The sequence below is a fragment of the Prunus mume genome, linkage group LG8 (genome assembly GCF_029339155.1).
Source record: "Prunus mume cultivar Tortuosa linkage group LG8, ASM2933915v1, whole genome shotgun sequence".
Taxonomy (NCBI): domain Eukaryota; kingdom Viridiplantae; phylum Streptophyta; class Magnoliopsida; order Rosales; family Rosaceae; genus Prunus; species Prunus mume.
In genome coordinates, this window is record NC_142705.1 from 830,117 (window position 1) to 893,637 (window position 63,521).

Below are 63,521 nucleotides of genomic sequence, written 5' to 3' on the forward strand. Positions count from 1 at the left end.
TGACACCAAAGTTCACTGCAAAGCTTTAATCTACTTCAAGCTTTGTGAGGCTTTTGAGTGGGCAGAATCATGCTTCTTGATCTGAAGAGGCGAAGTGACTATTCTTGATTTACTCATTGTGTTAAGGATTGCACTGTGAAATTTGTTGAGGTTTTCATATTTGGAAAAAACTCAAGCTCTGCCTGTCTTGGCATTTGCTGAACCAAATTTGTAATGAGAGATCTCGTTTTAAATGACATATTTTCTAAGTATGGACTTTGGGGATTCTGATCTAAAGCTGGCTTCTCTTGGAGTTTGAGTGACCTTTTGGTTGATTTCTTATTGTCTGCTTGATTGATGAATTGAGTGTAAGATTTTTTTTTGGTAAGATTTTTTTGTGTCTCTCTGCCCTTTTTACTCCCTCTTATATTTATAAGAAATGCACAGAGGCAGGGTTTCTTTCTTTAAAATAATGGGCGGCAAGTCTTCTCAAATATCTGCAAAGAGGTACAAGAGAAGGAAGGATTCTAATTTATCAGATAGGCTTTTATCAATCAATCTTTGAGATCACTTCCCTGTTTTTAAAAAGAAACCTAATTCCTTTTCCCAATTTAACTGCCCCTTGTGAGATTTCAACCGTGATGGTTAGTTTGATTTCTTCTTTGAACAAATCCGTGCTTTCCCGCTTATCTTCTTTCTGAAAACATAGCCTGCGTATCCCTTGAAAAGATGGTGCCTCTTTGGAGTGGAAATAATATCTTTGAATATATAAGAGGGATTTTGATCTACGGATGGCAGAGTTTCAGAGATATCTCTTCCTAGTTTGGCAGCCACTGCTCTTTTCTTTTTAAATTCCCAATCAAATCTGTGATAGTTGAAATTGTTGACTTTTTCCATTGGTCACGTGGGTTCTTGAAAAATAGGCTTTAATCAAATTTGTGACATTTTAATTTGGTCTGCCCTAGTGATGGGCTCCTCTCTCTTTCAACAAGACTTGGGCCTCTTTTTTTCTTAATTTATGTCGGGCCCTTCTTCCAAACAAAAGGCTGGGTTTTTGAAACCCAAGTTTTCTTGCCACTTTGATCAATCTTGGTTTGGCCCTTTTGGTTTTTCTGGGTTCCTTGATGTTTGGGCTGGGGCTTTTAATGCTTTGGGCTGAATGTGTATTTGTGGCCCAATTTCAAAGAAGTGTTGGTGGCTGCCAAAAACCGAGATGGGCTTTTACTTCCTCATACTGGGTGTGCCAATTTATGCCCAAACAATGCCCCCTAAGCCTGAATCATTTTTTGGAACGGTTTCAAACTTAAATGAATTGGTCATTTAATTGGCGCGTGCTAGTTTCTTCCGTTAACCCACGTCTGCCACGTCTTCCCACCGAGCTAGAGTTCGTGGAAAATCGCTCGCCATTACTAGCTCATTACTAGCTAGTCATTATCAAGACGCTTTGTCTTCCACGCCCTCGCTTCTTCCTTCCCACGTTTTCAAGCTTCCTTAAAAGAAATTCAAAACCAACAGCTTCCAGTTCACTTCGAAACCTAATATTTCAGACCTTGCTCATTTGAGCTTCTCTCCAAAAATTCTACTCTTTCCTTGCTAGAACCTGTCCTTCCTATCAACTCTTTTGTTTCTCAAAAACCTGAGAAATGTCTTCCCCAAAAACTATTGCTCGCTTCCTCTGCCTCCAGTTCCTCCCACCATTACGTTACTGGGACTTGAATTGACAAACATGCGATAGAGGTCAGGAGCAAGCTCCATCCTTTTGCCCAAAAGAATCTAGACGAGAATGTCCTTCATCTATTCGAGAATACCTTGGTACTAGGGCCTCACTGGTTTGGTCCTGTTCCAGCTGGGATGGCAGAACTGATGAAAAAGGATGTTGAGGCTCCTTTGTGTTTTGAGAGTACTTTTGCCCTGGCTTCTCATTCTTGGGTTAGTAAGAATCTGAGCTGGTCTTTCCCATCCAGTGAAGTAAGAAACAGTCCAAAGAAATGGGCAGATCGGATTGACAGCTCCTTCCAAGATATGGAACTCATTGGAAGCGGGCTGGTATCAGGCCCTCCGGAATTCTCGCCAGCAATATCTTTGACTTTCGCGTAGGCCCCATGGCTCCAACTCTACTCGGACATGACTCAGATTTTTGGGTTCAGGCCCCATGGTGATTATCACAAGAGGAAGAACCAACAAAACTAGCAAAGCCATTCACCATCTCTCCAGCCCTAATCGACTGTAAATGCTTCTTCGCCAATTACCGAGAAATTCATCAGAAAGACAAGGCCAAAGACATGCTATTCCTTCTCAGGCTGAACAAGTTCATTCTTCCCAACCGCCTCGCTTCGCTTGAGTACGCATATCCGCGAAGCCCCGCACAACCATACCGATGTTGGACTCGGCCTACAGCTCGCTCATTTATTCAAGAACCTCGCACACCGCCACTGAGAATCCGAACCCGCTCGCTCCTAGTGTATTCTCGTTGATCTAGATCGTTGCAAGTCTACTTCCCGAACTAAGGTTCCTGCGGACATAGCTCGCTCAAGATCAAGTTCGCTCAGCCTTTGATGTCGCAGAGGTGCCCAAGCGCTCCCTTGAAGAGTATCGATGTTCTTCTGCACCTTTGCACTAAAGATCAGCAGCCGGGCTTGGTAATCAAGTACCTATCCTTGGTTCCAACTTGGACACCGCTTGTTCGAGAGAGAGCCTAAGAAGAAGAAGCTGAATTGATTTTAGGAAGAAGTTCCGAGTGTGACCTTGCCAAGAGACTCCGCAGCTTATTATCATCTAGGGGCGTATGTATCATCCCAATTTTGTGCAAGGCAGCTTGCCCACAGCTTATTCCACTCAAATCTTATAGGAGCTGCCATCGAGCTTCTTCCTGGAAAGACTTAGATGATCCGGAGGTACACAAGGATGCCAGTCTTGCGAACAAGATCAACAACAATGCAAATGCCCTCTATCTGTCCCCGGTAGCCCAATTCCTGCAGTTCTAACGATTTTGACGCTCGTGGAAGGCTCGATTTTGAAATCTGCTGCTTCCAAGATCAGACTGGCAAGGTGCTCTTTGATGGTTGGGATGGCAATGCCATTCACACAAGGGAGGAGACTCATAAATTTATGGTGCAGACCATAAAGGACATCAATGCCCAAGTTCTAGAAGGTAGTCTCTCAATTCTACTTGTTCTGCTTATTCTGTTTTTGTAGTGGTGATATCTATCACTTTTTTCTGTCTGCAACAAATGCCTCAATGACACAGAATGTTGGTGGACAATGCTCAGTGGAGAAGTTTTTGGTAAATTTTCTATCCTTCTGCTCTCAAACTTTTCCTGTTGACTTGGCTTTTGACATTGTGATTTTCTGTGTAGTTACTTCTATTATTTCTGCTGGGACTTGGAGTTGCGGAGAAGAAGAAGAAGAAGATCAGCAAAAGAAACTCCGTTAAGGTCACTCCTTCACGGAAGGAAAAGAAAGGAAACTGCTCACCGCGACTTTAGTGAATTTTGACAGCTTTGAGCCTTTCATAGTTCTGCTCGTCCTGTCTGTTCTAGCTTATGTTCTAATGGCCTATTTTCTGTCCATTGCACCGAAGGTCCTTCTCCTCCTCCTACTAAGTCAAAAAGGCTTAGAAAGAATACATGGTGGAATATGTGGCCATAGAAGGAACTACAGAGCTCCCACCACCACTTCGACATGGACGAAAGAACCGAGAGAGGCCTTTGAAGTGAGAGTAAGAGAAAGAGCTGGAAGAAGTAGGAGAGGGGCCTCGGAGAAGGCCAAGATAGTGGATGAAGAGGTGAGTCCTGCTTTCCCTGGGTCAGTTTTTTCTGTTTTTATTCCTTATGTTCGACTTCTATCTATCTATAGGAGGAAATTCTACTGAGGTAATAGCAGAAAGTATTGTGTTGGCTCGAAACACAGGAAGACACAAGGGCGGTGACTAGCTCGAGTTGGCCTGCTTTGAGGATCCAGAGGCGAACACTCTACTGCTGTTCTAGCACTGAGGAGCAGTGTAAGACAGTGCATCGAGAGCCTGTGGACCAAGCTGCAGGTGCTAGAAGTCGGAGTGGAAGTGGTCGATCTGCTCCTTAAGTTATGGAAATTTTTCTTCCACTGCTCACATTTTCTGCAATTCATTTATGTTTTGCTTCTTTAATTGTTGTAGTCCTTCCGTAGAAGTGCCTGCACTGCTGGTGCCCCGTGGTGACCAGCCCCTTGAAGCCCCCAATTGTTGCCGTAAGTGTTCATTATATTTTTCAGCTTTTTCTTCTGTTTCACTGATTCTGACTCATGCTTTCTTCGCAGATGCCTATCCATTCCCTCCCAAGTTTATCTACCACGGCCTCCTTTGTTGATCCAGAACCGCAACGCTTTGAAGCTATAGACCTAGACACCCAGCTGGAAAAATTGAGAAACTCAGGCCCCCTCCGTGCAAGGCAAAATCCAAGGTAGTGGAGGAGGCTATGGAGAGCAAGATCTGTGCATTACTCATCGAGCTAGAGTTGGATGAGGGCGGGAAGCCATTGACCGGTGATGAAAGACTGGACTGCTACACAGCAGAATATGGCCCCAAACCCATACTTGAGATGAGTCTTGGCTGGCAAGAGATGTGCTCAACCTCCATGATCGTTATGAAGATCTCAAGCCCTCCTTCAAGACTTCTGAATTCTACAAGGCTACTCACGAAGCCAACTTTGCTGATTTTGCAAAGCGTATGAACTGGACCGGATGGTGGTAAGATACAAGGAGGCTAAGTCCACTGCAGACAAGCTAGAAAAACAGATTGAGGAGCTGCATAAGCAATTGGCGTGCAGGAGTGCAGCAGGCTCGGGGCTGAGCTCCAAGACCAAAGGCTATTTTCCTTATGCAGAGCATGGTTGCACTTCAAGCCGCTTTGAAAATTGCAGAGGCTTCAATCCACCAGGGGGTGCTACTTCAGAAGGAACTCTCCATCAAGAAAGTGAAGTTGCAAGAAATCCTTAGGAAGTTAGGGTTTTGAATTTTATTATTTATTATCTTTTAGTGTTGGCTTTATGATGAACAATTTTCCATGAGGATGGCTATTTATTTTAAATAAAGTTTGTTTATTTGATGCAATTTTTGGGTTTTTAATTTCTTTTGATGAAGAACAGAAATAACTCTGAACAGAATCAAACGAACAATTGTAGGTGACCACTTAGTTGGAAAAAACTTCTTCAACCATTTGCCATTGATTGGGGCAGCATGAACTTCCCCATCTCAATCCTGCAACCTGTATGCCCCCATTCCAAGGATCTGATTAATTATGAAAGGGCCTTCCCATGTAGGTGACCACTTTCCATAACCAGCCACATGTGTTCCAAGGGCCAGAACTGCTTTCCAGATTATCTCCCCTCTTCAAAACTCTTGTTCTTGACTCTTTTGTTGTAGGCCTTTGATACAACTTGCTTTCCTGCCAGGAGTTTATTGAGGGTGTCAATTCTGCTTGCATCCAATCCTTCCAGTTCTAGCAGCGTGGCTTGAGAGTAGTTTTCTCCAATCAGATCATGTTGATGAGCAATTCTGAGGGACTGAACAGCTATCTCCATAGGCAGAATTGCATCATGGCCATAAGTTAGAGCATAGGGAGTCATGCCCGTTGCTTCTCTCTTTGAAGTCCTATATGCCCACAGAGTTTCTGACAACTTCTCATGCCATTGCTTCGGATTTTTCTCAAGCATTTTTCTGATAATGTTGATGATCACTTTGTTGCTTGATTTTGCTTGCCCATTAGCTTGAGCATAATAAGGAGTGGATTGAAGCAACCTGAACTTGAATGCCTCTACCATGTCCAGCATCTCTCCAGATATGAAAAAGATCCCCTATCAGTTGTGATTGATTCTGGAATGCCAAACCTCTGTATAATCTGCTCTTCTATGAAGGTGATGATCTCTTGAGATGTAGTGGATTTAACAGGCTTGGCTTTCACCCATTTGGTGAAGTAGTCTGTAACAACAATAATAAAACAGTGCTTTGTTGGTGCTAATGGATAGATTCATGGGAACTGAAGGAGCTCACGGATTGGGCCGTGCCTTTGACAAGCCTCACACCCTTTGGAATAGTCAATGCAATCTTTCGTCATGGTTGGCCAGAAGTAGCCATATCTCCTGATTAACCAGCACATCTTTCTTCCTCCTTGGTGAGCTCCACAGATCCTTTCATGAGTCTCTCCCATGACTTTCATGTATTCTCTCCTTCCGAGGCACCTTAATAGTACCTCATCCTTACTTTTTCGGACCAAATCTTCATTCCACATAAGGTAGTTCATAGCCGTGATTCTGACTCTCTTTGTAGAGGGCAGAGTTGGATATTGTAAGTAAGTTATGATAGGATTTCTCCAATCATCTTCAGTGATCATGGCAGCATTGACATCTATCTTCATCCCTCTGGCCAGAACAGATGGTAGACTTTTCTTTCCTACCTTGATGATCCTCTGACACAGTCTTCAGGCATTTGTATGCCTGTTGCTACCTGAGCTAGCTCATTGGCTGCAAAGTTTTCTTCTCTTGGGATATGTTCCTAAGTAGCTTCTCTGAATTCTGTTAGAAGATTCATAGCTGCTACTAAGTAGACAACTAGAGAAGGACTTAGGCACTTGTATTCTCAAGCAATCTGTTTTAGCACAAGCATAGAGTCTCCCAAAATCTTCACAGACTAGATTTCTAGTTCCATCAGCATTTCTAGGCCAATGATTAGAGCCTCATATTCAGCCCTGTTATTGGTGCACTGGAAATTTAACTGGAAAGAGTAATACGATTCCAAGTGGTTCCTCCAAAACAATTCCTGCCCCAGAAGCCATGTCAGTCTTTGATCCATCAAAGTATAGCTTCCAAGGTGTGAGGTGAACTAAATAGATAGGATTGTTCAAGCAGGTATGAGCTCTTGTCAACAGATCTGCATTTGCTATGTCCAAAGAGTCCATGTTTTCAATTTCTTCCCCTGGATGGTTTGCTAGGAAGTCTGCTACAGCTTGTCCCTTGACAACTTTCTGGGGAACATACCTGAAGGCAAATTCTGTCAAGGCGAGTCCATTTTCCAATTTTGCCTCTCAGCATTGGTCTTGTTAGCATGCATTTAATTAGATCTGTCTTGGCAATGATGTAGATAATATATGGCAGCATGTAGTGCCTGAGCTTTACAGACAATGAAGTATAAGGCTAGGCAAAGTCTTTCAATTGCAGAATATTTTCTCTCTACATCAGAGTTCCTTTCGGGATAGTAGACTGCCTGTTCCTTCCTTCCTTGTTATCTTGGACTAAGAGACTCCCAATGGATACTTCCGATGCAGGACACATAGAGCTTGAGTGGTCTGCCTCTTTTTGGTGGGGACAGAACGGTGGATTTGAGAGGTAACTCTTGATTTCCTTAAAAGCTTGTTGGTGCTGTTCTTCCCACTTGAAGTTCTGTTCCTGTTTCAATCTCAACGAAGAGGAGAAAGGCTGGATCTTTCCTGCAGAATTGGATATGAATCTCCTTAGAAAATTAATTTTTCCTAGGAGACTCTGTAGTTCCTTCTTGTTCCGAGGTGGTAGAGCTTCTATGATGGATTTTGCTTTGTTCTTGTCAATCTCTATGCCTCTTTGGTGGACAAAGAACCCTAAGAAATTTCCTGCTTGAACTCCAAAAACACACTTCTTTGGGTTCATTTTTAGTTTATGTTGCCTCATTCTTAGGAATGCCCTTATCAGATTTGATACATGATTTCCCTCCTCTGGGGATTTAATCACCACATCATCTATATATACTTCCAAAGAATGCCCTATCATATCATGGAAAACAGAGTTCATTGCTCTTTGATAAGTGGCTCCTGCATTTCTTAAACCAAAAGGCATTACAGTCTATTCAAAAGCACCTATATGCCCTGGGCACATGAAAGCTATCTTGTGGATGTCTTCTTCTGCCATCATAATCTGATTGTAACCTGCATTGCCATCCATAAAGGATAGCATCTAATTATGAGCAGCTCCATCTACTAGCATGTCTGCCATTGGCATGGGGTATTCATCTTTGGGAGATGCTTCATTCAGATTTTTGTAATCCACACAGATTCTAACTACCCCTGTTTTTCTTTTGAGAACCAGTACAATTTTCGCTAGCCAATCAAAGATAGATAGCTGGTCTGATGAATCCTGCCTTGAGCAACCTTTCTATTTCTTCTTTCACTTTTAGTTCTGTGTCCATAGACATTCTTCTTTTGGCTTGTTTAACTGGAAGGTAGCCATCCTTAATTGGCAACTTGTGTTCCACCAATTCCCTGTCTAATCTTGGCATTTCATGATAATGCCAAGCAAAACAATCTCTGGAACCCTGCAAAAGTGCAATGAGTTCACTCTTAAGTGGTTCTTTCAACAGTGCGCTAATGAAAGTAGGTCTTGGATCCTCTTCTATTCCTAAGTTTATTTCCTGCAAAGGATCTTCCACTTCTGGCAGAGAATCATCCAGGGCTGCTGGTGCAAAATCTAATACTTCCTCCTGCAAACTCTCTTCCTCTTGATCTTCCATGCTTTCATGGGTGAATTCTGCCATATTGATGGCTGGATTCTGTATGAAGAGCTTTCTTTCTTGGGAGTTTCACTAAAACACCCAAAATGGGAGTTGAAATTATAAAAAAACCCAAGCACTATTTAAACATATAAACACACCCAAAACTCATTATTACACACACTCAAAACCCATTTATAAACACACTCAAAAAGTTGACTTTGGGGTTGATTTTGGGTGTGTTTCTATGTTTAAATAGTGCTTGGATTTTTTTATAAATACATGTCTAGGATTGAGTTTATTTATAAATTTGTATTCTTTCTTCCCAATACATCAACAATCTTTTTGCAATAGATTGGATTGTTGTAGCTCGATCATTTTCCTGTTGATGGGGACTAAACATCAGAGTTCTGGAGGTTTAGAACAAAAAGTCTATTCCAGTCCTCTAGGGAACTAGCTAGACCATCTTCAATGAGCCTTTGAGCCATGACACCATGGGGGCAGCCGTTCTGGTTGACTCCAAGGAAAATGAAAGGACCAAGGTCATCATGATAATACCTTGCCTCAAAACATATGGCAGAAGGCAGAAATGGTCATGGATCGACCTCTACTATCTCCATGTAACCTTCTTCATTCCACAAAGCTAACTGCTGATGGAGAGTAGAAGGAACATATAGACTCTGGTGAATCCAGTCCGTACCAAGCAATGCATTATAAGTGGTAGAAGTGGTGTCTACCACAAAGAATGCAATTTTTAGTTTTTTGCTTCCAACTATAACATCCACATCTAAGATCCCGTGAGTTTTGGTGATGCCCCCTGCAAAGTTGGTGATGGTCAAGCGTGTTGGAATCAAATCCTTCTTTGTTTTACCCATTTTGTTCAACATTATGTGAGGCAGAAGATTAATGGCTGCTCCTTCATCTACCATGACTTCGGGAATAGGAACACCCCCAAAATTTGCTGTTATGAACAAGGGTCTGAGGTGATTGGCCATCTCTTTGGTTGGTTTGGAGAAGCAAAGCTGTTCTGTAGCCAGTTTGTTGATGGTTCCTCCTCTCCTGCGATTGCCTGTTTGCTATTTTAGTGACTCCTCTGCTTTTGCCAACCTGCATTCAAAACTCTGCTGGGAGAACACATCTCCCTCCAAAGTGTTTTCTTGTCCTTCTGCTGCTCTGAATTTTTCTGGTAGAATGAACACCATGTTGATGCCCAAATCACCATGCAGCAAGTCTTCCAATTCTGCGCCAAAAGCTTCAGTTTCTGCATCTATTTCTCCATCATACTTCATCTGTTCCTCCCATATTCTTCTGTCCAGTCTCTCTGTTCTCCCGCTTGAGGAGTGCATTTTGGTCATCTGCAGACGGTTCATAATCTAGATATTCCTCTTCATTTTCCACAATCCAGTCTTCTTGTCCTTCTACTGCAATAGCTTCAGATTTTCCTTGTGGTGGTTTAAGTTGATTGTGTGAGGATGAGGTAGGGTGGATAGGAGATCTGCACTGGAGATTGTGTTTTCGTTTTTGTGGTTGTGAGGTTTTGTTTTGTCTGAGAAAGTGCTTCAGATTCTTCCCTTTCTGCGGGGTGGTTTCGGAAATACATGCATCCCTTTTGTTATTGAGGTATGTGCGATCGCTTTGAACCCTTCTTTTTCGAAGTTAGTTAACTCCATAGTTGAGTCGCCACTTTTTCCAGAATACCACACCGCCTTCTATGATAGCCAAAGGTTTCTCATTTAGGGCATGTTGATTGGTATTTCCTTCTTGGCTCGCTCTGTCACCTCCCTTTCGTTACGGCGGGCATAGGATAGTCTTCTGCCCAACTTTATCTTGGGATGAGGTTCCAATCTGTCAAAAACACTCGGAGTGGGCTGGTTCATGTCATCGGGACTACTTCTAGTTGACTTTACACTTGCACTTCTGCAGAGCACTACCCCAAGCGAGATAGTTGCTTTTGGTCTTTCAATAGTTTCCCTTAAGACTATTACGCCTCTGTGGATCTAGCTTTTGTCGTTGGCTGCTTCTCTTTTGTTGGCCAATTTAAGTTGACCATGTTGACTTGTGGTTAGGAAAAGGATTTGTTGTGGTGATGGAGGTTTCTCACGATAGCTTGACCTTCCTGTATTATTCCTTCCCCAGATAACATCTCAAAAACAACACAACTATTGGTAGAATGATTCCAAGAGTTGTGCCACCTGCACATCTTTATGCGCCTTTGGTTCTTACGGCTTGGGTATTCAGGTGTCTCTATTGCTTCTGTAGCAACATTTCATCAAACAAATCATCACCTTGAGTCAGTGTTGGTTTGTTTGGAACAAATCCTCCTGTGAATGGTGGGGGCTTTTGATCCTTTGGTGGCTTTGTAAGGGCCTTGCGGTGATGGGATGTTTTAACTTTGCCATCTCTGCCACTGCAATCTCTCTTTCCTCCAACTCATACACTTCCTCTTCTGATTCTACCTCAACTAGGTGGACTGAAGAAGAAGGGGTCTTGTAGTAGGTACCTTTGGAGGAGTTTCTCCTTTGTTGTTTTTCCTTGGGCAGTTCCTCATATTTGGATGCTTGGTCAATCAGTTCTGCCAAATCTCCAAACAACATCCCGTCAAATCTCTTTCTCGAGAGATTTTAAGGGCAGCCTTCGAGCCATCTAGATGAAGTGTCTTTCTTCCATCGGGATCAAGTAACTTCATTTTGAGCTTTCTAAACACAGTTATGAAATCTTGAGCAGTTCATCTTCACTCTTGAGGGCGGCAAGGTCGATGATGGTGACTTCTAAATCAATCTGTAATAATAGTCATGGAAAACACTTTCCATTTGCTCCCAAGTCCGAATAGAATTGGGTGGCGATTGTACCAGTGAAAGCTTGTCTAGAAAGAGAATTCCTGAAAAGTCTTAACATCAACAGAGGGTTATTCTCAATAGCTATGCATTGGACAGAGAACCTGCTTATGTGCTCAACTGATGAGGCATGGGGGTCCTCTTCGTTGAACAAGGTGAAGTTTGGCACCTTGCAACTTGGAGATAAAGGTATCTGATCAATATAACCTGGATATAGCTTTCTATAGGTGGGCCTTTCTCCTCTCCTGGCTTCAGGTTCCATCATCTCTCCGATCATTGTTTGTAATGCCCCCACATCGTTCAAGGCATTGACAAGATTTCGTCCCAGCCTGCTGGGCATAATCAACCTCGGTTCCGCCCTATATGGCCCGGGCGAGCTTCCTCCTGTGTTCTTCCCGCTCTTCCAGTCCGGATGATTCCTCTAGTTTGCCCTCTGCCTGCTTCTCGCCATTGTTAGAAAAGGTTGTTTCCCCCTCTGCCTCTTCTTCCTCTTGTGGTGGAGGGAATAGATTGGGATCCATCCTTCTCGGGTCCAGTAGGGCAACACTACTTTGTGGTTGGGGCAAAGTGCCAAAGGCTGATCATGTGGGGCCACGGGTTGTGGGAATAGGCCGAGGCTACAGTTGGTTCTACTGACCAATCGTGCAGGGCCTTCTGCGCGGACTAGGGTCTCACGTTCTTGGACGGGAAGGGCTCCTCCCTACGTCCTTTGGATTTCTCCATGCTCTGCAACCCATTATCTGTGTAATGAGAGGATTCTCTTGTATAGCCATGCTAATCCCGTGGGGGGCCATAAGGAGGGTCTAGTTGCCGGACTCTGACAAGATCGGGTTTGGAATTCGCCATGGTAGCCTTACGGTCCTTCCCCGAACCGCTGTTAACCTCGCCATTGCATCATGGCTGTCATATTATTGAGAGTATCCACAGCTCCTTTGTATTGTCATCTCACGCCGAATACTGATTCTGCATTTGATTCATCCTCCGAGCCGGTCCTAGAACGCTCTGCTTCTGATCTTGCCGTGGGCTGATTGTCCGCATCACTTTCTTGACTCGGACCTTCCCGAGAGCTACGGTTTATTTCCATAGCGTGGTGCGGGGTTCAGCTAGAGCTTCAATATTCATAAATCCAGAAGAATTCAGCCGGTATGTATACTTGAGAAGTCCCATCTGGTGCGCAAATTGTTCACCCTGCTTTACGCTTTACTCGAGATGGAAGGGCAAGTTCCTCACTTGAAATCATTGGTGGTCAACAAGTCGCTTTCTTTGGTGTATGAGCATGCCCGCTAGCAATGAAAATTCTAGCAGACTTCTTCTAGAGTAGATACTTGCGCCCCAAGTTACTGATTTCTAAGAACAAACGATTGTGAATTTGAGTGAGGAATATCTCCCAAGTAAGTTCTTTTCATGGCACGCTCGCACACTAAAGAAAGTTGACTTGCTGACCAGTCAATAGTCTTCAAAGCAATGGGGAACTTTACCCTTCCGTCACAGGAGCAAACACAAAACGGGTGAACAGTGGTCTAGTAAAACAATCCCCATGTTGAATTGTTTTTCCCTAATACATAGCTAAGATGTGCGTGTGTTTATTTATATAAAAGGGATTTATCATATCAAATAGGTTTTTTTTTTTTTAAAAAAAAAAAAAATGAAGCACGTGCTAAAAGCTTTTACATGCATGGCTTTCGAGCTTGTTTTTGAAAAGACGGGGTTAGTATGTTTGTTTTACTTATGTTTAAACTTACGTTTTGTCCACTCACATATTTTATGATTTTGCGTCCCCCCAAAGCCATGACTTGAGGAGCTTAACAATCAAGATAAGAAACTCCTTCTCTGCACGACCATTGCCACCATAGGATTTTTATTTTCTTGACTTTTCTATTGTTTTCGACTTGTAAACTAACGAAATTCTTAGTATGCTCTGAATACACCCATGTAGGGTTGGATTTGTGGCCTGAGCCCATTTGTAAACTGTGTGTGCTGGCGCTTGGGTACTTTATCTGCTGCTTTTATTGCAAGTGTAAATTTTGGGAATGTTCATTTTACAAGGGAGACTACTGCCGAAATTTCGGTAGAAGTCTTGACCCTTTTATGTTTCATGTAGCACAAAAAGGGTTTTTTTTTAGTAAATGGGTCTGGCATCCTATGGGTGTCGAAAGGGAAGCAGGATTTGACACGGAGTTCCAATGGAAATTCGGGTTGGGTCCTGTCATTATAAGCATTTTTTCTTTTGAAACAAAAATGTAAATAAAATTTTATAAATCAAACAAAGTCACATTATAAGCAAATATAACACAAAGAAGTACAAAATATAAATAAATATCAAATCAAACACATTGTTCAACTTCAAAAAAATATGTTCGAATGCAGAAAAATTTAAAAAGCTTGCCCTTCGAATCTCATCACATTGATTGATTGGGCATTCACAAATTGGAATGGGTTTCTTAGGATCTCGTTCTAAAGAAGCAATATCAAACTCTTTAGGTTCAACTACTTGAGATCCGAGTTCAAAAAGTTCCTCTAGAATTGAAGTATCAACATTAGATGTAGAAGGTGTCACCTTGTTGTCGTTACCACTTTTTTGGAAGAATGAATAAATAGTTTTTCCTCTCTTTGCTAGTCTATTATCATCATGTGACATGATATCCTAACAAGAAATACTAGACACCAAAAATCATATGTGCTAATTAATAATTCAAGTTGCAAAAATAAAACATATATCAACAATCTCCAACAAATTTCACCCAAACCCTAAATCATAAAAACTTACAACAACAATTAAAATTGGAAATTGAATATATATAAAAAAATAAAAATAAAAATAAAAAAAACTTACCAAGATTGAAGAACCTAGGCTCTCAAGGTTCAATTATGGCATTTTGGGTGGCTAGAAGAAATCTTTTGATGTCTGCTCTCTGTGGGTGTAGCCCAATATTAGTACCATTAGAATAGCTGAAGTTGGTAGAGTCTTAGCTTATTATTTCCTATATGCTTCAGGAGTGGGCTTATTTTAAGTAGAGAACTGAGCTATTATTTACTTTACTAAGATTGGGCTATTATTAGTTTATTATATTTATTTGGTGCAGTGGGCTAATATTTATTAGAGTAGGAATAAACTTATACAATTTAAACCATATTTAATATTTAGAAATCTTCCCATAAGCGGGAGCTCACCCTAGCCTAGGCATAAATCCGCCCTTGGTAATAAGAGCATTTCCACCCATTTGCATGGCAAAGGGTAAGGGCAAGGCAAGGGTTGTTTCCACCCATTGCCATGGCAAAGGGCAAATACTATCCACTTTTAGTTTTTTTTTCTTTTTAACCTAAACAATTAATGTGGAGAAGATTTTTGGATAAGATTTTCGGTTCCCACATGTCAATATTTATTGTAAAATTCGTATATCATAATTCGAATTAATTTTTGGATAAGACTCTCAATTGCCACGTGTCAATATTTATGATAAAATACAAATCTCAAATTTTAGATAAGATTTTAGGATAAGATTCTCGGGTGCCATTTGTCGATATTTATTATAAAATACAAATATCATATTTTAGATAAGATTTTTAGCCTCTAAAATCACGCCACGTGTCATCTCTATCTTCTAAATCTCTCTATAAAACTGGAGGCTCAGCTCATACCTCTCACACCAGATCTTTTCTATCCTTTCATTTCTCAGATTTTAGATTTCATACTAAACTCTCAATGTCAAACATGAGGAGATGCTTGGAAAGCCAAGAGCGAGAAATTAAAGAAAGAAGGCATAGACAAGCTGAAGAAAAAAAGGTGCAGCAAGAAGATGATGAACAAGTTGCCATGGTAGTGGGTATGCTCGATCTATCAAGCCAAGGTGCCGCCGTGGTTCACAAGTCGGCCGTGACCCTAATGTTGATAGACATAGGCATTCTTAGGGTAAGAATCTTTTGGAAGATTACTTTATCCCAAATTTTGTGTACTCTAATGTTGATTTTCGAGGCTGATATAGAATGCAACCCCATTTGTTCAATAAAGTCATGCATGATGTTTGCAATTAAGATGCATACTTTGTTCAGAAGTGTGATGCTGCTGGGGTTTTGAGGCTTCTTTAGAAGCAAAGCTTACCTGTTATAATGAATGTCTTTGGCGTATGGTGCATCTGCTGATTAGGTGGATGAGATTGTTAGGATGGGGAAGTCCACTATGCCAAAGAGCTTGGTCAGATTATGTGACGCAATCGAAACTCTCTACACCAGGGACTACCTCCGCAAACCTACACCTAGGGACTTCCAAAGGCTTTTACAAAAAAACTGAAGCTTGTGGTTTTCCAGTCATGATTGGAAGCATCGACTATATGCACTGGCAATGGAAGAATTGCCCAACTGCCTAACAAAGAGATTATGGAAATAAGAAAGGGCAAAAAAGTATCATCCTCGAAGTCGTTGCTGGATTCGATACATGGGTTTGACATGTCTTCTTCGGAGTTCTCGGTTGTCAAAATGACCTGAATGTGTTTAGTCAATCCCATGTATTCAACGATGTCTTGAGAGGTGAAGGCTCGAATATCATCTATGAAATCAACAATACCGTATACTGGAATGGGTATTATCTAGCAGACGGCATCTACCCGAGGTGGACCACATTTGTCAAATCAATTCCACATCTCCGATCCAAAAAGGAAAAATTATTTTCTGCCTATCAAGACGGTTACAAGAAAGATGTCGAAAGATGTTTTGGTATCCTCTAAGCTCAGTGGGCAATTATTAGGGGTGCTGCGCATATGTTTGATGAGGAGGTGATGAGGAGCATTATGATGACTTGCATCCACAACATGATTGTGGAGGATGAGTATGATTATGTTGCTCCAGACGTGTTCGAACCGGATCCCATGAATACGGCCTTGACAAGAATTTATGAAAGGCCCATAGGCCCAAATGGACAACCACTGGAACATGAACAGTTGGTTAGGGACGGTTGTTTCATGAACCGTATGATTGATCGATATACGGAGATGCAATTGTCTTGTATTCATGAACGATGTCAAGTTGACTTGATAAAGCATTTATGGGCAGTGAGAGGCAATGACGGTGAATGAAGTGAAGTGAAGATGCTTTGTTTTTAATTTTGCTTTGTGTTGATGTTTTATTTTTAATTATGCTTTGGTTGTAGTTTTTTTTAATTATGCTTTGATTGTAGTTTATTTTTAATTATGCTTTGGTTGTGGTTTTTTTTAATCATGTTTTGTTTGATGTATGCAATGTGTTGAATAAAAACGTATTTTATTGAATGATTTCTTTATTCACTCAAAGAAAAGCAATACAACTAATTAAGAAATACTACTAATAAAATAAAAGACAAGAATTACAACTACTTTAACTGAAAATAAGCAATACAATTAAATAAACGGCAAGCAAAAGAAATTAATGGTTTTGATCATTTAAGTAATTGGTATTGCTTGGTCCATCGTCACGGAAAAGCCTTCTTCTCATAACATCCCTTCGTTCTATCTTCCAAAATTGTTTTGTTTCAGGGGACATATGGATTGTATTCATGGCCATGGTTTCCCGATCCTTCTTCTCAATGTCTTGTTTGCGTATATACTTCATTTTTCTTGCATATTCTTCATTCAGTGCCATCTCATTCGCATCTTTTCTCATGTCTAACTCAATTCTCATGGTGCCATTCCTTGCAATTTGCTCCAAAATTTTTGCAGTATCATTGGTGGATGTACTCCCTCTCTTGGCCTTCATCGCCTTTCTCCCAATAGGCCTTGGCTCCTTTTGGATTGGTGAGTCTTGATTCACCGGGGAATCCAAGGCAAATCTGATGTCGTTGAATCATGGAATGACGTCTAGTTCAACACAATGGTTGGACCATGGAAATAATTCTAAATCTCGAACAATTTTTCCCCACCTCCCAACATTGGTCATGGTTGAAAGATTTTTTGCCTTGCCCAATGGCATCGAACCACATTTGTGCTTGCATAATTTGTTTAAAAAAAATATTGAAAATGCAAGAAACATTAAAAAAAAATATTGGAAATGCAAGAAACATTAAAAAAAAAAAATATTAGGATATTAAAATTAATAAAACGGAAATTACAAATAATTTACCTCATTGCCAAGATTTTTCCCGCTTCGATGGTTATCTCTTGCTTTTGCCAACGCATCTCTCCATTTCCCGAACTCTTTATTCAAAATTTTCCACCTATTAGCCAAGGCCATTTCAGTACGAGCCGAACTCGATCTTTCACAAAATTCGGCATGAATTGTTCTCCACATATGAGAAAATTTCATCTCACTGCCCGTGATCGGACAATGACCAACTCGGACCCAACACTCACACAACAGAACATCTTCCATGGTTGTCTATGCCCCTCCGGCGTTAATGGAAGATGCCATAAGATGATGAATAAAAATGAAATTTGAAAGTGAATTAAATATTGTGTAGAAAAATACTAGTATAAGGAGAAGAAAATGTATGAGGATTTGGTGTTGAAAGTGAAGAATATTGGTAGGTATTTATAAAAAAATTGTAATTTTTAAATATTTTTCAAATTTTTAATGCAAAAAAAAAAAAAGTCAGCCATTGGATTGGAGGAGAAAACTGGATTGGATAGCCCAGAGGCTGCCACGTGGCTTCTAGCCGTAGGCGGAAAATAACGGCTAATGCTAGCGCACATAATTAAATTATTTTTTAAAAATTTAAACTCGCGTTGATGTCAGGATATCGTCAAGCAGAGTTCGAGTTTTACAAATATGAAAACCTCAATAAATTTATGGAGAGCCCTGATCAAGCAAAATAGGTATTACAGTGCGTTCTCAAACAAGAATAGTCGAATCCAACCACTACGCCCCTCTCGGACTAAAGAGGTCCCAATTCCGTTCAAAAAGCCTTCCAGGGCTTGAAATAGATTAAAGCTCAGTCATACTCGAACGTTGGTATTGATTTACAACTGAAACTTGAGAGTTGAAGGTGTTGATAGTACAATCCAAAGATGTGCACACACGAATCCAGCCCGATCGAAGCACTTATCCAGGCAGAAATCAAAGTCCGAAGCTCCCTTTTGTATTTTTAGAGTTGGTCTTCCTTCTTGAGCTTTGTAAAAGGCAGTTCCGCCTAAAACAGTTCACTTTCTTATCATTTATTCTAGCTAGAACTACCTGTTTTGTATTGTGAAAAATTATGAAGTCCTCACCAGTCTGAGGCAAGAAAAGAACTTACTTGGAAGATATTTCTCACCCAAATTCACAATTGCTTGTTTAGAAATCAGTAACTTGGGGCACAAGTTATCTGTTTTTAAGAAGTTTGCTAAATTTTCATTATTAGTAGTGGCACGCTCGCTTTACACGAAAGAAAATTAACTTGTTGACAAGTCAATAGTTTTCGAGGCAATAGGGAAATTTACCCTACCATCACAGGAACAAACATAAAACGGGTGAACAGAAAGAGAAATCAAGGTCCAAAGTTGGGCTCATGGCTGGTTTTCTACAAATTATGCAGAAAATATCCGTTATCATTCTTCATCTAATAGTCTCAATCCAAAATCACTTGATAAAATACCTATAATCATTCTTCAACATAATATTATTTTTCACTAAAATATGAAACTCCACCTTTATGTGTTTACGGCAGTGGGTTTATAGAAAGCGGAGGATGGGTTTGGGTTGAGAGGGCTAAAGCTTGTTTCTGAGTGATTTCTAGCGGAGTGTAAGCTTGCCTATGTCTTCCTTGGTCTCCCGGTTCCTGGCTAAAGCCTTTTTTATGGACACAGGAGGAGCAGTCGTTGGTCTAAAGCTTTAAATGGGGACGGTTGAAGGTTGGACCAGTGATTTGAATACGCTGGCTGGAGTAAGACGGCATCACAAGAAGTCTACGTGGTAGTGCTGGAGGATAGGAAATTAGAAGGTGGGTAATAAATGCGGGAGAGGAAGACGCGCTCTCTGCTTACCCGCTCAATAGGCTCAATAGAAATATATTGATACATTTTACGATTTTTTAAGTTCCGCCGTTGTTGACCAAAATATATTCTACATTTTGATAAAAATAAAAAATTTATTTGATAGAGATCTAAGTAGGTTTTCTATTTGTACATCGACTGTGAAAGCATGATTTGTTTTTAGCTTTTTTCTATAGATAATTTAAGCCTCCATTATATTCAAGCTTTATGTCAAGTCACTATATGTTGAGTCACGATATGAATTTTAATTCCACACGCTTTCATATTGAATGATGGCCTCTCAAAAAAAATAATATCGGATAGAAAAAAAATTAGCTTTTCTAAATTTGATCTGCTTGGTGAAAAGAACAAACTTATTAGAAAAACACTTGGGGACAACAAGACTTAACAACTCTACATAGACTAACCTCATTTATTTTCTTTTCCTTTTTCGTCGGATATATATATATATATATATACGTGTGTGTCAAGTCAAAACTCTAAACATTTCCAGATCAATTTTTGCCGCTCTCAGACTCGTCCAATTTCTGTTATTAGTTGATCCCATACCTATAATTTCTGTTATTAATATAAATTGTATCCGCAGAAGTTGGAGTTATGCCCAACCCCGATGTAACTGTGGTTGTGGAGAAGTCGGAAGAGAAAGATGAACGGTTCGGTTTATTTTAACTTTGAAATCAATACATAGTAACTCTTCTTTGATTCTTTCTATCTGATATGGTGAAATTTTACTCATGTTTCTTGTGTATTTTCCAGTGATTCAGATTCAGACTCAGATTCAAAATCATGCTCATATTCAGATACTACAAGTAGTGGAGAATCTTCCGTCGAAGAATGGCAGATATCAAAAGAAAAATGGCCAAATATGAAGGTGAAAATTCTTGAGTGGAAGAAGAAGATGTTTGCAAAGTGGAAGCAGATTTTTGCAACATCATGTGTGTTTGCTGTTGCACTGGATCCTTTGTTCCTCTACATTCCTATCATCAATCAGGACATGAATTGTCTGAGATTGGACCAAAACTTGAAGATAGCAGCTCTTACATTAAGATCTGTGACAGATATCTTTTATATTATGGACATCATTATTGAGGTTTATACATATAAGATCTGTTCAAGTTTAACCATTGAACTTCATCACATCTCCAAATCAGAATTCTTAGGGAACACCTTTTTGCCGACGCTAGCTAAGAAGATTTGGCAGTCATACATCTTAATCGACATTTTAGCTATTCTTCCCCTTCCACAGGTAAGACAAGTCCTTCCTGGAGGTAATAGCTTCCTTATGCCTTTACCAGTGATATTATTCACACCACATTTACTGACTCAGGGAGTCTCTACCATATGTATGTGGGACATACCTGTATTAGAGTCAATAATGTGAAGTATGATATAAAAAGCATCAAATCCTGTTTCAATATTTTCTCTCACCATATATAATATTCAACTTAATTATTGGCATAAAATTGTATTGTGTTCAGGTTTTACTCCTCAATTTCTTTTCAAGAATGGCGGCTTCAAGATCCTCGGAGACAAGCAAGTTTATTATGAACTTTTTTGTTCTGATGCAATATATACCGCGGGTTATTCGCATCTACCTATCGTGTGAGGTACCAAAAATGTCTCCCAAGAGGGAGACTCCAATATGGGTTAAAGGTGTACTTAATTTCTTTATGTACATCCTTGCTAGTCATGTAAGTTTCAATCTTATTATGATTTATTTTAACTCCATGAAGTAAGCGTTAAACAAATTAAGTATTACAAGCAAGTTCGATCAAGTTAACTAAATTATTGATTATTGTTCAGATACTTGGAGCCATATGGTACTTTTTTGCTATTCAACGAATGACAGCCTGTTGGCAATATGCATGTCAAAATGAAAATGGGTGTGACCCTAATACTTTTGGTTGTCATTACCAAACATTCAAAGATGATTTGTGTCCTATAAGTTCACCAAATGCAACGATCTTCGATTTTGGGATATTTCTTAGCATCCTTCAGTCTGGTGTGCCGTCATCAACAAATTTTCTACAAAAGTTCTCGAACTGCTTTTGTTGGGGCCTACGAAATTTGAGGTTTGTACTTTTATCTTACATATCAAATATTACTTACAATATATGAACAAAAACATATTCAAAATTCAGGATGGACGAGGTTTAATATTAAATAGATGAAGAATATTGTATGCCCTTAAAACATTAATCACAGTGCATATGAAAGACATCAGCCACACTATTTTTTAACATAACTTTCTTTGTCAACTAAAAAGGATTAAATGTTAGCCCTTCTAAAGTAGAATAAGTTTCATAATATAGAGAAGTTAAGGATATTTCAGTAATTTAGTGTAACACCCCAGCCCTAATTTTATTGACTATTTAAATTATTTAATTTATTTAATTATGAAATTACAATTTTGCTCTCGGGGGTAGGGGTATTTTTGTCACTTTTTAATTCGGAAGGATTTTGGGGAAATGAATGGTACTATTGTATAGATCATGCCGAGATGAGTCCGTAGACATGTAGTGAGCTCAAATCGAAGTTGTAACGAAGAAATTACGATCAAAAGAAACATAGTGGCAAAACTGTAAATATTTCAAAATGGGTTTATTAAAATCAGATTTCCCCTCATCTCTCTCTCCCCCGTGTGTGCAATAACACCTCGACTATATCGGCGGCGATTTTCTCTTAGATGCTGCTACCTTGGCCACCACTGCGAGGACTGTCCCAAAAGGACCGCTAGCCTCCCTCTACTGTACCCCACCTCATCGTAGTCGGAAAAAGCAAGAAAAATGCCGGTTTCAACCCATAATTTCCGGAGCTCATTCGGACGATTCCGGCTACCAATTCTTCGATCTAGATATGCTTTTTCATCCTCTCAATGTGTTCTAGTTGATGGTTGGGTTACTTATGATCAATTTCTGCATTTTGGTTGTCAATTTATCGCTTGAAATTTGGCCGGCTTTCGGGCTCTCGATTCCGGCCACTTGTTGGGGTTGGTCCAAGAACAAAAGTTGCTCCATTCTTTGTTCTGATCATGTAGGTATAGGTTTTGACCGGCAATTTGGAGATTTTTCAATTGCCAGAATTGCTTTGGATACCCACACACACTTGTGGGCCACTTCGTGGCTAGCCTTTGGGGTCATAAAATGATCCACATGTCGTCCCGAGCACAACGGTATGCTCAATTTTAATTGGTTGTCGTTTGACTGTCGATCAGATATCGCATATTAAGCGTTATCCGGGTTCAATATGTTTTGACCTTTGATTGACTCCAATTTAAAATATGTTGATCTAGGCATCTTTAAGATCGTGTAGGAATTTGCGGATTGTGAATCGGAGACCGGATGCTCCGATTCAATGACTTAAAGTTGCGTTAAACGATAGCCGTCCAATAGTGCGATCGCGATCGATCCAACAGTTCAATTCGAACCAAACTTAAAGGACGGGAATAGTAGACCTTATTGAACCCTGCCGGCCCAGTTGACCAAGTTTCTCAATTGATCATGAGTCTTTCAAGGTTGTTTCACCATTCGAGGAGTACTAGAACGACCTTATTAACGAGTCTTGACTGTTATTTGAGTTATGTTGACTATGTTGGGATTTTGTGAGTGCTTTATAATATCGTATGAAATTCTTGGATTATTAGTTTGATAATTGAAGTTATGGAATGGATGAGTATGAGATACTTGATCGATGGATTATGAAAGCGAGTCTTAGGTCTCGACTATGATTATTAGCAAGTAAATGGATGTTTGTTTTTAAGTGTACTTCGTTCTTCTAATATGGAATTTCTGGTGTAATGAGTTTTGGAGTGAAAATTGATTTAATATGGGTTAATGAGGATATGGGATCTCTAAAGATTATTATTTATCATTAGTTAATATTATTATGATTATTATTAGAGTACATGGATTGGATGATATTGGGTTATTTACGAAAGTCTATTGTTTTAATTATGGAATATAGTATTTTATGGAAGTTAAGTGTAAACAAGTTTTGATTACTATTTGAATTATATTTGGGCCTTTATGGAATATAGGCTTGAGAGTTTATTTTCTATATTAGGAATAAATATTTGGGAAAATTGAATTAAGGAAGGGAATATTATTTTTATAATATATATATATATAAATATGAGGTTATAAAAACAGGCTATCGGTTCAATCTCGGCCTGTATCATGTGACACGAGACTTCCCGTTTATATTTTGTTATTATTAATATTATTATCATCATCATTATTATTATTACTATTATTATTAGTGCCATTAATATTATTTATAAAGGATTATGTGACTTTGTGTAAGATACGGTGTTTTGAATTTTATTATCTTATCTTAAGGGATTTTCAGAGATTGTTTATTCCTAAGTATTTGAGTAGTGTTTTGAATATGAATAAAATCGAAATGGTTTACTGAGGTTTGGTAGTGGGTATTTCGGTTAATGCGGCTTATAATTAATTTGAATATGGATTATATGTGTTGAGGAATTGTTATTCACTTTATGATTAAATAACTGAGCAAGAGATTAATATAAGATGGGGGTACTTTATTGTTTGGTTATGTGAATATGAGATTACACCATGCTAAGTACCCTTCCTTGGTTATGGTACCCACACGTGGCGTTGGATTATCCGGCATATGATAAAGCAGTTTGCATGCATAGAACATGGTTTGGTTGGGCCACATGTGGCGTTGGATTTTTTGGCGTGTGTGCTGATTGGGACACTGGTTACTTTACCACAAGTAGTGTTGGATTTTCCGGTGTGTGGTAAAGGATCCCTACACTTGGGTTACTGTTACTTTACTACGCGTGGCATTGGACTCTCTGGTGTGTAGTAAAGTAACAGAGAGAGAAAAAAGGGATTACTATACTATATCGGGAAAAGATTAATGTTTAGAAAAGATTATGTTTGGTATGATGTGATTTAAATTAAAGGGAAAAGATAATTCTAGAATTAACTTATTAGTATTACTGAAAATGATTGTATGTTCACTGAACCGTGATTTTTTGTAGTAAGAACTATGTGTGTCTTGATCCCTCACAAAGAGGTATGTAGGTAGTCTGGGGTCTTACCTAGGTGCAGCTGCGAACTAAAGTTTATTTCTGAAACTTTAATTTGGTCATTTGGATCTAGTCTTTCTTCTTATGTTTCTGGGGGGTTGGGTTTTGATTTTGTCGGTGGTCCTAAAGCTCGATTGAAACCGAGGCGTGATTGAAATGATTATTCATATTCCCGTTTGACTAAGTGGATGTTGTTGAAAGGTGTTTGTGGTTAAGATAGGTATGATACCTGTCTTGGATTGATGTACGATTTGGGCCCGAGTCTTTAAGCTACTTGCGATTGTGTTTGGATGGTAAACATCACATGGTGAAAATTTGGGAAGTTATTTTATGTTGATTATTGTGGGTATTTGTAAAATTGTTTGGGTCCATTAATTGCATTGTTAATGTATTATTTGACTCAAGAGATTGCTGGTGGTTTTGCTTTGAATTATTTGAAGGATAGAAGCTTATTCTGCAAATTGTGTGTTATTGCATTGTGTGTGCTGGAGTTGATTTCTTAAACTGAGATATTTACAGGTGAAACAAATTTGGTAAATGTTCGTTTTCAAAGGAGACTCGCGAAATTTGGCAGTATAAATCCCTCTTTTCTTTGATTTGGAAAAGAGGATATATTGTTAGTAAGTGTGCCGGCATCACCTTGATGTCAGAAATACCACAGGATTCATCATGAGTTTCGAGGAATTTGAGGCTGGTCTTGTCATTTAGTTGTTGACCTATTTCACTTTAACTTATAGTAAGAGTTTAAATGAAACATATAGAGTAAAAGCATGGGGCAAAATGACAGAATTGAAAAAATAGGGCAAAATGAGACAGAGTAAAATCATAGAGTTTAGAAACACAACATAAAATACAAGGATAAAGTGAGATTTAAATTAAATAAACACGAATGGAAAAACAACAATTAAAATTTCTTGTTTTAAGAGAAAATTGATAATTGTACTCATAAATTAAGCATAAAAATCATAAGCCACAAGGGCTAGTACAAATATCCACAAAATGTTAATACAAAGATAGAAGCATAATAACCACACATGGTTAATCCATATTCATAGAAACACACATGAAATATCAAGCACACAAATTGTATTTCCACTAATAGCCATATAAGGCCAAAGAACTTTCAGCATAACAGCCCCAAGCCTGAAAAAGCCATGCATGAATTGTCGTGCCTAAAACTATACAACTACAACTCTTAAACTCTCACAAGTAGAGACGAGACTACAAACGAACACCCAACTCACAAAGCGTTGACTACAATTCAAGAAACTGTCAACAAACAGCATGTGAGTAAAAGTCACTCATCTACCTCATATATCTCAAAACCACTAGTGCACTGCTATTTCGTCGTCACTGAAGGTTCCAAAAATAACAAAACCACAAGAGCTGTCAACGAAATCACCAATGCAATCAAGCAGAAAATCCAGGGAAAAAACTAGTAAGCAACCTGAAGAAAGAGGGGAGGGACGGGGAGGAGAGTAATAGGAAAGGAGGGCACCACCCCTAAAGGGGGGCCAAGATTGGACCTAGATTCCTGAGGTCATGTCTTTTTTTATTTTATTTTATTTTATTTTATTTTATTTTATTTTAAGAGTTCGTTAGAGTTTATATTAAACTTTATTCTTTTGATGTCCAAAGAAAGATTTCGACCAAAAAAAAAAAAACCCATAGAAAGACTTGAGCAAATTATTTACTTTATTAAGTTATTCTAAACTTTTTTTTTTTCAACTATTCCATATTTATTGCGTATTTTGTTAGATATGCAACTTTAAATTTTTTCAAAAGTGGTTGTCATTTTCTCGGTCTTGTTTATTCTTGTTTCCTTGTCTTTTGTTTTTTTTTCTTTGTTATCTTGTGACCAACTTATATGTGATACGGTCCTAACAAACACGTACCACGACACATTTATTATTGTCACTTGCCACCTAAATGGATTGAGATTTTCTAATCACTGGCTTTTTCTTTTGAATTTATTTCCCGGCATACAGCTTTCGTTTTTTTAAGAACAAAATTACTTATATTGGGGTACCACCGTGACATTATCCCAAGCCAATCACCTATAGCCATGTATTTTAACTCGATATGGCAATGTGTGATAGGTTTGAGATTCCGCCACTGTGACATCCTTGTTGCATGTAAGTTTTTTTTGGTCTTTTAGGACCCTTTACCTCTGTTTTTGCAATTAATTTTCAATACTTTGATCATTGCAATTCTTTTTACTCATTATTGTAAGAGTCTCGCTCATCGTTTATAGTTAACTCTCACGTATTGGACAGCTGTGGGTTAGTTCAGTTTGTCAAGACAGTGTATCTACTCCCTTACATTTTAAGTTCGAATTTCCTTCCCTTAATCTTGAGGACTAATACGTAAATTACATATTCTAAATTAACGGAACTACACGACAAAGAAATCAATATACAGTCCACATACTAAAGTTTACAATAATTAATAAGTCCTAAAAGTTTTAGAAAATTTACAAATTTTAAATCACATTGGATTGTTGTAGGAGTGAATCCAGGTCATGGGCTTCAGTTTGGGCATTTCGAGAATTCGTAATAATGATTTGAACTAGGATGGGCATTCAAACCGGAAAACCGAGCAAAATTGGGCTAAAAAAGCAGTGTTTACAAAAGCTGGAGTTGACAAAAAGGACGATTTCGATTTTAGTTCTTATAGTGAAAAAACTGAACCAGGGCGAACCGGATTGATTGTGTATTTTTTAAGCCTAATGCAAAATTTCTAAGTCCGTAACTAATCTTTCCCCTAGAATGTGAGCTCACACTCCAACCCATAGCCCAACCCTTCCTCCTCCATAGCCAACCAATTGAGACCCATGACCCCCAGCCCTACCCACTCCTGCAGGAAGCCACCTTAGATCCAGGACTCAGTCCTTGCGGCCTCGCGCTCCAATCCCCTCTAGGTTTCTGGCGTCGGCTGGCCACATAGGGGAGGAGGTCTCCTCCTCTCCGTCCCCTCTTATCTCCCATGGACCTCCTCCCCCCTCTCATTCTCCTTCATCTTTTCTTTCTGATTCTCCCCTTCCCCTCTATGGGTGTGGTTTTCATTGTATTTTTATTTTTTGCCTGAGTCCGATTCCTTGGCGAGATGGTGGCTCCTTCCCACCCCTGTGGTGGCTGCTCCAGCTTTATGCTTGGTATTTTGTGGCTATTGTCCCAAATTGTATTTGTGCCCCCTTGTATACTCCAAACTTTCCCCACAATCACATATGTTTCATCCTTTACACCCCTCCTTATTTTGGCCTCCTCCCAATCTAGGATCTGCCCTCTCCCTTGGGCGGTAGCAGCTGCACCTAAACACGATTTATCGTGTGTATATCGGAAGGTGAGTGGAGTCTGTGCTTTGGTGCTTGCACCACCTCCTTCTAGTCCTTTGGTTCCTTTGGTGTTGGTACTTTTGGCCTCGGGTTGGTTTATCCCGGGGTTTTTCTTTGCATGGTTGTTGCTTTCTCTATGGTGCACTTGAAGATTCGGGTTTGCTGGACTGGAGGTGGTGAGTCTTGGGTTTGTTGAGAACACTCAGAAGAAACTATAGCACACAACCTTGAATGAAAAGTTCTTATTCTCATTGATAACAAACTGCAGGCTTATAAAGCCTTTTACAAAGAGATAAAATCAAAATAACAGCCCACGTTTGCAACACCCTAAAACATGGTAACAGACTAATAGGAATTTGTTAACAACACAAACAACTAGTCCCTAAAGGATAGGACTTATTAACAGACTGATTAACTAAAAAATCTGAATAATAAAACTATTAACTCTAACAGTCTTATCATTCCCTCTCTTAAACCGTATGCAGAATGCATTCAGTTTATATTAGGAACTTCACACACGCCCAGCAAACTACGAAGCTTCAAAAACACCTCCAACCCGAGCGTTTGGCCGTCATAATGTCAGCTACCTGGTCTTGAGTATTACAATGACTCAAATCAATCACACCATCTTTTACCAGGTCACGAAGGAAATGAAACACTGATGTCAATGTGCTTGCTTCTGCCGTGAAGAACAGGATTCTTGGAGAGTTTTATAGTTGAACTCTTATCACACAAAATTGTAGTGCATTTCTTCTGTACATAACCAAGCTTCTCTAAAACTCTTCTTAACCAAACACACTGACAAGCGCATGAGCAGCAGCGATGTACTCTGCTTGTGGTGGATAAGCTAACCACAGGCTGTTTTTTGGATGACCATGACACTTGCTCCAGAACTAAACATGAACACACTCCCTGAAGTGCTCTTGCGATCATCTACATCTCCAGCAAAATCACTATCCGAATAGGTTGTGAGTTGCTTACAGTCTCCTTTCTTGTAGAAAATCCCCAGACCAGTCGTTCCCTTCAAATATCTAAGCAATCTTTTCACTGCCAACCGGTGTTGCTCACGTGAGGACACGACATGAACCTGCTGATAAGACTCACACCATACATCAAATCAGGTCCAGTTGCAGTTAAGTACATAAGACTGCCAACCACCTGTTTAAACACACATGCATCAACCTTAGCTCCCTTCTTGTCCTTTGACAATTTGCAACCTGGAACTATGGGGTTCTTCACCAAGTTGCTGTTGTTCATGCCAAATCTTTCTAAAACTTCATAAGCATACTTTCTTTGACTCACATAAATCCCATCAGAATTTTGTAGTACTTCAACCCCCAGAAAATATCTCATCTTTCCCAGGTCAGACATGTCAAATTCTAACATCATCGACTTCTTAAACTCTTCACACATGCTCATGTCATTCCCAGTAAAGATTAAATCATCAACATAAAGACTGACAATTAAGAGCTTACCTCCTTCCTTCGACTTTGTGAATAGCGTGTGTTCACAATAACATTTTTCAAAGCCTTCTTTAACAAAATAGGCCTCAATTTTGCTGTACCAAGCTCGTGGAGCTTGTTTGAGGCCATATAGTGCCTTATTCAGCTTATAAACCATGTGTTCCTCGCCCTTCTTCTCATATCCCTGAGGCTGTTGGACAAACACTTCCTCACTAAGCTCACCATGCAGAAATGCGCTCTTCACATCAAGCTGAAAAATACTCCAACCTTGTTGAGCTGCTAGGTCAATTACCAAACGTATGGTATCTAGTCTTGCAACTGGAGCATAAACTTCTGTGTAATCAATCCCATATTGTTGTGCATATCCCTTTGCCACAAGTCTAGCCTTGCACTTGTCTATCTCACCACTTTCATTAAGTTTTGTTTTAAAAACCCATTTAACTCCAATGGTCTTTACTCCTGCAGGTAGGATAGTCAGATCCCATGTTTTATTACGTTCAATAGCCTCAATCTCTGCATTCATGGCGTCTCTCCATTTCTTGCTCTTCACGGCTTCCTCGAAAGTAATGGGATCAGCTTCTGTGAGAATCATCATGGCACTCACATCTTCTTCTTCTGACAAACCCTTTCTAGTTTCATAATCTTGCATCCAAAATGGAACTCGTCTTGCCCTCCTTTCAACTGGACCCGAGGAATTCCCATCATGTGACTCACTAGAAGGTAAGCTGGTCTGGAAGGTGAGCTGGTGCCACTTGAACCACTTGAACCAACTCCATTTGTGCCATTTGAGCCAGCTTCTTCATTCTCATTAACTTCTGCTCCAAGTTCCCCTTCATTCTCAGCTTCATCATTTTCTTCTTCACTATCACCCCACTCTAACATATCCAAAGCCATTTCTTCCCTGCTCATGTCCCAATTCCAGCCCTTGTTCTCCTCAAAAACAACGTCCCTACTAACAATTATCTTCTTAGAGACCGGATCAAACAACCTATAAGCTTTCGACTCATCGCTAACTCCCAATAAAACACACTGAATGCTTTTGTCATCCAACTTGATTCTTTTCTGGTCTGGTACGTGCACATGAGCCAAGCACCCAAAAACTTTGAAATACTCTACTGTAGGCTTCATACCACTCCATGTTTCCTCTGGGAGTTCTATTTTGCACAGCTAAAGTAGGGCACCTGTTGAGGACATGCACACACCATCTCACAGCTTCTGGCCAGAAAGCCTTTGGAACTCTGCTTCTCGGTGAGCATACAACGCACCAAATTCATCACAAATCCTATTCTTTCTCTCAAAGAACTCCGTTTTCTTTGAGGAGTATAGGCTGTAGTTAATACCTGGTTATACCATTTGCCTTACAAAATTCCCCAAACTCATTTGAGGTGAACTCACCACCTCTATCAGTCGTCAAACATTTAAGGTAGGCACCTGATTCCTTTTCAACACAAGCCTTATAACTTTTAAACATGGTAAAAGCCTCTGATTTTTCATGCAAAAAATAAATCCAAGTTTTACGACTAAAGTCATCGATAAAACTTAAGAAATACCTCTTGTTGTTGTTTGATACAGAGCTTTATAGGGCCACATATATCGGCATGTACCAGCTCCGGCCATGGCGCCCTCCATAGACTTCTTTTCGGAATGGATTCCATGTCTTGCTTTCCAACCAAACACACTGTGCATAACTTTGCAGGAGTTATAAGAGAAGGCAAACCACTAACCATCTGTTTGTATTGAAGAGTTCTCAACCCTTTGAAGCTTAAGTGTCCGAATGCTGCAATGCCATAAATAACTCTCATCTTCTATCACGACAAACAGTGTAGTAGCTTTAGGCATCATCGCTGCGAGCACAACAAACATCCTGTTCGCGCTCATCTCGGACTGAATGATTAGACCCTTACTAGGATGAAACACTTTGCACTCCCCATGTTGAATCAGAATTGCCACACCTTTTTCTTGAAGCTGCCCCATACTTAACAGGTTATTTTTCAACTCAAGAATGTAATGGACCTCAGAAATTACCTGAGTGATTCCATTCACTTGCATTCGAACATTTCCTTTTCCCATAACCGCCATCCTTGAGTTGTTGCCTAGTTTCACAGTTTGCCTGAATTGAACATCCAAATCAGAACCATTCTTTATTCCCACTCATATGATTACTGCATCCTGAATCGAGGAACCAGATCTCTTCTCTCTTAGCATGGTTAAGCTCTACATAGGACATTAATAGCAGCTCTTCTCCTTCATCTAGTTCTGCATAGTTGGCTCCCTTCTCCCAACTGGGACACTCGTACTGAAAGTGTTCTAATTTGTGACACTTAAAGCACTCGATAGTGGCCTTGTTGAACAGTTGTCTGCCACGACCTCTTCCTCTTCCTCTGAACGTCCCTTGACCTCTTCCTCTGCTAGTGTTGTCTTCATGAGTGACCTTGAGAGCCTGCTCCTCCCCTTGATGGCCATTCATTCTTTGTTCATGGACTAGCAGACTGCTCTACAGCTCGTCAATGGTCAGTGTGTTCAAATCATTGGACTCTTCAATGGAGCAAACCACATAATCAAATTTTGACGTCATGGACCTCAAAACTTTCTCATTGATGATGGTTTGGCTTATTGTCTCATCATGAGACTTCATTTTGTTGGCTATAGTGAGAGTACGAGCAAAGAAATTATCAACAGTCTCCCCCTCCTTTATGTGGAGAGTCTCAAAGTCCCTCCGAAAGTGCTTGCAACTGGGCCCTCTTCACCTTGGTAGAGCCTTGGTATTTCTGTTTCATGGAGTCCCAAATACTCTTTGATGTGTCTCTGTCGAGTATAGTCTCCATGATATTCCGATCTATAGCTTGAAAAAGGTAATTCTTTACCTTTAAGTCCTTCAACTTCTGGCCCTCGACCAATTTGCGTTGTGCTTCTGCCTATTCTGTTTCCACCCAGGAGGCAGATTGTGTCACCACGAAATCCCATTCTCTACGAGATCCCAATATTCCTTGGAACGAAGAAAGTTCTCCATCAACATTGCCCAATGATCGTAATGTCCGTCAAATTTGGGAATGGCCGGCTGCACAAAACCACTGCTATTGCTCTCCGCCATTCTGCTTGGCTCCCTTACTCTGAAAGAAAACTGCGGTTTCTTTCCACACACACTCACAATCAGGCCCCCTATGATGGGGCTCTGATACCAATTGTTGAGAACACTCAGAAGAAACTATAGCACACAACCTTGAATGAAAAGTTCTTATTCTCATTGATAACAAACTGCAGGCTTATAAAGCCTTTTACAAAGAGATAAAATCAAAATAACAGCCCACGTTTGCAACACCCTAAAACGTGGTAACAGACTAATAGGAATTTGTTAAAAACACAAACAACTAGTCCCTAAAGGATAGGACTTATTAACAGACTGATTAACTAAAAAATCTGAATAATAAAACTGTTAACTCTAATAGTCTTATCAGGGTTCGCGTCTTCGGGTTGATGAATGATTGTGTTCTGGGCAATTTTTGGTATACTTGTGGGTCTATATGTGCAGCTATGTTGATCTATGTGGAGGTTGACTATCCTCGTATGTGGCCATGGTGGTTCATTATTGGTCCTTGTGGCGGTGGTGGCGGCACTGTGTGCTCGGTTTTTTCTTTTTGTCACTTTTGTATCGGGACACTTTAGTGCCCCTGTTTTTATTTAGTTTTCATTTTCGTTAGGGGTTCTGATCCTTTAGCTAGTTCAGAGCTTGGTTCTAGTGGATTCTCCCCCCTTTGGTATTTGTTTCTCTTGTTGTTCTAGTTGTGTATTTCTTGCCCTTTTGGGTTTATTAATGCACTGATTTCAACAAAAAATAAAATAAAACTAATTTTTCCCCAAGTCTAACTCCAAATCACCTCTCTTTTCTAGTCCCAATCACATCCCTTTACATAAAATTGGGCTATTTGTGAATTTTTAAGCCAAAAAAATAACATTTTAGTGTGGTTTTGTGAGAAAAAGAAATTCAAAATTCAAAACAAAAGATTCTGGTTCAAAATCGAAAAATGAACCGACTTATGAGCAAACTGAACCACATCAGAACAAATAATGTTTTCGTCAAAAACACACCAAACCGAACCGGATGAATAATATCAGTTTCGATTCGATTTGAGTAGAACAGACCTGCCCACCCCTACTTTGAACATAAAAAAGTTTGTTGTATTTTCTTACATTTTCTTTAGTACAAGCGATAGTCTAAGCTAGGGTTTCACACACACACACACACACACACACACACACACAATAACAAGGTGCCATAGGGCTTCAAACCTGAGACCACTAGTTTGCAAATCAAGACATTTTTCCACTGGACTAGACCATGTTGGTGGTATTTTTCACTTAAGCATATTGAATTTGTAACTTTATACTTGCATCTTATATTGCTCCATTTATTTTTGCAGTTCTCTTGGATCTAATCTCCAACCCAGTACTAGGACTTGGGAAAACCTCTTTGTGGTTTTTATTTCTATAACTGGCTTGCTACTATTTATATATCTCATTGGAAATTTGCAGGTTGGTGCCCCATTTAATTATATATATATATATATATATATAAATTTCTTGATGCCATTTTGATCCTGTAGCTTTGGGTTTTTTTTTTCCTTTTCAATTATGTCCATGTGGTTTTAACTTTATTCATAAATTTGTTTTTTTCATACAAAACAATAATTCACTCAAGAAACTACTAAACACACCCAAGTTCCAACCAACATCACTCCCAACATTCTCTCGATGCACCCACATATTTCCAAGGACAGCTTGCCTTCACCATGGATACGGCCAAGGAATATTTACTGTGTATTCTTCTATTCTTTTCTTTTTTTTGCCTTCACCATGGATACAGCCAAGCTTGACAATTGTTTCTTCTTCTTTTTTTTGGGTCAATTTGCTTATGTAATGATTTTTTATTGTCTCATTTAATGGTGTCTATATATATATAATGTATATTTTCGCTGAATTTTTTATTTGAATATGTTTCGTAACTCACAATGATCAATGCATATGATTGATCATTGTATTATACTTTAATTAGAATATAACTCTCACTTGCTTGTTGTGGAATAGACATATTTGTCCTTGGACACTACAAGAATACAGGTGCATAGACACAAGATGAAAATAAAACGGAAAATGGAAGCGAAAGGTCAAGAGCTAGAATTATGGTTGCCTAAAAATGGCATCCCTCGGAGGTCGCAGAAGGATATAAAGTTGCAGATCATGGAAAAGGTAGAACAAGAATTTGAAGAAAACAGGAATGTTGACTTGGATAATTCCCTTCCTACTCTTCCCTTGGATCTTGAAAACCAGATCAAAAGTTGTATGCCGTTGACTAGGTTGAAGAAGGTAAGTTTGTCCAAACCCTTGACTATAGTTGTAGCATGATCATTTATAACAAGAGCACTTCAATTCTTCAAAGCAATTAATTAATCACATTCATTAATCGCAGGTGCGAGTACTTCAAAACATGGATGAACAAGTGTTAAAAGCAATTTGTCAGCATCTCAAGCCCATGAAGTATTCTAAAAACAATCTCATTCTTCGAGAGGGCGAACCCCTTAAAATGATGATCTTCATTGTAGAAGGACATGTAGCCATTGAAAAGAAAGGCGGTTCCATTTCGCTGCAAGGTGCAAGAGAATTATGTGGAGAAAATCTTCTAGCTTGGCCGTTCTCGACCTCTTTTCCTCAGACGTTACCTACAGCAACAGAGTCTGCTAGGGTAATTGGTGATGTTGAAGCACTTATTCTAATGGCCAGTGATATGAAGAGTGTCGTCTTTAAATTCGGAGTGCATTTCATCAAGAAGTATGGAAAACTCAAAGAAAAATTGGTCAATCTTCATCTAGGACCTGTTGATACAACACCAACATTGGTTGAGACAACACCAACATTTGTTGAGGGACCGCCCGCAATCTTTACTGCACGAGAGCTTAAAAAGGCCACGAAAAATTACCATGAAAGTACAAGGGTTGGTGAAGGAGCCTGTGGAATAGTTTACAAAGGGTTACTACCAGATAAAAGAGTTATTGCCATAAAAAAGTCCATGATTATTCATGCACCATCCACGAGCGTTAACTCCGTTAATGAGGCTCTTATTCTTTCTCAGATCAACCACAGAAACATCGTCAAGCTTTTAGGTTGTTGTTTAGAGGCAAAAACGAGTTTAATGGTTTATGAGTTCACGGAAAAAGGGTTTCTCTATCATCAAATTCACAAAAAAGGCATAGGATCCGGACTCTCATTTGAATTAAGAATGAAGATAGCAGCAGAAACTGCCGGAGCATTAGCATACTTGCACGCCATGTCAATCATACACCGAGATTTGAAGACAACAAATATATTATTGGATAAAAGTTACGCAGCAAAAGTTTCAGGCTTCAGAGCTTCAAGATTGGTTCACGAAGATCACGATCAGTTATCAACTTTAGTGCAAGGGACACTCGGATACTTAGATCCTGAATACATTCAATCAGCAACGCTAACAGAAAAGAGCGATGTCTACAGCTTTGGAGTTGTCCTATTGGAGCTTCTAACAAGTCAAAAGGCAGTGTCTTTCGAAAGGTCTGCCGTAGACAGATACCTAGCAAACTTCTTTCTTCGCTCAATGGAACGAGGTCACTTAGTTCAAATTCTTGATGGTGAAATAATCAACGTGGGGAATTTTGAGACAGCAGAAAAAGTAAGCTATCTGGCGAAAAGATGTTTGAAGGTTAGAGGGGAGGAAAGGCCTTGTATGAAAGAAGTAGCCGCCTTGCTCGAGGGGATAATGCGAAGCATGGAAAAGCATCCAGGAGGAAAGGCTAATTTTTCTCCATCTCCCAAAGAAACTGACTGTTCGCTTGGTTCACCTTCAAACGCTTATGTTGTGGATGTTAGAGGTGAAGGTGATGATGCTGGTTCTAGTCGTATTATTATCAGTGCAGAGGATGACAAGAGCATGCAAAATCGAAATGATTGAGCCTTATGATGGTGGACGATAATTGGTCTTTCGCTATTCAAGTTATTTTTATATTACAATTTTTATGATTTTTTATTATCAATAGGAGATAGATTGAAATTAAGATTTCTCTATAATGATAAATTTTGTAAAAGAAGAAAGTTGCAGAACTTGAAAGTATGTATTGTAACAGCTGCAGTGCTGATGCTGAGGTCCATGCATCATGCATGGGTGCCTTGAGAGGTTGTGGAAGATTCATGGGTGTGCTGATCATTATTCCTAGCAGTGCATAAAGAATGGGTGTGCTGGAGGGCATTTGTGATTTGTGATCAAAAGCAAAAAAAAAAAAGAAGAAAGATTTACCTTTTGTTTTATTTTATTTTCATTAAAAAAAATATTGGTTTTTATTTTGATGCTGAACTTTGACGTTTGTACCCAAACTTTTATTTGTGGCAATTTAGTACTTCAATCAAATTTTGTACCCAAACTGTTAAAACTTAAAATATATATAAAACATAGCCTTCCATCGATCTCCACTGAAACCCATTACCATAACATTACACGATCCAAGAAAACCCAACAACAATTCCAAGGAATAAGGAACCACTAAGCAAATCCAAGACAACCTGAAAAAATTATGTTCACCTCATGTCCTTTTTGGGTGATATTGAGGCTGTCATGTCCTTTATAGTTTTATATTTTCCTTTGGGGAGAGCTTATAATTGTTGGGTCTCCTTTATACAATTAATTGACTGCTTTTTCGTACAATTACTTGGGCCTTGCTCTCAAGCGCCATAGGCGTTCTAGGCCAAAAGTCTGGATACCGATCACCTGGGTTACGAATCCTGGTCTCAGATGCTGAGATCCTAAGTGTTGTGAGTCGAATTTTGTGACTAGGTCATCGAATCTGGGCTTGTCAAAGTCCATGTCCATTGTTTGGGTCCCAAAGTACGGGGTTGGTTCCTAATGCTGGCCCTTGAGTCTCTACACTAGTTAGGGCCATGGCGCTGGGTTCCCCAAATTACAACCTTAGCGTCAACTCTTTGGTTTGTGACCATATATAAGGTCAAAGTAGTTGAATTATCCCATATTTTTTTTTTGTAAGGATTAGTTTAGCTACAAAAAAATGCACTTGATAGGATTATGGTGGGATAAATTCTTGTCCAATCGTTGTGCAGATTTGATTACCAAGCATACGATTTGATTAAACTAATATTGATTGAAAATTCTATTCTCTATACTTTATGCTTTTGAGGTCCAATTAGTGAATCCCATTAGTGAATCCCATTAGTGCATCGCCACATTGAATGGCCTATACTCTATACTTTAACTAGAGTCTATAGTAACCTTGAGATCACATGGACTTAGAAAAGTATAAGATACGGTTGATATAATTTTCACTTTCTCATGAACTTTATGCCAATTTTATAACTGTTGATACTTCTCCGAGTGGGAAATTTGCTTCTTTTCTGAGGTGGGAATAAATTACAGTGAACTGAGCATAACATTGCCACTAGCTAAGAGATATGCATTCGAATTTCTCAAGCTTTTTTTGTATAATGATATATCACATGAACCAAATAAATAGTCTTTTGTGGCAGAATATATATATATATATATTTAACAAAACAAATTATGGAAATTAGAAAGAAAAAAAAAAGTTCTCATACAATATTCCCTCCCCCCCCCCCCTCTCTCTTTCTCCTCTCTCTCTCTCTCTCTCTCTCTCACACAATCAATTTGCTTTATGTAGCCTCTATATATATACTTATATACAACGTGTAACTTAAAATCATATCCCACACAATTCATTCACATGCAATTCTCCAAATCCATCAATTAATCTATACAAATACCTCCAATAGCAATTAAACCCATTAAACCCAACCCATGGCTGATCATCCTCTTGTTCTGCAGATACATCCATCACAGCCGCACCTTCAGCGCTCCTCGAGCACGGAGCTGGGTTCAGAACTAGCAAATTCATCATCAACACCGCCACCAGCAAACCCCATGGCAACAAATCTTGAACAGTTGGTGCTGCAAATTGGACAATCATCAACAGCGCCACCACATCATGAAGGTATCTTAAACCTCAAGGTAGGTAAGCCAATTTTGCTACACATAAACTCCTTAACACCACCACCAAACCCACCACCACCACCAAAGCCAGAAAACCAAAACCATGATCTCCCTGCACCATCTGATGATCAGAAACAGCAACTGAATGCCATTGTTACACAGTCAAACCCAGCTGTTGATAAAATGAAGATTAATAAGAACCAAAAACTAAGCACTGCAGGAAGCCTTGCAAACCTTTTACCCACTGGCACAGTTCTTGCCTTCCAAGCCCTCACACCTTCTATTTCCTACAACGGCCGATGCCACACGTTCAACCAGTACCTTGTGGCAATTGTCATACTAGTTTGTTCTGTCATATGTTTTGTGTCATCCTTCACTGATAGCCTGCCATGGGAAGGCAAAGTATACTACGGCGTCGCCACATACAGTCGTCTTTCTGTTTTGAACGATGACAATCACGAGACTGATAAAAACGACGACATTCAGCAGGAGTTGAAGAAGTTGCGCGTCAGACCTAAAGACTTTATTCATGCGTTTGTGTCGGTGTTTGTGTTCTTGATCTTTGCTTTTAGCAGCTCAGAAGTGCAAGGCTGCTACTTTCCTAAATCAAGAGAGTTGGAGTATTCACTCGTCATATATTTGCCTTTAGTGGTTGGCCTTTTCTCAAGTTTCTTGTTCTCCATTTTTCCGACTAAACGCAGAGGGATTGGCTGTGTATGAACAATCATGTAGTACACCAATATATATATATATATATATATATATATATATATATAAAGTGCGGGCGTCCGCATAGGATGTCTATTCTACCTTTTATTTTAGGGATGTAACAATTTGATCCCTATCTATTTACCCGAAATCTGCCAGCACTCAAAAGAGATAAATAAAAATGGAACTTGCACCTCAAGTAACCAGATTCATTATTTTTATGCCTTCATTGGTAAGCACTTTAATATTTTCTGGCAAAAAAAAAAAGATAAGAACTTTAATATTTATCTAATGCAAACAAAATCAATGGAGTCAGACTGAATCTGGAATGAAACAACATGATCAAAACTATAAGCAAATTATCAAATTTCAAATGGTTATAACAATGAAAATAACAATACTATTGGAAAACAAAATAAAAACAAAATAAAGTAAATTAAATGACTGGGATCGGGCCGAAGGGTTGTCTATTCGGACATTCTGGAATCACCAAAACTATCAAGAATCACGATTGGGATTAATCATCACCCAGAAATTATACACATGCAAAGTTGCATAAAGATCTTCAGGAAAGATGGATGAAACTTGCAGGAGTTGTCAACTTGAAATCTCAAGAACAAAAGCAAAACATTGTTTGGAAATTGTGTGATCGATGGGATTTGTTGAAATTTGTTTGAAATCAATTGTGTATGTAGAGATCCTCAACTGTTCCTAATTTTCTCTTACCGGCTGAGAACTAATTATTCTCATTCCAAGACAAGGGGAAGAAGAATAATATTTTTTATTTTATTTTTCTAATGGATTAATGAATCAGATGCTATATGTACCTACATAGAACTCAAATGCCTGGTGTTTTAACCATGTGTTGTTCTTTAGAAAAAAAAGAGAGAAAAGTGTGCAAATAATTTTATTACTTTTTTTTTGGGAGATTCATAATTATACCCAATATCACCCAAATTATTAAAAAACCTATATGAAATGGATTTTAGAAACACACCCAAAGCTCATTTATAATATAACAAAAAGACTTTTAACTTCTTATAAATTATAAAACTGCCATCAATTTCTTAAAACAAGCCCAACCCTAAAACCTCATAAAAATACCCAAAACACTCAATAGGGCATCAAAGTAATTTAATAATCAAAATTAAATTTAATAAGGTCGGCTGTCATTTTTTAGTTTTTTTGGGATTTGTTTATAGAAATTAAATAAAAAGGGGTTTATCTATGTTATTAGTTCTAAGAATAGGTGATGATTAAATATCTTTTTTTTTTTTTTTTTTGTTGCCAAACGTGGAAGATTTTACTAAAATATGAAAAGTAACGTTTGCATTAATGGCTAACAAATTAAACAGCCACACTGGACTAATGAGGCCCCAACTCTGAGTACCCCCTTTCTCTAGTAACAAAAGCTGCTACCTTATGGGCAGTACGATTACCACACTCTTTGGTAAATCAGAGTTGGGCTTGAGATTTTGGGGTTCCTATGTGAAACTTAAACTGAAGCTCTCGCATAATCTAACAAAAACTTACATCGGGACATACAACAATTTTATTTTTTAAGTAAAAAGTAATCATCAATTAGCATGCAAATCACAAATTAAATTTATAAAAATTTTGACATTTCAATTTGAGAAACTTAAATACCAGTACGTTCAGTAATAAAGACTAGGTTTTCCATTCAGTGCTCAATAACTATATGAAGACTTGTATATAGTATAATTATATGTGTGTGTGTGTGTGAAGTCATGTAGAATCAGCATGATGAGACAAGTCATGTAGATTGAAATTTAGATATATACTTGAATTTAAATTGAGATTTCAATTTGACTATTTGGTTTTGAGTGCCCTTTATGATATATCTTTTTTTTTTTTAGTCTTTTAGGAATTAGGAATTAGTGTATATTGGAAAAAATAAAATTAAAGGATTTAAAAAAAGAGGCAAAGCGATAGATTGGTAATGATTATTACTCATTAGAAAATAAGAGTTTAAGAAGGAGAAGACATGAATTTAATAAGAGTTTAAGAAGGAGAAGACATGAATTTTTATTTTTATTTCTTTTGTTTTGAATGAGAGAAAGTGTATACTACAACTTGGTAAAAATAAAACTACTAATATATACGTGTTTCCCTGTTCTTTCATTTTTTTGGTTGTTGTTGTTGTTACAACCAAAAAAAAAAAAAAAACCATCAAGTGAACACAATTATTGTGGTGATAATTATCTTAATAGAGATTAAGACTCGATTGATTGTGATTTTATAGATTGTGTAGATTTTATTAGTAAGATTTCAGGTGAGTTTTTAAGCTATGAATGTAACCCATGAATTGTCCAAAGACTTCGATGCTAGATTGCAGAAGAGGAAATGAAGAAATGATACTAGCAGCAAGAAGAGGAGAGGAGGATGAAACATTACATTACACACCAAAAAGAGAGGGAAAGCTCATAAAAAGAAACAAACAAGACTTGTCTGTGAATCCGAAATTTACAACTTCCAATTCCAAAGAGGGAAAGCTCATAAAGCTCATAAAAATTGTAATCATTGACAGGCGGTCCTGGAACCCACGCCATGAGTAGAAGTGATAGTGCAGCAAAACCACGCTGCCAAACCCGTTCTTAAATAAGTGTCCTACGCGAGTTTTATATATACACTATTTAAAATATTAATATATATATATATACATATGACATATACGTTAAAAAAATTGGGGGCCTTTAAAAATCAGTGGCCCTATGCAGTGACACCACTTGCACGCTCTGGGACTGTCTATGTTGTAAGCGAAACAAACTTGCTCCGACCTTCGCGTTAATTGCCTGATGCCAAAGATAATACTCTCCACTTCTATGTCTACTGTTTCTTCCCCTCTCACCATACCAATAATCATCGTGGAGTTTGATTCAAGCACCACACGACTATACTGCTGTTCACCCATTTTGATTTAATCCTGTGATGGTAGGGTAAAGTTCCCCATTGACTTGAAAACCATTGTCTGGTCAACAAGTGAACTTCCTTTTGTGTATGAGCGTGCCACTACTAGCAATAAAAATCCTAGCAAATTTATGAAAAATAGATAACTTACGCCCCAAGTTACTAATTCCAAATAAGCGATTGTGAATTTGGGTGAGGAATATCTCCCAAGTAAATTCTTTTCTTGCCTCAGATTGGTGAGGACTTCACAATTTTTCACAATACAAAACTGGTAGTTCTGGCTAGAATAGATGAAAAGAGAACAAACTGTTCATGCAGAATTGCCTATTATAGAACTTAAAGAGAAATGCAGGTCAGAAAAGACAAAGAATGTTGGACTTGATTTATGCGGGTAATTGCCTCTGGCTGGGCTGGATTGGATGTGTCCATCTTTGGATTGAATCGTCGGCACCTTCAATGATGAGTTTCGAGCTGAAATCGATACCTACGTTTGAGTTGTGAGCTTTGATCTATTCGAGCCTAGAAGCTTTTTGAATGAGCGAGGGGGACTCTTTGTGCGAAGATGGAATACTGCTTTAACTTGAGGTTTTCTATGAATTTGTTGATCAGGTTTTCATATTTGTAAAAACAGAGACTCTTGACTTGGCTTTGTGCTAAACAAATTTGTAAGAAAGCTGTTTCTCTGTGGCTAAATCAAAGATTTGAATTAGCTTATTTATTTCTTGTGGATCAATTTTGATTGCTTGATGTTGAAGACTCTTTTTGAGATCAATCGATCTTTTTGAATTTTGTCAATATGAGTTTGAGAGTTTTTGTCTTGACTTATTTTTTGGCCGTCCACTGATCATTTCATCCTCTCATATTTATAGAAAATGTTGAAGTGCGGTTTTAATTAATTTTTAATAATGGTGTGAGATCTTTCAAAGATTTTCCTTTTCTATGCCATAATAGTCGGTTGGCGAAGAAGAACCATCAACCATCAACCATCAGTCCCTGGATGCTCCAGTGCAAACTTGAGTTGGCCTCCACTCCATGACAAGCCAAGTCCAAGCGTGGATGAGGTAGTGGACAGTGGAGGATCGCAATCAGCCCAGGCTGGATGAGAATAAGGAAGCAATTGATCGGTTGATGAAGGATCGGGCTGCTACATAAAGAGCATGGCTCCCAGGACCTATCCTTGAGATCAACTTGAGTTTGGCAAGAGAGTGCTCAACCTTCACAATCGTTATGAAGATCTCAGGCCTTCTTTTAACGCGAGTTACGTAGATCCTCATGAAGCCAGCAGTTGATTCATCAAAGCAGGCTGGATGTTCTAGTTGCTGATTATAAAGAGAACAAGATTGTTGATGACAAGCTAGAGAAGCACATTGAAGACCTCCAGAAACAGTTGGTCATATTGAGGGAGAGGCCGAAAAATCTTGGGGCTAGACTGGGAGCAAAAACTAAGGCTACCTTCCTTGTGCATAGTATGGTCTCAAACTTACTTGCATTGAAGATTGCAGGGCCTCCATCCACCATGGAGTGCTCTTGTAATAAAACATAGTCATGTATTAATCTATATTTAAATAAAAAGTCCTATTTATTTTGAACTCAATTTTTGAACAACAAAGAAAAACCAAAGTCTAAACAACAAGAAATAAATATTTACAAAACTTGATTGAAACTATCAATCAAAAGTTCCATCCCTCTCTATTTTTATTCTAGGATCTGTTTGTACTGCCTGTGAATCCCACATAGTTGGATAGGACTTCTTCAACCATTTGCCACTGATTGGTGTAGCATGGATGTCTCCATCTTGGTCTTGTAGCTGTATATGCCCAACAAGGACTTGCTTAATTATGAAAGGACCTTCGCATGTGGATGACCATTTTCCATGACCAGCCACATGCGATCCAATGGGTAGAACTACTCTCCAGAAAATTTCTCCTTCCTCAAAACTCTTACTTTTAACTCTCTTTGTAGGCTCTTGCACAACCTCCTTTCATGCTAAGATTTTTGTTGAGAGTATCAATTCAGCTTGTCCAATCTATTCTAGCGACATTGCTTGTGAGTCTTTCTAACCACATTATGTTCTGGGCAATTCTGATGGATGAACTTTAATTTCCATGGAAAGAATTGCATGCCCATAGGCTACTTGTATATGGAGTCATGCCGCTTGCCCCTCTTTTAGAGTTCTGAGGCCCACAAGGTTTGTGACTTTTCATTATATCTGTCCATTTGCTGGCATAGAAAGGAGTGGATTGGAGTAACTTGATCTTGAGCTTGCCTGCCATATCCTGCATTTCTCTAGATATGAAAGATGTTCCCCTATCAGTTGTGATTGACTCTGGTATGCCAAACCTATGCATAATCTACTATTCTATGAAGGTAATGATCTCTTGAGATGTGGTGGACTTGACTGGCTTGGCTTCTACCCATTTGGTGAAATAATCCGTAGCTACTATGATGAAACAATGTTGTTTGCTACTGTCTGGATAGATTTTGCCAATGAGGTCCATCGCCCATCCTCAGAATGGCCATGGCTTGATGACTGTATTCATAGGAACTGAGGGAGCTTACTGGATTGGTCCATGTCTTTGGCAAGCCTATCATCCTTCGGAATATTCAATGTAGTCTTTCATCATGGTAGGCCAGAAGTAACAATACCTTCTAATAAACCAACACATTTTCCTTCCACCTTGATGTGCTCCACATATTCCTTCATGGACCTCTCCCATGACCTTCATGCACTCTTCTTTCCCTAAACATCTAAAGAGTAATTCATCTTTGCTTTTTCGGACGAAATCTCCTTCCCACATAAGGTAGTTCAAGGCCACGATTTTTATCTTCTTTTCAAAAGGAAGGGTTGGATATTGCAAATAATTGATTATAGGCAATCTCCAATCTTCTTCAGTCATTATGGCAGTATTGACATCTATCTTCATTCCTCTGGTCAGAACAGATGGATGGAAATTGAAACAAGAACATTTGCAATTTCATCAAATTGAATCATATAATCAAGAGATATCATATTAAGGATTTTGACACAAGTTTACCATATTCCGAAAATATGACATAGAGTATTGAATTAGAGAAGGATCGAATGACATTGTAATCACAAACTGACTAGGTTCTCTAAATGAATTCTTTTTAGCTTGGGTAGCCATAAATACTGCTAGGTGTCACTCATGGATTGTGGAAGCCCTGTAAGGACTAATTATAATTAGCCTTCGCTAATAGGGAGAATTGTATGGAGGGATACAATTCACACTTGATTCAGAGTGAATCATTCATACCCACTGCCTTACTAATTAGGAACCTATAAGATCGCAGATACCAAAGGAATCGATTGGGAAATTATGAAGAGAATGAATGATTTTGTGACGGTCAAAGTCTGTAAAAGTCAAAAGCCAAGTTCAAATGGTTGACCCGACACTTGGCACGGTCAAATAAGGATGCCGACCAACACTAGACAAGTGAGTGATTGAATTAGTCAAGTCACTAGAGTAATAAAATTGATTAGATTAATTTAATTATTCAATTAAAGTTATGAAACTATAATTAAAAGTCTCAGATGACTTGAAATTCAAAAGGATTTGACCATATAGACTTAGGTATATGTGACACATGATAGGATTAATGTGTTAGACCAAGATAGCAAAAAGATGACACACAAAAATGCTACATTAGGTTTAGCATCTTGTCACTCTTGTGACATTTTTGATCCTATAAGTGTGTAGCTATGAAATCCTATAATCCTAGAGTTTTCAAGTAGGTGAAATTGAAGAGAGAAAACAATGCTTTCTTCCTAACCCCTTCAATCTATCAAATCAAGTGAGGGTGCTAGCACCACTCTTCACTTGTTGTCTGCTTATTCTCTCATCCCATTTAATCTATCAAATCGAGAGACAACAACAAAGAGACCACTCCCTCTACTTGAACACCATTCTTGGTTTGAAGATTCGCTCTAAGGGTATGAACATATTATCTTTCTCTCAAATAGGATTTAGAGAGTCTTTGGTTCACACTTTCATAGACTTATAAAGATTGGGACTAAATGAGACTTGCATGAATCCCTAGTTTATTTAATGCTTCCTCTCTTACTTTGATTTCATATTAGATATGGCATGCTAGGTGATTTATACTCTCAAATTTTGGTTGTAGAGTTTTTAGAAATCTCTACACAACACCATTCCCACAATATTCCCTTCAGGAGCTTCATAAGTACTACGTCTAGAGGTGATGGGCATTCCACTGTCTTAGAACTTCCTTGCTCTTTACGGTATCTAGCGTATAGCTTCCTCTGCCCTTAGTTCGGCTGATCATGTAAGGACCTTCCCAACTGGGCTTCATCTTCTTTGATCCTTACCTTTATGCCAGTAATGAAGACTTTTCTAAGCACAAGGTCTCCCGGTTGGAATTGTCTAACTTGGCTCTTTTGTTGTAATAGGACATCAATGATCTTTGTCTTTCTTCCTTGAGCAGGTCTAGGTTGACCTTCCTCTACTCACAATTTTGATACAGGCTGCCCATCTTAATGCTCATGGATGGAATAGTGATATGAAGGGACAATTGTCACCGTAGGAGAAGGAAAATGGTTTCACCACTTGTTCTTCTATTGGTGGTGCGATAAGCCTATAGGACTCTAGGTAGCTCATCGACCCATTTTCCTTCGATGCCTTTTCTTTAGGCAATCCAACACGACCTTGTTAGATCTCTTCGCTTAGCCATTGCCTTGTGGATATCTAGGAGTTGACAAGTGTTTTTTGATGCCATACTTTGCCAATGAACTACGATCCGTTGTTAGTGACTAGCGATCTGGGCAGCGAACTAGCGAATAATATTATTCTAGACAAATCGCTCCACGTCGGCTTCTTTAGTAAATGATAGAGCTCGGCTTGGATCCATTTAGTAAAGTATTTGGTAGAGACGATCATCATGTCTTTCTTTGCAGCTGCCAAGTGGCATGGGGCCCACTAAGTCAATGACCCATTGCATGAATTGCTACGAGCTTTTAATGAATGGTACACTTTAGAAGAAAGGCTAGGTACCGACTTATATCATTGGCATTAGAATGAGTGATCTGGCCCCATAATGGTTGTCGACTCGTCGTCATGGATTTTGCAGAGCACTTGAGAGTTTGTGGATACTTGATGCAGGTGAGATGAGGGTCAAAATATAACCTTTGAACAAGCTTGTTGTCTTTCATGTAATATCTTCAGCACTTCTCCCTTGACAAATTTTCATTTACCAAGTAGTCATGAGGTCTTGCCGACTGGGATCCTCATCGATCTGCATCAAGTCCGCCGCTCAAGGTGCTCGTGAAATTGACTATCACCGAACTCGGTATCCAGCGCTGATCCTAGACTTGCTAGTGCATCTGCATGTGTGTTTTCTGCTAGGGGAATTTGTTGGATAGTGTAGTTTGGAAATGCCTTCAAAAGCTTTTGGACTTTATCTAGGTACTGGATCATCCTTAAGTGCTTCGCCATGCACTCCCCTAATGCTTGATTGGTGATAAGTTGGGAATTTTAGTACATGGATAACCTCTTGATTGACAGCTCAATTGCCCTGCGCAGGCTAGATAACAATAAATTGTATTATGCTTTGTTGTTTGAGCCTGAAAAGTCTAGTGTGATGGCTTGCTCCAACAAGGTTTCGTCCGGGGTGATTATAACGACGCCTGCTCCAGCTCCCTTAGGATTTGAGGCAACAACTGCCACATAACTTTCTTACAGAAACTACTAGTAACAAAATGAGCCTCTCCATTTTTGGATAACGAGTCTTTGCATCGAGGAGGGCTTTTGACGTGTAGAGTACTTGATGTTGTGCCTCTAGCTCTTCTCGGATGAGAGCTGAGCTAACTGCTAAGTTAGATACTGCTAGTTAGATGAACAAATCTTTGCCTCGGTACAGGTTTTGAGAGCAAGAGAGGTGAAGTGAGGTAGGTCTTCAAGTTTTGGAAAGCTACTTCGCACTCTTCATCCCACTTGTCTCTTTGTCCTCACTTCCAAGCTTTACAGAATGGCATGCACTTGTCGATGGATTTTGAAAGGAATATGTTGAAAGCTACTGCTCTACCCTTTAGAATTTATATCTACTTCGTTGTGGCAGGCGACTTCATGTTGAGGATGGCCTTGATTTGATTCGGATGTGCTTCGATGCCTCTTTAGGTGACTAAGTATCCCAAAAATTGGCTGGATGAGACTCCAAATGTGCATTAGCTCGGGTTCAACTTCATTTGGTACTTTTAGAGTAGTCTAGATGCTTCAACAAGATTCTTGATGTGATCTGCTCGTCAGGGAGCTTTGACTAGCATGTTATCTACGTAGGCCTCCATAAACTTGCCTAATCTGCTCTTTGAAAATCTTGTTCATAAGCCTCTGGTACGTTGCTCCGGTGTTCTTCAACCCAAAGGGCAAGACTATGTAGCAGTATGTGCCTCGTTCAATTATGAAAAAGTCTTTGCTTTATCGTCTTCATGCATCATGATTTGATTGTAGTCGAAGTAAGCGTTCATGAAGCTTAGCAATTGATTGTCAAAAGTTGAATCTATGAGCTGATCAATTCTTGGCAAGAGAAAGTTGTCTTTTGGGGACGCCTTGTTAAGGTCAATGTAGTCTACACACTCTCTCCAATTGAACAACATTGCTCAGCCACTCTGAGTAAGAGACCTCTTCAATGAAGCCGGCAGCTAGAAGCTTGTCAATCTTGGTTTCAATGATGGCAACTCACTAGGAGCAAAGTTGCGCCTCTTTTGCGCTACTGCTCTGCAAGCCGGGTCAGCATGAAGGTGATAGAAGATGATTTGTGGTTTTCATAGTTTTAGGAAAATATTTCTCTAGAAACATTGTCTCAAAGGCAATCCGAGTTGCAACCTTAACATCAGGCATAGCCAAGACAGATTCCCACCAATGATAAGCTTGTCCTTCCAAATAGGTAGAAGCAATGGTCACTTTCAGGTTTCCAAGAACTCTTTGTTCATTCATCTTTCTCTTTATTTGTCTTAACCATTCTTCTGCTGCCATAGGGTTTGGATCACCCTTGAACATAGGTGGTCGTGTCTTACGAAATTCTCCTTGAATCCTCATTATTCGATCATCTTGAGTTTCCTGATGGGGTTCGTGGTTCTATTGATTTGTCTCACAAATAGCAGATGCCATATCTTGAATGGCTAACATTATTCTCATACTATCACTCACATCATTCTCATTTTGTCCTTCTACTCCAGTCATCTTAATAATTAAACCTTGATACCAAATAAATCCACAAGATTAAAAAATATATATATATATATATATATATAAAATATTAAAATAAGCATATTTGTTATATGCATAATGTAAGACACATAATGACAGATACCAATAAAAAAATGTTGATGCTAACAAAATTTAGTATGGATTTAAATAGATTAGTGAATCGAAGAGTCAAGTAAACTAAATAAAATGACTAAATGCTATACGCATTAGCAATCAAGTATAACATGAATAGACTGTATCAATAAAAATAATAGCAAGCACCTTAACACATTCACAATACGAAGTATGAGAATGTTGCATCCTATATTTATGAAAACTCCAAACTATGCTGAAATGTACACAAGATTTTAATAGAATCTAACAAAACTAAAAACTGCCACTTGTCTTTGTAAGTTAAATGCAAACCTATATGATACAGTAAAAAGAATTGCTAGTGTGTAAGCTGATGAGTTGCACATAACTGAGTTTAGGTTAAATCACTCAATATATCAAGATAAAAAATACTGGCATGACACAAAAATAATTGTCTGAAGTAATACATATTATGAAAAAAAAATGAAATTGATAATTTATTAATTCATAGCAACTTTTTATGCTATTAATCATGTCAATAGAAACCAGAAAGAAAACATACATATATATATATATATATAACATTAATAAATTATATGAAAAAAAGAAACATTATAGAAAATCAAACATGCTTATTAAACATTTATAAGTTGTTACAAACCTATTTTAACAAAATAGTCACAAACTTATATTACAAGGAACTTTCCATTAAAAAACCTTCATAAGGCTGCTTACCAAAAACTATACATACCAAAATCAGCTTGTTAGACTTACACTATCTTATTAGTCAGACTTATGAGAGAATCTATTCATCATCAGAACTAATATCTATAACTTCAACAAGAGGGATAATGGGCTCGGGATATTCATTTTCATCATCAGAACTTATATTGATGATAGTTGGACTAGGATTTTGTGGTTCAATGATAACTACTGAAGCAGATGACGCAACAGATTCAACAGATAAAGCATCAAGGTCCAGAAGTTCCAAATAGGCTTCATCTCCTGGGTCTGGCACAGGGGGTAAGTTTAAGTCATGTGGTTCTGGAACATAAGGTAAGTCTATTCCTGGTGGTGGCCACATATCAACAGCAATAATTGCAGCATCTTTTAATACCTGGTTGTAAGAGTGTGCTTCAATATTCAACTGATATTGACTCCTTATGTTATTGGCTTGCAATCGATGTCTAACAACAAGTCTTTGCATTTATGGTGTATAAAACATCCTTCTATACCCTGTCTCTACAACTTCATTAACGACGTCCACATATCCTTGGTTACGTAGACAGCTATGGTATACTTCTTCATCTATTAGGATAAGGCCTTCGGGTCCCATTTGGAACCCTCCCCATGTATCATTACTCTAATCGGGTTGCATCCTAAACAATAATTTAACAGGTCAGTGAATAACAAAACAATTTAATGAAATCGTAAACCTATGCTTTGATACCAACTTGTCACACCCCAACCCTCGGATTTACAAAACCTTGGGTTAAAACGTGATTCACACCTTAATTATAGAATTTAATAAAAACTATAACTAAAATGTGAAGAAGACATTTAAATAAATAAAATAGATATTTCACATAAAATATTCAGCAGAAACGGTGAAACGATAACGTTTGAAACTATAAAAAATTTACATTATTTTACAAATTAGAACTACTCGAGAGTTCACTTAAAGAGTAGCTCATTATTCAACCACAAACTATGTTACATTCTATAGACATGCCAAAAATCATCACAAGCTCTAGATTTCAGGTTTGGTACCTGCAAAATCTATTAGGGGGTGTTTAAACCACAGCTCAATAGGGACATAAACCTTTTTACTATAAATTGATATAATTAAATTAAGTGACAAATAATCAAGCAACCAAATTTCACATTATTAGTAACAATGCATGAATGATCTTCATCTAATCCCGTTAATTCATATAATTGGACAAGCAGACCTGCACGTCCCATACCATGCTTTTACCACTTGGTCCCGAATGCCCATTTATATGAACTAACACCCATTTCAACTGTCCCATAATTCCTCCTTTTGTTAGTCATCATGTCTAACTCCCTTTCGCCAGTCCCGAATCACCCAATAAAAATCATGTGCACTGTGGGATCCCTAAGACCTGGTACCTGCCAAGAGTTAGACTCAACTACACAAAAGACCATTCCCATTACCCTATTTTTCCACCATTATTTTCTCAACCCAAGAACTCCAAATAATTTCCATGACATTATATAGTTCACATATCTCATAAAAACAATGTAATCATTTAAATATCACCAATGTACATATAATCATGCCCACATTGTTCAAACAGTTAAGAGTACGTAAATCAAACAGTACCATGCATAATATTATGCTCACGAAATTTAATTAAATCAATCTCTGAAAAAGGACCCCAAAGAAAACCCTACCTTGATTCCAAAGCTAGCTCCAAATTACGAAAACACAAGCTAAGTACCTCCTCCAAGAATTTCCTCACTGCTCTCTCCCTCTGCGTTTTTCTCTTTTGTAAGAGCTTTCATGCAGGTAAAAATGCTTTCAAAAAAACAAAGGAAGTGTCCTATTTATAGTAATACTCAAGAGGTTTCAAATTGTTCTAATTGGTGGAGAGGTGATGACCACGTGGGAACTTGATCTCCAAGCTTAGGATAGCTATTTATCAAATTGCCAACACCTCATGCTAAAAAAAACTTAGTCATCTCAATAGAATGACACTTGGAGTCTTAAAGTGTGTTTGTACAAATTATCTAGGCCACTTCAACTAGGTCGGCAAGGAAGAGATAAAGTTAAAAGCAATACATAAACTTATTTCTAATATTACTACTACCATTAAATAAAATTAATATTAAGAGCATGTTTTAAGAATATCATCAAAATTATTAAATTTGCATTAAATAAAACATAGACTTTCATAAAATAATTTAATACTTACCAAAATAAAGTATTAACATTTTTAACAATAAGGATTCTCACAAGGATATTGGTTGCGTTACCCTCATCTACATGAAATTGGTTATTCGTCATTGTGCAGCAGATCAAGCCCATTGAAATCTTTCTTCTAGAAGCCAATCACGAGATCATTTTCAATTGTTGGGCAGTTGGTTAAGACTTGGGAGATAATAGTGGCATGTTTAATCTTCTTCTTCTTTTCCTTGCTGATCAGCCTGGATTCCCTCAATCTGTTCGATAGCCTTCTTTGCCACTAATTCCATGCAGTGAACTTCTCTTACGAGCACTTCAAGGTACATCTTCCAAGACTGGCAATTGGCTGTGTCGTGCTCATATGTTCTATGGAAGGCACAGTACTTGTTGGTATTTTTTTTGCAAAGAACTCCCTTCAAATATGGGTCTCTTTAGTCAGGGCTTGTCTTTCACTTTGGCCAAGATTTGATGTATCAGGATAGTAAACTTCATATACCCTTCATTTGTTGATGGTCCACCTTGGATGGTGCTTTGTGCCTTCCTCTATAGTTCATACTGGTGGGCTTACCATCTCTATAACTTGCCTTCTTGGGTGATGGGTCAGCTTGCTTAGCAGACTTCTTTGCCGGGATTTGATCGTCGTCTAAGAGGGCATAGTGTTCCTCGGTCGTAAAGAGCTCTGCTAGAGTCTAGTTGGAAGCGATAGTCAACTCTCGATATAGGTCGTGCTCAGCTATAAATCCTTCTTGAAGTGTAACATCCCACATCGATCAACGGAGAGGGGGTGATGTGCCTTATATGTACATGCCCACCTTATCTAGCACGAGGCCTTTTGGGAGCTCACTGACTTCGGAGTTAGGGAACTCCGAAGTTAAGCGAGTTGGGGCTAGAGCAATCCCAGGGTGGGTGACCCACTGGGAAGTTGCTCGTGAATTCCCAAAAATAAAACCTTGAGGGCAGAAAGGGGGGCCCAAAGAGGACAATATTGTGCTATGGCAGAGCCGATCCTGGGATGTGACAATTTGGTATCAGAGCCACTTTGCTGTGTGGTGCAAATGTGCCGACAAGGATGTCGGGCCCCTAAGGGGGGTGGATTGTAACATCCCACATTGACCAACGGAGAGGGGGTGATATGGCTTATATGTACATGGGCACCTCCGTCTAGCACGAGGCCTTTTGGGAGCTCACTGGCTTCAGAGTAAGGAGAACTCCGAAGTTAAGTGAGTTGGGGCTAAAGCAATCCCAGGGTGAGTGACCCCTTGGGAAGTTGCTCGTGAGGGCAGAGTGGAGAGGCCCAAAACTGACAATATTGTGCTACGGCGGAGCCGATCTCGGGATGTGACATGAAGGTTAAAAATGCGATTCTTTCACTGTATCCTAAAATGTTGGCTTTCTCTACCTTGAATCTTTGGATGTAGTTTCGGAGGGACTAATCATGCTTCTAGCATTGACTGAACAGGTGGTCAATATCCTTTTTTATCGTTCGATAGAGGTGTACTCTCGGTGAAGATAACAGACTAGCTCCTTAAAACTACTGATTAACCCGAACGGCAGGGTATGAAACCGATCTTGGGTTGCTTCTCGTAAGGTCATTGCAAACACCTTTCACATCAGCATATCTTTGGCCTTGTAGAGAATCATAACACTTTTGAAGTGCTGCAGATAGCTCTAGGGATGAATCCCCTATGAAGTGTATGAAAGAAGACAATAAGAATCGCTTTGGTGGAGTCGCCTACTCGATCTCAGGGGTGAATGGTGAGGAGTTCACTTGGTCCACTTCCTTGTGCAGAGCATCTTCAAAATCTACTCCAATAATCAAGTCTAAAATTTGGTCATTCACGAGCTTCTCAACATCTTTTGCGCATATGGTCTATAGTTCATGTCAGTGTTGATAGGACCCAACCCAAATTCCACTTTTGAATCTGAGTCGAACCCTGTGCGTGTCCGACACCTGACAGGTGTCGGGCACACTTGACCAAATTGCCCTTATAACAATAATCAAAATTAACCTCAAGTTTGACTTCTACCGAAACTTTTGCAGAGTCCCCTTGTAAATACTCGTTTCCCAAAAAATTTACACCTGTACAAAAAGCATTTTATAACCACAACCGTTCAGCATGCATCAAGTTTGAATTCAAGCAATCAAATCTCAAATCTTTACGGCCTCAAGCGTCTTTAAAACAAATAAATCATTTTGCCAACTGAAATAGATCCTAACTTTTGGAACAACAAAAATATGTTAACAGATTTCAAAATAACTTAACTGAATAGCTTTTCAATCACTTGGTCTCGCGACTGCACCTATTAACTCTAGGTTGCCTACGTACCCTTAACAAGGGATCAAGCCACACGTAATTCTTCTAATGTGATTGCAAAACAATTCTAGTTCTCATGTTAGTGATATGCTCACCATCATTCACAAGCTTGAAGTATATACTTTTCAACTTTCCCAATTCTAAGAACAGTTCATACTCTGAACATAAGTAGGTGACTCAGTGAATTTACTCTAATTCATAAATCAATTGTATATTATTGGCTTAAATTATATATATACAATAATAATAAAAATTAAAATTAAAAATAAAACCAACAAGCTTCGAAGACACTTTTATCCTTTCCTTCATAACTCACATAAGGCTCATTATATAAATATATATATATATGTCAACGGCTTAACTGGAATATATATATATTCTCCTCTTTTATTATAAAACAAACTCATCGGTTAAGAAAATAATGGTGAACTGTATAAAATCCTTAAAATTTAGGAAATTCTTCATCCTTGTCTCTTAATCATAAAATAGGTATTAAACTTTTGCTCCAAAAATACCAAGATAATATCATCAATATTATTTAAACATCTTATACCCAAATACTCTTCCACCTAGGCGTACCCCCATTTATATTTTGTCAATTCCATGATTTTCTATTTAATTCCCACAATATACTGCCAATTCCGACAATATTCACGTCAATTCCAAGTATCCTGTCAGCTCCATCCCGCAGCTCTAAAACACAAAGTTAACTGAGCCGCATTCCTCATAGGCCTCGGGAACACAAAGTCAACCCGAGCTGCAATCCTCACAATCCTTGGAGATACATAGTCAACCTGAGCAGCAATCCTTGCACCACAAGATTCAAGCGTCCCCGAAACTCGTGGGGCATTATCAAAAATAACAAAACTGTTTCGAGGCAATTTGGGGGTACTCCTGTAGTGGGTTTGAAAATCATATCCAAAACTTATCACAAACTTTTCTTTATTCCACAACTCCATTTTTCAACTCTTTTCTCAACTTTACAAAAATTAGTTCTCAACTACCTATGAATTTACACCACATACTGTTGAGAACTAGAGTCCATAATTTATCATTTCCAAACCACTAAGTATATATATATATATATACATACATACATACATACATACATATAGAGAGAGAGAGACATGTAATTAGATATTTAGTTAATTTTATTAATCATGTCTTTTTTTCATAATTTTATTGCCAAAAAAATACCAGCCGTTGGATTGGAGGAGGAGAAGCAGATCGGAGCGCCCAGGCCGGTCCTACCCTATCTTCAATAAGCTGAGTACAAACTCTACCAAGAACCAAAAAAATTTCCACAATTTCATAATTGAATTCGTGGCCACTACTAATGAACACTTCGACTCGGCCTTGTCCTCCATCGCCGCTTTATTTAACTCAAGTTCTACCACCAAATCAGCGTAATTTGGTCGAGTAGCAAGCCAAGAACTCGGAGTCATGGCAAGGAGAGTTCTGAGGGCCCAAGCCAAAGTCCCAAGTTAGAGCTCTAGTTGTGAACTCGGTCCGGGAATCGATTGAAAATGTATGACAAATAGAGAATTCGAGTTGGAGTGTTGAGTAGCAGAATTATTGGAAACAATAATTGATAGAGACTAAAGAGAATCAAGGAGAGGAAGAAAGCAATGAGGGGAGTGAAACTTAGAAAACGGCAAACTAACACCAGTTAAAAAAAAAAACAAAGTGGCCGTTCGTTTATGTTTCCAAGGGCCTTTTTCGTTTTCGGTTCTCATTGGCTTCTTGTTCTAATTAAAACCTAGTTTTGTTTTCTGAAAACAGTTTTAAATTTAAATACAAAATTTGAAAACATCAAATTACCGTTCTTATCATTTCCTGAAAACAAATCAAAATCCATCTCTACTTACTCTCATGCCTTTCTCATCTTTCTCTTTAATTCTCTTCCAGTAGCCCACAATCCCATCGTATTCTCGAATCTTAAAAATGAAAAGGATTGTATACCATGTCTATTACTCATTGGTTGTAGCCCTTATAGTCAGCCCCAATCCAGTACCACAAATATTTGTGCCCATTATTGATTTTTCTTCTAGCGATAAAAAAAAATTAAAAAAACTCAATCACTCCGGGGTGATTTGATGTTTCGATTATGTCACTGCCTCATTAAGATTCTTACCGTTAAATATATGGAGGTTGATCTACCAATTTGCGAAGGAGCCTACAATGTTTGACTTTTTTTTTCCTTCATGTTTTTGAGTTAATAGTTCACACGTTATTCTTTCTATTTGAGCCTGAGAAGCCTTAACAGAAGATCAATTGTCCTATATCCAAGGCCAAAGTCAAAAGTCAACCCTGAGACCAGTCAGCCGACCCTCTCCTTCTAGAAGAAAAGTAAATCCACTTTGAAACCCAACTCATAAAATTCAAACCCACAACTACGCATGTGGCCTACCCACATTATTATTCATCTTCTCCACTATAAATAATAATCGACTCTACCTTCGTTCTCCATCACTCATTCCCTGCCTTAGAAACCAGAATGGCTCAGATCATTGTACCCAGCAACATATTTCTAACCCTTATTATTGTAGCTGCAGCTGCAGCTGGGTATGTGGAGGCACAAAGCCCGAGCACTAGCGACGTGTCGGTGGCGGATATCGTCACGCCCAAATTCTTCAACGGCATAATTGACCAGGCCGATGCAAGCTGTGTCGGCAAGAACTTTTATTCCCGAGCTACCTTTCTTGAGGCTCTCAAGTCTTATGATCAGTTCGGTAAGATTGGTTCCATTGATGACTCTAAGCGTGAGATTGCTGCCTTCTTTGCCCATGTCACCCATGAGACTTTTCGTAAGTTCTTTGTTCTCTCATCAATTATTTCTTCCACTTTATTCATTTTTTACATGTATTTGTGAAATAAAAAAGGGCAATGATTTCCCCACTCTATTTTATCCATTTACACTCCTTTTTTAGTTATAAAAATATAGTGATAAAATAGAGAAAAGGAGAGGAAATCACCACTCATAAAAAAATTATTTGTACCATACATTTGTTTATGCAAGTTGATCTCACCACAGTAAGAGAAGTGTGTGGTCCAGATTGATAATTCCTAACACAATAATTTCCTAACACAATATGTCAATGTCAAACTTTTCGGTCATTGCTTTATACAGGGCGGAGTAATAAAATCGAAAGAGTTAAAAATACAAATATACAACACACATAAGTATTCAATAATTACATATTTAGAACTAAATATTTCTAATTGCGTCATGTCTAATTTGTTTTAGAGAAAATTTTAACTTAATTAATAAATTATTTATTACAAATTCTATATATTATATATAATATAATAGAGAAGGATAAAAATATGGGAATAGACCACTCCAGGTCTAGGAGTGGCTCCGCCACTGGCTTTATACATGCCACTTTTAAAGCCGTTGTTTATTTAGTGTACACGGGATTATTTTATTTGTATCAAGTTAACTGACTGTACTATGTTTCCAATAATAGAAGTAGAAAATAGATGTTTTCTTTTCTTTTCTTGTTCAAAATTTTCATTTTTTTATTGGTTTTTTTTTTTTTTTTTAAATGAGGGGAAACGATGATGGGGAATCCACAATTTGAATATTATGAGTATGGAGGCGGGAATGGAGAAAAAATTAATGAGAAATGGAGATAATAATGGTGTACCCTGGCCCGATTTGCTCCATTAATTGTCACCCATAGTAGAAACTCTACAAAGTTACATCCCTTGTAGATAAGTCTTACTTCTATTAGAGACTACAAAGTTACATCCCTTGTTCTATAAATAGATATTTAAGCCATTAATATGAGGTTGATTAAACTGTGCCATTTTACATATAACCCAAAAACGCAATTAGCAAAATATCCCAAAAATTGAAGACAAAATGATGTTTGATTGTGCAGATTTCTGCTACATAGAAGAGATAGATGGACCCTCAAAGGACTACTGTGATGAGACCAACACACAATATCCATGCAATCCAAACAAGGGCTACTACGGTCGTGGACCCATCCAACTATCATGGAACTTCAACTATGGCCCAGCAGGAGAGAACATTGGCTTTGACGGATTAAACTCTCCTGAAACCGTTGCCAATGACCCCATCATCGCCTTCAAGACGGCATTGTGGTATTGGATGACCCACGTCCGACCGGTCATCGGAGAAGGTTTCGGTGCAACAATACGAGCCATTAATGGTGCCCTTGAATGTGATGGTGGAAACCCTGCTACTGTTCAGAAACGTGTTGAGTATTTCACTGAATATTGCAACCAACTTGGTATTGCTCCCGGGGACAATCTCACTTGCTAGGAGACATCTCAATTTACTCGCTAAGCTAGAAACGTTCATTTCCTTCGATTGTTGTTATATTGTTTAATAAAAATTATGTATCAGACATATAAAATAAAATAAATACTACGAATTCTATTAAAAATGATCAATGTCCTCTTGGTTTATCAATGTCCTCTTGGTTTAGTATAGAGGTGTCAAACGGGCCGTGCCGTGCCCATCCCATTTAAACTCGTGCTTTTAACGCTGTCGGGCGGGCAATGGCCATTTAATTTATCGGGCCGTGCCGTGCCGGCCCATTTAGTAAAATTATTGATCCCGGCCCGCCCAAAGCCCATGTCCATATTGAAACGGGCGGGCCGGGCTCGTCCGTGCCCTCGTGCTCGTGCTCAACACTCGGCCCAAGAACCAATCCATTTAATTTGAATTTTTTTCACTTCATTTTTTTTTTTCACTTAGATAATTCAAATTATAAACATTAAAAATATAATTAGAGACAAGAAATGATGAACTATTTGAAAACATTAATCAATCAAACATCCAAACAATATGAAAATGGCAGAGGGCAAAAAGTGTTAAACTCTACAAAGTCCACTTCAACTTTTCATCTTTAAACAACTTATTATTTTATATGTGAAATAATGTCTTGCTTTGATTATAAGATAAGCATATATGTCATATGTACTGATTAGATATCAAGTCCAATATTGTTTAATTAATTTGTAGTTGATATGTTTAATTAATTAAGGACCCAAGTAATTTCCCTAAAATGAAATACATCAAATATATATTTATGATTAAAAAAACATATAAATAATGACATTAGATGTCAAATTATTGCATTTTGACTTTTGAGAAAGAAAAAATGTTAAGTGGGCGTCTTGGGCGTGCTTGGCTCGTGCTTGGGCTCGTGGCTTGAAGCGTGCTCGCAAGCCTCCATGTCGGGCCGTCGGCCGGTCCATGGACCTCATTTTTGATCCCACCCGGCCCAGTTTACGTGCCGTAAGCACGGCATTAATATTCGTGCTCGTGCCGTACGTGCCTCATTTAAATAAGGGCTCGTGCACGTCTTCCCCGTTTGACACCTCTAGTTTAGTACGTAATCTTTTTAAAACTACTACAAAAAATGAAAAAAGACGACCGTAAAACAACGATAGAATAAATAAGGGCTTGTCCAATATAGGTCCCTACAATTTCTATTTCCTAGACATATACCCATCATTCTATAAATCTATGTGTAAAACCCAATTTCAAATTTAAATGACCAGTATGATATAAGAGGTTGTAGTATTCCTATGTTTTTACATCCTTGCCATTAGACTTCATATTTTATTTATAATTTATTCCAAGCATTTCATTAACTGTCATAATTGTAATTAAAACTCCCTATTAATAGCATATCAATGACCCCATTTCTTTTGGTTGCCATTCCCTCTAACAATATGACCCTTAAAATTGAAAATTAAGAAAATATGTAAATTACATATCCAATAATGTACATATGAAAAATATAAATATAAATATATGTATAAAAATATAGGTATATTATTTACCAAAAAAAATTAATAAAAATAGGTCAATTACTTTGTAATTGAAATTTCCGTACATTTTTCATAAATTAAAAATAGGTACACAATAATTTATAAAAAATAGGTACGTTGTATAATTGAAAGTTATGCATATTTTTATAAATTTAAAATAGGTACATTACTTAGAAGAAAAAAAATAAGTTCATTATACTAGGTAAATTGTTTTACTAGGTATACATTATTAGAGAAAAAAAAAAGGTACATTATTTAGAAGAAAAAAATAGGTTCATTATACCAAGTACATTGTTTAGGGGAAAAAAAGGTACATTATTTAGAAAGAAAAAAAAGGGGTACATTATTAGAGAAAAAATAGGTACATTATTTTGAGAGAAAAAATAGGCTCATTTAAAAAAAAAATTCATAAAACAAACAATAAAAAGATGATCAAATTATTTTTTTATAAAACAAGTGATAAATTAAAAAAAGGGTACAATATTTGGAGAAAAAATAGGTTCATTAAAAAAAATGTTTTAAAAACAAAACAATAAATAGATTATCAAATTATTTTTCAACATAATTAGAATGTACACTATTATTCATAAAACTATAATAAAAAAGAATACTGGTCATATAATTCATAAAAAGAAAACAACATTAATTCCTAAATTTAATATTGAATTTAAATTATTAATACTTTAAATAGATTACTAGTCGTAATTCATAGAAGGAAAACACCATTAATTCAAAAATAGATTACTAATACTTTAATGTGGAATTTAATATTTAATTTCAAATAAGTTTCTAAATTAGTTCCTACATTTATTACAACTATTTGGAGATATTTCCAAATTCAACGAGTGTCATTAGTTACACCCCCAATAACACATTAACTTATAAATAGGGGTAGTTTTGGAATCCAAAAAATACAAAAAATTTCGGATGAATTTCAAAATTCAAAATTCAGATAAATTTGGATTCAAATTTAGGATGAATTTCAAATTTCAGATAAGATTTTCATCCAATCAAATCAAGCCACGTGACATCTCTATCTTGCCAAATTTTTCTATAAAACCAGAGGCTCACCTCATACCTCTCACACCATATCTTTCAATATTTTCATTTCTTAGAGTTTAGAATTCATACTCCATTCATTTGAAATGGAAGAATATAGGAGATGCTTGGAGAGGCAAGAGAGAGAAAGAAAGGAGAGAAACCGTAGAGCCGATGAAATCAATGAGTTGCAGAGGCAAGTCGATGAACAAGTTCTCATAGCAGTGGCAATGGAAGAGGAAGAGAACCAAGGTCGCCGCCGTGGTTCACAAGTCGGCCGTCGCCGGAATGTGGACAGACATAGGCATTCTCGGGGTAAGAATCTTTTGGAAGATTATTTTATCCCAACTGCTTTGTACTCTGATGTTGATTTTCGAAGGCGATTTAGAATGCAACCCCATTTGTTCAATAAAGTCATGCATGATATTTGCAATTATGATGCATACTTTGTTCAAAAGTGTGATGCTACTGGGGTTTTGGGCCTTCTTCCGGAGCAAAAGCTTACAATGCTGTTATACGAATGTTGGCGTATAGAGCATCTGCTGATCAGGTGGATGAGGTTGCCCGAATGAGGAAGTCCACTACGTTGGAGGCTTTGGTAAGATTTTGTGATGAAGTTGAAAACTCTGTACACTAGGGACTACTGCGTAGACCTACTCCCAGGGACCTCCAACAGCTTCTACAAAAGGCCGAAGCTTGAGGATTTTCAGGAATGATTGGTAGCATCGGCTGCATGCATTGACAATGGAAGAATTGCCCAACTGCCTGGCAAGGTGATTACGAAAATAGAAAAGGCACAAAAAGTATCATCCTGGAAGCCGTTGCTGGCTTCGACACATGGGTTTGGCATACTTTCTTGGAGTTGCCGGAGCCCAAAATGACCTCAACGTCCTGGGTCAATCTCCGGTCTTCAACGATGTTTTGAGCGGCCAAGGCCCCAATATTACCTATCAAGTCAACAATACAGTCTACCAGACGGGGTATTATCTAGCTGACGGTATCTACCCAAGGTGGACCACATTTGTCAAATCCATTCCGAATCCCCGATCCCATAAGCAAAAATTATTTGCTACTTATCAAGAAGGATACAGGAAAGATGTCGAAAGGTGTTTTGGCATCCTTCAAGCTCGATGGTTGATTATTCGAGGTGCGGCCCGTATGTTTGATGAGGAGATCCTCCGAAGCATTATGATGACTTGCATCATCCTCCATAATATGATTGTGGAGGATGAGTACGATTATGATGCTGGAGAGGTCTATGAACCGGATCCAATAAACACGGCCTTAACCCGGATTTATGAAAGGGCCATGGGGCCAAATGGAGAACCGTTTGAGCCGGAACCGTTGGTGAGGGACGATCGTATGATGACCCGGATGATAGATCGATATACAGAGATGCAATCTTCGTATATTCATGAAAGCCGTCAACTTGACTTGATAGAGCATATATGGACGGTGAAAGGGAATGAAGATGAATGATGGAGCATAGATGCTTTGGTTATGTTTTATTTACTTATGGTTTGGTTGTGTTGTTTACTATTGCTTATGGTTTGGTTGTGTTGTTTTTTTATTTATTATTGTGCCTTGTTTGTAGTTTTTGTTTTAATTTTAATTATGTTTTGTTTGATGTATGGAATATGTTGAATAAAATTGTCTTTTATTGAATGCTTTGTTTATTAAATAAAGAAATTCAATACAAGTCATTAAGAATTACTACTACTAAAATAAAATACATGAAGTACACCAACTTTAATAGAAAACATGAAAAATAAAAATACATAAAATGTATGCCAACTAATTTAATGGTTTTGATCATTTAACCAATCCGTGTTGCTAAGCCAATCATCCTGGAAAAGTCTTCTTCTCATAACATCTCTTCGTTCTAGCTTCTAATATTGTTTTGTATCAGGGGACATATGACTTGTATCCATCGCCATAGTTTCCCGATTCGTCTTCTCCATATCTTTTTTGCCCAAATACTCCTTTTCTCGTGCACACTCGGCTTGAATTGCTACCTCCATATCTTGGCGTTTCTGCTCCATTTCAATTCTTATGGCGTTTTGCCTTGCAATTTCCTCCAAAAACTTTGAATTATGATTGCTTGAATTACCGACTTTCTTTGCCTTCGTAGCCTTTCGGCCAATGGGCCTCGGTTCCTTTTGGATGGGTGAGTCTTCACTCATAGGGGAATCGAGAGGTGAATCCGATGTCATCGCATCACGGAGAGACGTCTCGTTTAACACAACTTCGGGATCCGTGGGAATAATTATGAAGCGTTTACAATATTTCACCACCTCCCAACATTCATGATGGGTGAAACTTTTTTTGCCACCCCCGGTTGCACCGAAC

The 63,521-nt window shown here is 38.3% G+C and overlaps 2 protein-coding genes across 2 annotated transcripts; both read left to right on the forward strand.

The window, feature by feature from the left end:
* The first annotated feature begins 19,690 nt into the window (after positions 1-19,690).
* On the forward strand, positions 19,691-36,526 carry LOC103322426 (cyclic nucleotide-gated ion channel 1-like). Its single transcript, XM_008224341.3, has 7 exons — positions 19,691-19,887; positions 19,991-20,480; positions 20,713-20,925; positions 21,038-21,306; positions 33,509-33,620; positions 34,173-34,451; positions 34,555-36,526. Exons 1-7 carry the CDS (start codon positions 19,832-19,834, stop codon positions 36,064-36,066), a joined length of 2,931 nt encoding a protein of 976 aa, XP_008222563.2. The 5' UTR covers positions 19,691-19,831; the 3' UTR covers positions 36,067-36,526.
* A 20,244-nt stretch (positions 36,527-56,770) lies between these two features.
* On the forward strand, positions 56,771-58,738 carry LOC148914461 (endochitinase EP3-like). The gene is made up of 2 exons (XM_089043539.1): positions 56,771-57,127; positions 58,208-58,738. The coding sequence occupies exons 1-2, from the start codon at positions 56,818-56,820 to the stop codon at positions 58,612-58,614; spliced, it is 717 nt and encodes a 238-aa protein (XP_088899665.1). The 5' UTR covers positions 56,771-56,817; the 3' UTR covers positions 58,615-58,738.
* Positions 58,739-63,521: the final 4,783 nt, after the last annotated feature.

Coding starts and splice junctions, on each gene's coding strand:
- LOC103322426 (XM_008224341.3), top strand. CDS start 19,832: ATGCCCAACCCCGATGTAACTGTGGTTGTGGAGAAGTCGGAAGAGAAA. Junction 19,888..19,990: donor TCGGAAGAGAAAGATGAACG/GTTCGGTTTATT, acceptor TGTATTTTCCAG/TGATTCAGATTCAGACTCAG. Junction 21,307..33,508: donor TGGGGCCTACGAAATTTGAG/GTTTGTACTTTT, acceptor TTATTTTTGCAG/TTCTCTTGGATCTAATCTCC.
- LOC148914461 (XM_089043539.1), top strand. CDS start 56,818: ATGGCTCAGATCATTGTACCCAGCAACATATTTCTAACCCTTATTATT. Junction 57,128..58,207: donor TGTCACCCATGAGACTTTTC/GTAAGTTCTTTG, acceptor TTGATTGTGCAG/ATTTCTGCTACATAGAAGAG.